This window comes from Callorhinchus milii, unplaced genomic scaffold, assembly GCF_018977255.1.
Source record: "Callorhinchus milii isolate IMCB2004 unplaced genomic scaffold, IMCB_Cmil_1.0 Scaffold21, whole genome shotgun sequence".
In the NCBI taxonomy this organism is placed as follows: domain Eukaryota; kingdom Metazoa; phylum Chordata; class Chondrichthyes; order Chimaeriformes; family Callorhinchidae; genus Callorhinchus; species Callorhinchus milii.
This window is the reverse complement of record NW_024704762.1, coordinates 5,960,022-6,032,110: the sequence shown is the minus strand read 5'-3', so window position 1 is coordinate 6,032,110 and position 72,089 is coordinate 5,960,022. Positions and strand designations below refer to the sequence as shown.

At 41.2% G+C, this 72,089-nt stretch overlaps 1 protein-coding gene and 1 non-coding gene across 2 annotated transcripts; both read right to left on the bottom strand.

Annotated features, from left to right (window-relative positions):
• Nucleotides 1-6,060: 6,060 nt before the first annotated feature.
• On the bottom strand, nt 6,061-6,132 carry trnaa-cgc. The gene has a single exon. It is a non-coding gene; the product is annotated as a tRNA-Ala (tRNA).
• An 8,921-nt stretch (nt 6,133-15,053) lies between these two features.
• On the bottom strand, nt 15,054-55,055 carry LOC103181907 (leucine-rich repeat and immunoglobulin-like domain-containing nogo receptor-interacting protein 2). The gene is given in 3 exon segments (XM_007898687.2): nt 15,054-16,654; nt 16,657-16,909; nt 54,684-55,055. Coding segments are annotated over 2 exon segments (1,842 nt in total). The 5' UTR covers nt 16,898-16,909; nt 54,684-55,055.
• Between the last annotated feature and the right edge of the window lie 17,034 nt (nt 55,056-72,089).

Here is a 72,089-nt window from a genome sequence, read left to right as displayed (position 1 = left end):
GGCAGGGTGGGTGTATCACTACACCATCGGGGTGCCCACTTTCTATCATTTTATTTAAAGCTTCTTTAGATCTAGCATTTCTTGTCAGATGTCCTGTTTTAGCATGTCTGGGGGGTTCATTTCTCAAGGATTCTTCACAGTCACCTTCAGAGATCAAGACTCCTTCCACGCCTGTAATTAACGCACACATTTCACTTACAAACCATGAGGCCTTCAATTTAATTCTATATTTACGCCTCCTTAGAGTACAGTGACGATTGTAATAACACCACTTTCTGATCCATAATGGGCTCCTTGGCCTCGAAATCTTCCATTTTTAAATGTCCTAATTTCCTTCCTCTAAAGATCTCTCCTTTTATCTGTTAATCTATTAATCTCTGAACCAATCTTGAATTGCAGCATTTCAGCTATCAGGATGTGCATTTGACTATTTCCTGGATACTTTAAGCCCATCGCTTTGAGAGCAGATGAAATTAACTCCTGGTGATTTAGGGATCTTAACTAAATGTTCTCTCTTCAAAAGTGTGGCAGTTTTTTGAGGCAGCACTTCAGCTTAATGTCTCGTCTGAAGGACGGCAACTCCAACAATGGACAGGATTGGAGTGTCACCTTAGTCTATGAGCTCAAAGTCCTGAAATGTGGCTTGATCCCACAAACTTCTAGCTCAGACGTGGGAGTGCAACCAACTGAGAGAGTTTCTCCCAAAGGGGTTCCTGGCCAACAATCCCCCAGATAAAACTGGCCATTCGCTTCATGACTATTTATGGGAAGAGAAGAGAACATCAACACAGACCCGATGGGGTGAATGGCCTGTAAAGTTCCATAAATCTATATTCTCCAACATTTGACAGTGACAGTCATGCAACTTTATCTAAGCTTGAGCTCGGCAAAGGCTTACTTTGGTATCAGTGCCGATCCCTTTAAAATAAATAAATAAATAAATAAATAAATGAATTAAAAAAAAACAGCATTTTTCTCTGACTTCCCTTGCCCGTACCCTACACTGTGCACAACTCCCCAGGCAGTTTCCCCTTCCCTATTCCCTCGAGAAGCAGAGTGGAAATGGCAGTTAACGCTGGGATTTGAACTTAAGTCTCCTTGTTTCGAACCCAGCTCTTTTGCAGTACAGCCCCAGGCTGGCCTAAAACTGCAGTTTGCACTAATGAACAACAGGCAGAAATACACACAGAGAAGAGTGTGGTATAAGTCGCATTTGTAAAAAAAAATGAATGGAAAGTATGAGTGCGATATGCGGAACAAATAACCAACGTTAGTTTCCTATCTGAAGGTGGTGGTTTATTCTTGTATAAATATATACGTTTAGTTCAGTTTGAGTCAGCTCAGAGTAAGAAATATAATAATCCTAATGAATAATAATCCTTGCCTTTGGTATAGCGCCTGCCTTTCACATCGGGAGGGCATCCCAAAGTGCTTTGCGGGATATACATTTGAAACTGTATGTTTTTGTGGGTGAAAGTAATTCACTATTATATCCGCAACTTACTGTGTCATTTTTCTAATATTGTTTTGTTGCTCTCAACAATAGCATACATTTTACAATTAATTTTCGCCCACAAAATACAGTCAATCCTCTTTACAATATCTTCTGTGAAGCGCTTTGAGACGCATCACTGTAGCTGATTTGTTTTAAGGTCATTTAAGTAATTTAAGGCATCTGTCCAGCTCCCTCTTGAAGGCCAATTTGGATTCTACCTCAACCACTGCTCCTGGCAAGGTGATTAAAACCTTACAGTCATGTTATATGAAGCATCAGGTTAGCTACATTCTAAAACCTCAACTCAAGGGTAACTTAAAGTCTTTGCAAAACACAGTAACTCTTGGCTCAATTAACAGTAAGACGATTGTATCAAAGGTGTGTTAAAAAGGCACCAAAATGCATCCTACTGCACAAGTATAGCTCTCGTTCACTATTGAGCTTGCCATGGTCATTATTTTCCCCTCCCTGCTTTAACTGATGACTTTGATTCCCAGGCAGGGCGAAACCTTAGGCAAGTTTCTGTACTCCGCACACCTCTGCTTACCTAGCAGTAAGTAGGAACCTGGTTGTCAGTCGATTGGCAGATCGCTTTCTTGGGGTAATAATCCATCCAAAAAAGATTATAATAGTTTGGCCACTCAATCCACGACTGGATGTAGGACTCTGCTGTGCGCAACTGACTGCCGCTTTTTGCCAACAAAATACACAATCAATTCACTTTAAAGTATATTCTGTGAAGCGCTTTGAGACATCTCGATAACATGATAAGGCTCTATATCAAATGCAAGTATAATATTATTATTATGTGCTCTAAAAATACAAGTTCTTTCATTCCTTGACTGTTTTAGAATGCAGTCCGAATCTCAAGGTAAGAAGACAGCCCAGTAATTGCTTGCAGGGACATTTTGTTTCTGACACACACTGTTTGAGCTTGACATGGGAATTTATTTTGCTTTGCGCTGACAGCTGCTGTTGGTGTGGATAGCTGCTGTCAGTGCAATCTGGGCAATTGATGGGTAGTGAGGGACATGTAGAGAGAAATGATTGCTGGGGGCGAATCATTGGCACAGATGTTAGCACAAACTATTTTGCTGTTATTTTGGGGGAACTGATGTCCAACATATAATATTCTATATATTGATGTACAGAATATTATGGCAATAAAACCCATTCTAATGTTTGCTCATAACTACAGCTGTGTTTCTACATGAACACCTTGTGAAACAGTTAGCCCGTTAAATATTGAACATCAATAACATCCGACATACTAGCAAATCACAGGGCAAGGGAAAGCTGTGGTCTCATGTGGGTCGTGTGATATCAACTGTACAATGTGGTGTTAGCAGCACTTAGCTCTCACCCCTCACGTTGCAGTACAGGCTGGGGGGGTGGAATGAATTGGCCTTTTCATTTTGGGGTTAGGTTCTGCAATATTTCTGCTGTATAATGTAACGAGTGCAAGAGAAGGGAGATCCTCCTGGCGTCCAGGCCTTCAACCCCCCCACCCCACCCATAAAATATTGGTCACTCACTTCAATCACTTCAATGTACGCAAATTGGCGGCAGCATTCGGCCACAGAATCACCCACACTTTACATGAAATCCTGTCAAACACTTTGAGATGTCTCGATGACATGATATAGCTCTATATCAAAGGCAATGATTATTACGTGCCCAATGCTTTTATGCACATTAAATGTGACAGAGAACAAGCACAGGCAGATGGATACACTTCTACACATTTCTGGAAGGTCAACTTGAACTTGAGTTCGGTCCAATTTTAATATCTTCCCTTGTGCCCTCGATTCCACCATCGGTGGCTGCGCTTTCAGCTACTACACTCCCAAACACTGAAACACTCTTCCTCTATCCTGCCACCTTGCCTCTTCCTTCCCCATCTTGAGATCACCTCCCTGCTACCCCTGGCATCATGCTCCACCACTGTCAAGTGCTCTGGGACTCTACCCAGTGTGAGGGCTATATAAATGCAAGTTGTTGTTGGTACCTTCTTTCCCAATATTAGCCAAGGATTGTTGGGGGGGGGGAGGGAGGAGAAGGAAGAGGAAGGGAGAGGGGAAGAAGATGAGAAAGATATGGGGAAGCAATCGAGTTATAATTTGGCAATGTCCTTACAAACCTTAAGCTTAATATCCAATCACATCGTAGTGCTGTGGTGTGATCTGACGCTCATAGTATTTTGATTTATTAATTTTATTAATTTTGTAATCTGTGGTTTCTGAAACGACCTTGGGGCTTCCTAGGTTAGCCGAGCTACAAGCCGCAATCTAGCTGAGCTGATTTAAAGCACCAGCAGATTTATGCATTAAAAGTAAACAGCAATTTTGCATTCAGATTGAGAACTAACACGAACACCATCAACAAAAATAATCCAATTTAAATTTTGCTAAACCGATTCCAAAACACTTGGCTCATTATTTTTGTAGTAAAATGCCCAAGTATAGAGCAGAGAGCTCAGTGCATTTTCAGGGTAAATTTGAGCCAACAGTCTTTAATAATGCAATTTTGACCCCATATGTCTTTGATTCTTCTTCTATGGCCCCTCTTCTGAATCCTAGTAATGAAGATCATCACTGAATGGTAGCCTGTTCTACTCCTGCTTCCTGAACATCTGAAATCAGTTAAAGACCCCATCGGCCTTAACAACAAGTGGTAAAACAAATAGGAAGCTGCTCAAACCATCTTCCTGGGACTCAGATTACTTGATGTTGCCTGTCAGTGTTACGTGGAAACGCTCAATGTATTTGGTCTGTGCAGTTGCCCAGTGAACAAGTGTCCTGCAAGATTGTTCTAATTACTAATTATCACATCGCTAAGAACTCGCGGACAATACTAGCGCTCAAAAAGCCCCTTGATTGCAGCCATGTGTTAATCACCACTGGTGTTAATTATCACCGCCCATGTCACATTTATCACCTTTTGCTTTCTTGTGATTGAATCAACGGTTGGAACAAATAAGGGACAGAGAGAACTCTTCAGGCCTGAGGACATGAATGCACGCACACAACAACAACAACAACATGTGCTCTGACAAGATGCAGTGGATCTGAAATAGGAGTCCAATTTATGGTGTTTCTCAGGGAAATGCTTGATACTCGCACACAAGTAGAAGGCATCGAAGCGGAATTCCTGTGGTGTAACCTATTAATAATAACAATAATCCTTGCATTTGATATAGTGCCTTACTTTACAGTATATCCTGTAAAGCACTTTGAGACGTCTCAGAGACATGATAAGGTGCTGCATTCAAGCGCAAGGATTATTATTATTGTAATATTATTATTTGCAGGCGATAGCTTTCAGTAGGTTGTTGGAACAATGGGAAACAATTGTTTTTAGGTGATGGAATACACAAAGCACCTGCCCATAGTTCTAACTGCCCAGCTTTACTGAGTCATGTAATGTTACTCTGCGACAGATTACAGCAAAGATTATATTTAACAGCTTAATTACAACGGATGTACTGTGGCAAATGATCTACCTGTCAATTTAAGGTCAGTTCAGGGTGTGCTAGGCATGGTTTTCTATTAAGAAAGGCTCAAGGGTTTTTCTGGGCAGGAAATATGACAGACCTTTGCGACCAAACAAATCTAAAGATCTGAGTACGATACCAGGAAATAATTTGGGACAATGGGAGAAGGAAATGAACAATAGAAATATTATGGGTAACGCAAACATGGAAAAGAAAATGACTTCTGTTGTGAGCTCTGCGTTAAGTGCTTTGTGATACTGGTTAAAATATTTCAATACAGATTCTTAAGGAACCACTGTATAACTCCACATGAACCTCAAGCAACTTTTAAAACACACAGAGTCTTAATTTGCTGTGTATCTTAATAATTAATCACATAATATTAAAATAGTAATCATTATATTTGATATAGCGTCTTAGCACGTCTTCGAGATGTCTCAAAGTGCTTCACAGGATACACTGTAAAGTGAAGTGACTTTTTTACACTTACAATTTAGAAGGTTCATTGTTTTTTTTGTTCTGACACATGCAGAAACCCATTACCCATTACCTTGCTTTAAGCTGTTTTTCAAATGAATCCCAGTCACTCTTCAAGACAACCTGTTCCAGTCGTTGATTGTCCACTGGTTAAAGAAATATTTCTTGGTGTCTGTCCTGAAATTGCCCATTAAAAACCTTGTTGTGCTGTTTTCGTGTATCCACTCTTTATAGCAGTGAATGTATTCTACAACAGCAATGTTTCTAAGTACAAGTGTAAGCCACATTATCTGATCAGTGGCAAATACAATAATAATAATCATTGCATTTGATATAGTGCCTTAACACGTCTTCAAGATGTCTCAAAGCATTTCACAGAATATACTGTAAAGTGGAATGACTGTGGGCGAAACGTGGCAGCCAATTGCGCACAACAGTGTCCCACAAACAGTCGTGGATCGGTTGACCAATTTATAATTTTTTTTTGAAGGATGTATTACCCCCAGAAAAGCGATTTGTCAATCGACTAACAACTGGGTTCGCTCTTACTGCTAGGAAAACAGAGGCGTGTGGAGTAAGGAAACTTGGCCATGTTTCGCCCTGCCGGGAATCGAACCCAGGTCTCTCGCTTGCGAGGCGAGTGCTCTAACCACTGAGCTACAGGACTCCACATGATTTATAGATTTATAGATGAATGTGGCAACTAATTTTGCACACAGTGATGTCCCACAACCAGCCCTGAAGTGAATGACTAATTTTATCTGGAGGCTTCTTGGCCAGGACAACCAGAGAATATCTGTTAACTGGGCTTGTAAAATGAGGATCAATAATCAACTGATCTCCTGCACAAGAAAACTTACAATTGGAGTAAAAAATCCATGAAGGAGGGACCTCTGCCCTGTAGTTTGAATGAACATATTGGAAGTCCAATTTGAGGTGTTTCTTAATAAGGTTTCCAAAAAGCCCAGATGATATTGGGCAGATTACTAGTGTTGTTTGTTTATATGCCAACTCATTACACATGAGGCTTGTGCACATGACAGGTACAATATCCAAAGCAATTGGTTTGTGTGAATACTGACACGTTTTGAGCCAGGCTCCAAACCAGCAATGAATCATCCTTACAGTTAATATAGCGCCTTATCACATTGTCAAAACATCTCTGAGAACTTCACTCTAAGGATTTGCTGGAACGTCTAGTGACTGTGGATTTATTGGTGAATGTGGCAACTACTTTTGCACACAATATTGTCCCACAACCAGCCCTGAAGTGAATGACTAATTTTATCTGGACGATTGTTGGCCAGGAACTCCCTTCTTTTTTCGAGTAGTGCCATGGGATCGTTAACATCCACCCGAACAGGCAAAGACGGAACCTCAGCTTGACGTCTCATTTGAAGGACGGCATCTCTAACAATGCAGTGCTCCCCCCTGAATTGCCCTGGAATGTTAGCCTAAGCTTTGGAGTCCTAACAATGTCCAGAGTCTTGACTTTGTACATTATATTCTGTGACTGATCGGCTCTCTGCTTGGTTCACCCCGCCATCACCCTCCATATTTAATTTTTGTTTTTACAAAACATTTAAGTTATAGTTACTGTGGTTTAAAGCAACATTCCCCCCCCCACCCCCACCAATGCTTTGTTTTTTCTGGTGTTTCCTTCTACAAAGAACCACTTGTCCAGACAGCAAGCAATATAGAGGTCATGCTCCGAAATAGGAACTAGTCTATTAGTGAAAAGGCAGAGAGATCAGGCACAGGTATCAAATAACCTCCGATTGAATAAGCAGTGTGTGGAACATATCATAAAGAACATTGCATTCCGAAGCACCCAATAGGGAGAAAGCATGTTAATATGAAGCTTTGTTTTAAAGGAGCCAATATTTGGTGAGAAACTGGGTCTAGATTCACTTCACTTTGTGTGGCATTTCACCCACAAAATATACAGTCAATCCTCTTTGCAATTTATTCTGTGAAGCGCCTTTTTAACAACGTGATAAGGCACTATATAAAATGCAAGGATTATTATTGCTATTATTATTATTATTTTAGTATGTACAAAATTTGACAAATCATGAAATGGTTTTGCAGACAATATTACGAGAGTTTCTTTTAAAAACTACAGAAGGTCTTCAAAGTTAGTCCTGAATTCAAACAATTTGCTTGATTCTGGGCACTCCAAAAGGCTAAGGAAAGAGAGTAAATCTCTATTTCACAGGTAGAAGTTCTCTCTTTATCCCTTTTTAGTGGGAAGAGAGTTTTGAAACATTCACATCATTTTATGCTGACAGAATGCAAAGACATTTATGAATGTAGGTGCCGGTGGCTGATTGAAATATGCAGTACTAGTAAAAAAAAGAATGAGTCCCAGAACGGGCACAGTGTTTAATTTAGTTGGGAATAAAATTCTGCTGGTAGCAAGCATAAATATACTTTGTGAACGAGCCTCTGTCTTCTTTTTGTCTCTTGTGATTTCCTCTACCTCACTCTCAGCCTCTGCCCCCACCTCTCTATCCCTAGAAGGACTTGTACGTTTGTTAATGAGATCCCAACAGATTACTTACTACCTCTAATTTGGCATGAATCTAACAATAGGATGAACATTGTGGACATGGAAAAAAAAATCACACTGGCACGGTAAGGAGTGCTGAGATGTAAAGTTATTTCAGGGTAAGGGGGCTGTCACAGTTATAAGTTTCCTGAAGTGCCCAAAATGGAAACGTATTCATTGAGGAAGGGTTTTTGAGACCAGGACACTGGACATGAAAGCCTTTCGACTTTCAAAGCTGAAATGTTATTTGAATACTCAGGGAAATAATTGTTTATTTGCAGCCTGAGTTTACTAACAGAAAATGTTTTTTTTGTGCTTGACATCAACTGAACACACGGGGGCAGTGGTGTCTTTCTGAAGGAATTTCAGGCTTCAAGGCCACATCTTCAGCCTTGATGTTGGTAGCAACATTTTTAGGTCCATTGTCAGCAAAGAAGGAACAATATTAATGGTCCCCACAACTCTGTGACTCGCTGCCATATTTTGCCCATAACATATACAGTCAATTCACTTTACAGTAAATTTGGGAAGCGCTTTGAGACGTCTCGAAGATGTGATAAGGCGCTATATCAAATGCAAAGATTATTATTATTATTAACACTTTCTGCCTACCAATTTTCCCCTTGCTTTATTTTAGGTGGGTGTTCTGAAAGGATGAGATCATATGGGCTGAAGGGCTTTCTTCATCCAAACCAATCTTGTGGTCCATTACTCTTTAGGATCTAGAATACTGTACTTCATTGAGACCACTTCTCACTTGTCACATCTAGTATAAACTGGCATCATTGTAAAGTATGGTGACTGTCTATTTTGTAGGCTAACGCAGCAGCTAATTTGCGCCCAGCAATACACACACAAACGCCATGAGCTGGATCATCAATCCATCCTGATCTTGATTGTCAGCTGATATCTGATTTAACCCCGTGAATTTGCCGATGCAATAATCTGTCTCGTCTGGCTCCCTCGTTAGTCCAATTCAGCATTCAGCAAGCTTCACGTAAAACAATTACATTTAAAACTGCCTGGTTTCCTTTCCTCTCCTTCTCTGAGCTTGAGTCAGTGCCTCATTGTTGCAAGGTTTATGGCTGTGTTGAACAATATTTAGATTTTGTTTATCTACCACGTAGTATCTTAATTTTCTAAATTTCTACTAATCTAGTTTATAGCTCACTTACTGCTCTGCCTCCAGCTAACATCTTTCCTTTCCATTGACCATCGCTTCTGGAGTCTGTCATCCCTTGATAGGAGAGCGTGCCTGCCATCTGTCCATGTTTACTGTCATGCTCCACATAAGAATTGGTTTGATGAGATGCTGCCGAGATTGTTGAAGAAAATATACAATCTAATCTGTCAATTTCCAGAAAGAACACCTCTTGAGATTGGGCAGGAATTAGCAGCAAACACCCCCTTCACGTATTCAATTTATATTGTAATTATTACGATAATAATAATAATCCTTACTTTTGATATAGCTTCTCAAGTCCGGATGATGGTAAAGGATTTACTGTAAAAGTGCATATTGTGTAATTTGTAGGCAGATATGGCAGCCAATTTCTGCACAGAAACATCCCACAAACAGCAATGAAGTAAATGACCATATTGATCTGGGGGAATGTTGGCCAGAACATAAAAATCGGAGGATAAAACACCAGAATAAAAATAATCCTTGCATTTGATACAGCGCCTTATCACGTCTTTGCGACGTCTCAAAGGGTTTCACAGAAATATACTGTAAAGCGGAATGACTGTATATTTTCTGGGCGAATTGTGTGGGTATACTGGGTTTATTTGGTGAAATGTGAGGTCCCTACAAATGTGGGAGCAGTGACAGGATGTTCCCTGTTTAAACACCGCAGCTATTGTCCTCATGTCTGACTCTCAAACCCTGGCTGCACTTGCCACTCTCAATTGGCCCACAAACCTACGTCACTTGTCCTGCTAACGTCTCTCAGGCTTCTGCGGCAATGCAACCAGTGTGATTGGTTAAGACAGTGAGATACAGAGGATAGTCTGTGAATAATGATTGTGACTTTGAGGGCTATCGCATGCCAATTGTTAAAGATAGTCATCGTTCCTCTGCTTATTTGTAATGGGAAATGGAGTTAAGTCTGGGACTGAACAATTTGCATTTATTATTGTGTCCTTCATTCTCAGGGCACTTTACAGAAACCGAGCCAGATATCAAGCAGGAGGGATGGGGAAAGGGGTGAGAGAGAAGGAAAGGTGACTGCAGGCATGGTTGAAAAGATAGATATTTAGGTGGCTTTTAAAGACTGATAGCAAGAACTATTTTGCAGATGAACGTTTACCTGCTTTACCCAATCATGGTGTATGAGTCCTCCTTCCTTTGATAATTTCCCCCTTAAATGCACTGCACAACCTCTGCCCTCCTTGACAATTGCTGTCCTTGAGACGTTCTTGCTCTAACTATCCCTGCATCCAACATTTTTGCCCATTATTGACCCCTCCCCAACTCACCGTCTTTTGCCAGATAATGGCTTGTTCCCAATACCCTGAACTTGAGGTCTATTCCATTCTCATAACCGGCTTCAGAGAGCACCCCCCCCCCCCCCCACTAGCACCAGCATCATCTATATCATTGCAAAATCAGTCAGGCATTCACCCTGCATGCTCTCCCATTAGCAACCTTCATTTAGTCCACTGTGGAGAAGCTTTAACATGGTCAATAACATTGATTTGGTGTTCTGCTCAAAGGCAGGTTAGGTCGCACGCAATACATCAAGGTCTGGAGTTTAATTCAATGTAAGCTGGGTATAAATTAGCCTCCCTTCCCCCCACACGTTCACATCCACCCCCACCTGTACTAATGGAAGCACGGTGGCTTTGGTCCAAGCAGTTTAAACATAGAGTTGCCTATAAATTCAAGCCAAAAGTTAGGCAGTGTAAAATCACCATATAAGAAGTTTGAGAACTTTAATCCATTAAAATCTTAACGATCTGAGCATCACAACAGTGACTTGCATTTGCTGAATGGTGGAATATGAAGTCTTGAACTCATTAAAATAACGAGACTCGGCAGGTCTGTCCTCTCTTAGCATAGAAAACACGGCCGAATATCAACATCTCTAATAAACATCCCTCGCACTGACCTGCCTAGGTCCCGAGTTCACTTAGTCACTCATGCTGGAACTGAATTAAATTAGAGCATTTTATTATATGGTTCATATTCAGAAAGATGACTGATGGATGTGCTGGACTAAGAATACTTAAAAGTGCTGGGTAATGCAAATAAGCAGTAAGTTTTGCTTAGGTTGGCATCCTCGGTGATTTGGAACAGACATTCTGTGAGACAGAGAGCAAGGATTGTGTACACTAGAATTCAATATTTAAATAAGGAATGTACTGGCTCTGCAACTGGCTGCATTTCAGTTGCTGAGAATATAAAGACCTTAATGTGCAAGTCTGTAAGTATATTGTAACTTGAATGGCATTGTGTAACTTCTTGACTCAAGAAAACATGTGAATTTTGTGTGGTTGTGTTTTATCGGTCGTATCATAGGAACCACAGAAATTGTTTTAATCAGAGAGTTGTTACGGTCTGGAATGCACTGCCTGAAAAGGTGGTGGAAGCAGATTCGATAATAGCTTTCAGGAGGGAATTGGACAGGTAATTGAAAAAGAAAAAAACGCAGGGCTATGGGGTAGGAGCAGGGGTGTGGGGCTGGTTGTCAGTTCTTTCAGAGAGCCGGCACAGGCATGATGGGCCAAATGGCCTCCTTCTGTGTTGTAAATAGAAGAATACCTACGTCTCACGACGTACCTCTTTGAACAGCTTTCGGTCATCTTTCCTCTTCCCCACTGCCTTTAGCTGCCATCCATGGCTCGGGGGCCCAGGCAAAGCTTTGAGACATCCTACAAACGCAATGGCGCTGTATAAATAAATGTAAATTGTATTGCATTGAACCTTTACGGTGGATCTATGGAGAGGACAAAGGGTTAATGAATTCCAAGTTGATTTTTCACAGTTTATTTTGCTGATAACCACACACGGAGTACAAACAAAACAAACTATACAGTGTTCAGACAATATCCTTCAGCTTATTTCAGTATTAATTATTCTGACGTTTGTTCGAAAGTTTCACCTTGAGATAAAGTTCACCTCCTGAAATATTAATGTAGTATTTTTGTGTGTCTAACCGGCGACTTGTACATTTCGCTTGAGAAAACCTAAGATGTGCAGTGTTTAAGCACATCCAATCTCATCAAAAACATGAATATCTTCTGTTTTATATGGTTCTCGATTTTTTAATTTTCCTTTTTTAAAAAAAAACCCAAACTCCAAACATTGCTAACACAGAAGCAAATGTCTGATATTTCTTCTTATTCCTAGTAAAATAAATAGCCATAATTTCAGACAGGAGTAGATTGTTGGCCCATTAGCCGACCTATATAAATCTCCACAGAATTCCTTCACTGTAATCTTTCCTTTTGATGTCACCCTATCCCTGCGGGGAGAAAAAAACGTTGATTTACTCAGCCTTCCAGATCATTCCTTGCAGTGCGAGGCACTCCGAGACGCTACCCTGCGCGAAGGTCGCTGCACAAATACAAGTTGTCGTCGTTGTTGCCCCAAATTTGGCACATTTCTTAAATGCAGTCTTAGTTTTGAATTTCTATAGGTTTACAGAAAACCCAGTTGCAAAGTTAAGACTGAATTCAACAATTTGGCAAATTATGGATGTTCTAAAATGTGAGATAAATAGACCAAGGTGAAATTCCTAGCACCAAGTTTCTTTTTGAAACTCTTATTCCACCTGTGTTGGTGTACTTCCTATTCTCTTTTCGCAATTTCTGATTATGTAATTATTTGGAGCAATTTCATATATGCCTGAGACACATCTGAATCCAAATTTTCCAAACCATTTCAGAACCTTAAACATCTTGATCAAAGTCTCTCTTTCAGCCTTCCACATTCGTATTGTGATCCTATTTCTTCAACAACATTAGCCTCGAGACTGAGTTTGCTTCCTGAAATATTATTGTCTGATTTTGTGCACTTAGTGGATGACTTGTATATTTTGCTTGAGAAATTAAGATATAAATGGAACATTCTACGCTACATCTTAATAGCTGACTGTAGTTTGCGTGGTGTAGTGAGCCAACAGAGTGTTAAGGATGAATGCACAAACTCCATTAAGTCCCAGTCATTCCAGGCTCATCACACGAACACATGAAATTGTACATTTGTATGTTCTGAGCTGTAGTATTTAAGAGACATGAGTTTCTTTTTATTTTCTTTGTATGAGATAGTCACAATAGCTTGGGAACAAAATAAGATGGTTGTTTTTTTCTTTAACTTTTTTTCTTACCTGCAGATCAGCTTACAGCATCCTAAGAGTCTAGAATTACCAAGAACACTACAGCACGGAAACAGTCCATTCGGCCCCACTAGTTCATGCTGGTATATATACTCCATAGGTATATATATACTCCATTTATATATATATATATATACTCCATAGGAGCCTTCATCCCTTCGAATCCCCTTAATTCCCTGCTCCCTCAAGTGTGCATTGAGATTCCACTTAAGTACGTTAATATACGTGACTTAATATAGTTAGTATTAAAAAGCTATGGGTGAAAAATGTTGACACAACTCCTTTAGTAACAAAGTTCCTTCAGTGAATTGTAAAACAGAAAACCTAGATCACAAGATTGTTTTGGATGAAAAAGGCCCTTTGGTCTGATCTCATCCTTGCAGAACACTCACCCTTAACCACCCTAGGATCAAGCTGCTTTTTTTAAAATGAGCCTAGTGCCCTGTCCTCTGTATGAATCTTACTTTAGAAAATCACAACACCCAACGAAACACAATCACAATGATCCTCATGAATGATTTCAGTTTTTTTCTTGAACAGAAATCAAACGTAGGAAGCAGGAGCAGAAACCCAAACCGCATGCTCTTCATATAGACGCACAGTTTTGATACATCGCAGTTTTAAATTAAAGTTACAAATGTGCTTAAAACAGAAAACAACACACTCCTGGCTCAGTACTGTGGGCAAACCTGAGCGAGTGAGCGTTTGTCCAAGAAAAGAGCAATAAATTCTATTTATTCAAAAGCTCAAGCAAATATTCAGACAGATAATTGATTGTGTGACATACCCAGACACCAGTACTGTATATTGGTCTATGTTAAGAAGTGTGGTCATTGAAATACTGATTTCCCCTCCCCACCTTTCCCCACAGTGATTAATTACGGGTTTTCACACTCAAATAATTATTAGTTGTGACTGTAGGACAAAGGCCAGATGGTTTTATTTTCGACACAAAGCTCTGCATTGGTAACGTGGTAAGCACTTCACATCTATGGAGTAAGAATAATCCTTGCAATTAATATTCTGCCTACAAAAAAATACAGTCACTATACTTTACGGTAAATGCTTTGAGACATCCTCCTGGTGTGAAAGGCACAATATCGATGCAAGGATTATTAGTATTATTATAATTTATTAGTCGTAGATATATATATTGCTCAGTTCTAAGAAGCCGAAGTTGTATCCAGACAAAATATGTAATAATGTCTGTAAGGTAATCTTACTGGGGCAAACTGATGGATATTAGTCATGTTCTGAATGCGTATGTTTCACCAAAAATAAATCGAATTTTCTAGTGAGTAATGAAGAGCTGGAATAGGAAGTACTGTATGGGGAATCTGTCAAAAAAACACATTTCATCAATCGAGGAATCCATCATGCATAGTGACTCCACAAAACCAGTGAGAGGACGAAAGGAGTATTTACAACATGCAGTATTGTTAATTCCCAGCTCTGCTTGCGGACACGCTCTGTGGAAAGAATATCAATGTTGGGTTTGTGACGATCGGCAAGTGCTGAGATCGACCCGATTATTTTATTACCAGTCAGTGGCCGAGTCGAAATATAGCATCTATTGCCCCTTTTGAGAGTCATCAGGATGTCCTCCTGACGCGAAAGGCGCTATACAAATGTAATTTGTCGTTGTTGTTTTTGTTTCCCACCCCCACACCACCACCCCCCCACCACCCCCACGTTGGCTCAAATCATTTTCATGTTGAACTTCCTTGACCCTCCTTGCCCGCCACTGACGGCTGCCCCATCGACCTTGCGGAAGGAGTATTCAATGGACAGGTTATTCTTGTGGTGTCCTCTGCCTCTGCTCCACACAAAGAGGAGCAGGAAACAAAAGAGGACCACACCCAGGAAGGTGATGCAACCCATCGCGGTGGACACCAGGATGGTTTTAAGGTCGAGTGTGAATTTCAGGAAGACCTGAGTGTCGTTGAAGGACGTCTCATTGAATTCCGCAAAGTACAAAGTTCTGTTGGTGTACAGGGCCCCATCTGCGGGGTAACTCTTCACAGTCAGGATGGCAAAATAGGTGTCGTTGCCTCCGGCATTGCTTGCAATGCAGATGTAGTTCCCGCTGTCTTGAATCTGCACGAAGCGGATCTCCAGGGTGCCCCCGTTAAGCACGGACATCCGACCGATGCTTTTGCTTGTGATCATCCTGCGCTGAGGAGAGATCCACATGACAACGGGAACCGGCACACCGTCAGCCGGGCAAACAAAATAGATGGTTTGTCCTTCGCTGGCCGTGATGTGCTGCAATTTCCTGTCCCTTATCTTGGGCTTTTGGCAGATGAAGTACTCGTGCAGGGCAGACTCAGCGAACGCTTTGAGCTCGGTGCCCTGAATGTCTGGCGGGGTGGCGCAGACCGGCTGCCGGCCGTCGAAGCTCAGCTCGTTCCTCCTCCGCAACAGCCAGAGCAGGCGGCAGTCGCAGGAGAGGGGGTTGTTGTCCAAGCGGAGCACCTCTAAGCTGCTCGCAAACTGGAAAGAGCCTTCCTCCAGGGTGACCAAGTAGTTGTTGGAAACGTTCAACACTTTCAGTTGCCTCAGTCCCAGAAAGGCTTGCGGTTCTATCGTGGCCAGCAGAGTGCTGACCATGTGTAACTCTTGGAGTCGGATTAAGTCACGGAACGAGCCAGTGTCAATTGACGTGATGGGGTTGTAGGACAAGTTAAGGAATCGGAGATAGACCATGTTCCTGAAGGCTCCAGCAGGTACCGAGGAAAGGTTGGTGCTGGTTATGGAAAGCAACGTGAGGTTTAGTCCGTACAGTGTCGTTGCGCTGATGGTCTCCAGTAGTGGCCAGTACGCAATCTCCAGTTCCTTCAGGTTGTACAGCTTGCGGAAGTTCTGCTCCTCCAGGAAGCTAATACTGAGATAGCGCAGCCTGAGGGTGACCAGATTTTGCAGGTAGGACAGGGCTTCTGCGGAAATGGACGTCAGGTTGCACTTCTCAATGGTGAGCCGTTCGAGACCCAGCAAGCCACTGAACGCCCGCTGTGAGATATAGACCAGGTCATTGTCGCCGACTTCCAGGTGCTTAAGATTCCTCAAATCCTGGAACATATAGTCCAACAGAATCACGATTTTGTTCTCACTCAGATCCAGGCGTGTTAAGTTGGTGAGCCTGGTGAACACGCCAGCCGGGATGAGTTTCAGCTGGTTGCTATGCAGCCGCAAGGAACGCAAGTTGAACAAATTGTTGAAAGCCCCCGGTTCGATGTTTGTGATCACGTTTTCGCTGAGATCAATCTCTTCCAAAAGGGGATAGGCTGCCAAATCCCGGCGCTAATGGATCGGAGTTTATTTTTGCTCAGGTCGAGGATCTTGGTTTCGGTGGGAATGCCTTCCGGGATTTCGGTCAGACGCTTTCTGTAGCAGACCACTGACTTGATCTGGGCGGCACACTCACATCGAGCTGGGCAACCCACGGTCGATCGCGTAATGAGAACCATCAAACTCAGACCCAGGAACTGTTGCCAGCACAGTGACATTGTGTAGAGCATGATGTGACTAATGCAGTCTATCATTCTCCCATGCACCTGCGTTACAAAAGATAAAACCCATTAGGAAAAGTAAACCAGTCATCAATAATAGGGGAAGCTGTCAAAATCCCACATCTGTAACTAAATGTCTACATAGCTGGACCCCCAAGCCTTGTTATGTGTTCCTGACACAAGTGGGGCCCATTATATACAATGCACACTACAGAATTACATATCTATAGCGCCTTTCATGTCAGAGGACATCCCAAGGCGTTGGACAATCGAGGATTTGGACATGAGCCGGGGGGAGGGAATCAGGGAGGGTGGAGGGTAGGAGGGTGTCCGAAGGCGCGGTCAAAGAGGAAGATCTTGAGACGTGCCTTGAAGGAGGAAAGGGAGGCAATTATATAACACGACTATGCTTATAACACCATCACACTGTGGAAAAGTGATTCCAACAACAAAAATGCAAGTAAGCCTGTAATAAATAAGGAATATGTTATACTGAGGTCCAATGGTAAGGATGGAGGGGGGGGTTTGTGATGTGATAATTATCATCAGAGTCCCTCTGCCTTGCCTACTCCCTCTGCGCCTTCAAAACCTGCCTTAAGACCTGGCTTTTGAGCTTGCATTTAACTGCGTTCATCAACCCCCCACGCCCACAGCTCCCGCCATCCAAGTTCAGGCTCCCAGTTTGCTGTGTGAAGCGCTTTGAGATGTCCATTCCCTTCTCCCCCACTACCCCAAACTCTCCACGTGAATGGCGAAAGGCACTGCATGCACGTTGCTGTTTTTAAGATTTAATTTAGAATTGCTTCATTCCAACTTAGTCTTTCCTGTTGAGCAATGAAATTAAGTTAACCCAACAACGACGACAACAACTCGCACTTATAAAGCGCCCTTCACGTGGGGTAGAGTCTCGGAGAGCTTAATTAGAAAATGGCAAACTGGAACACTGCAGACAATAAAGCAATGTCTCTGGCAAAAAAAAAATCGTTAAAACCAAAAGCTGTCATTATACAGGAGCCCTGGCACTCAATCTCATCACATTCCAGCAGATGCATCACTTCCTTGGGCTTTTGTCAGTCATCCTTTCTTTATGCTGAACAGCTCTGAAGCTGAAGCATGAAATACGAAGCAAAATGAGGCTCTTGTAGCAGATTTACGATGTTTCGGCTTTCATGAGACATGCCGGAGATATTTTTTTCAGTTAGTTTTTTTTCAAAACTTTATCTTACACAGATATTGCTTTTCCGGGGGTAATAACCCCTTCCGAAAAAAATGAATAATAATAATTTTGGTCACTGAATCCACGGCACTGCTGTGCGCAATTGGCTGCCGCGTTTCGCCCACAAGATATACAGTCAATTCACTTTACAGTATATTGTGTGAAGACCTTTGAGACGTCTCGAAGACGTGATAAGGTGCTATATCAAATGCAAGGATTATTATTAATTATAAAACAAACACAGCCTGTTTTTTGCTCGGCCGATGACTTCTTAAAGCCTCTAAAGATTGTCACAGGTTGAAAGATGTTCCATGCAAGGTTAGATATTTTACAAAGTGGATGACTGTGGAAACTGAGGATTGACTACAGACAGTCATTGTGCATCTTAGAGCGTCACCAAACTAGAGGGCATACATTTTATACTTTGTGCTGTCAGATGCAAGATCCTTTCCACGTCTGCAGTGGTAATGACACGCGATCAATTTATGCTCTACAATTGCGAGACGTCAGAACTAATGGTTTTAGGAGTGGACAAACACTGAGCTCAACAAAACGCAAGTGGATTCACTTGACAGAGTCAACAGCGAAATTGTGTTTTTTATAAAATTGTATTTAAAAATAGCGCAGGCCAATTCTGACCTACCTCAGCATCCAGTAGTTTTAAACTGATTCCTTTAGCAAAAGCTGCGCTCTCCCTCTCTCTCTCTCCCTCTGCTCGCACGATTTACAGGGGAAGAATTGTTGCGGAAGGAGAAGTGATGATAAACGTACTCAAACATCGTAGAAATGTTTTCCTTACCTATCTGGTGAATTTTCAAATAGTGAGAGTCATACAGAGGCAGGTCTGCAGAGACTGGCCTGTCGAGCCTCCAAAGCAGTCACAGCTACTCTGCAGATATAATGTGCAGAGCTTTGTCAGTGACTGCTCCTCATTGCTTTGGAATTCTGCCCAATCAAGCAGGTTCAATACTGCTTCGGACACAAGCCACAGTAGGCTGATGATCCTCCAGGGCAGTGCTGGGGGTTTGGGGGTTGGGGAGGAAATGTACGCTGCACTGGAGATGCTGACCTTTGGATGAGATGTTAAACCCAGGTCATGTTTGTGCCTGTTCAGGTGGACGTTAAAGATCCCGTGGCATTATTTGAAAAGGGAAGGGAGTTTCTCCCGACGTCCTGGCCAACAATCACCCGTATAAAATCAGTCATTCACTTAATGGCTGTTAATAGGATATTACTGTGCACAAATTGGTTGCCACGTTCTTCTACAAATGCTGCTGTTTTCATGCCAACATCTTATATCACTGATGGTTACCTCTTCTACGCCTTTCCCTTCTCCCTTGCTTGGGGCCCGATCCTGTTATTTTGAAGTGCTCTCAGACACTATCCTGCATGAAGGGCGCTATATAAATGCAAATCTTTGTGGTTGAGATAAGAACAACTCTGACAAAATCTCTCGGGTTTATCGCACAGTGATCAGCGCTGTATTTCAATTGATCCTCGGGCTATTATTTTGAATTCTTGTGGGCCTCCACTGGTTGGCTTGGATGCGACAGTGATCTCTTATCTCTATCACAGTTGACAGACTATTATTGAGCCAATCTCCCTGTATCCTCTCCATCGCCGTTACCATTACCTGTATCTCGCTGAGGCCTCTCACTGGGACAAATCACAAGCCTTCTGTTTGAGTAGCCCTGTGGAGGGTGCGTTAAACTTTTCACATGCGATACAAAGTTTTGCCTCCGGGCAAATTAGTGCTCGTTTAATTAAAGTTATTCTGCATTTTGCTGATTCACTCCGGGTTGCTACCCCACATGAAGGGCAGTACATAAATGCAAGTTGCAGTTGTTGACGCAAGATTTTTTGGGGGGTGGGAGGGGAGTGGGTCGGTAACAAGACTGCTTTTTGAGTTGGATGAAAAGTAAAGGAGAAGCTGAGGTAAAGTTCAGTCTGGCTCAGTGTGATGGAATCAGGCCCCACGTTTGACTTTGGGAGCAGTTATAGATTCAGCGATGGCTTTTATGGCGAGTGCACGATCAATATTCACGGCACAAATGACAACACTGCCACTGAGCCTTATTTTTGCAGCAATGCTCGACCTGTTTAACAGGGATAAGTGATGCTGGACTGCAAAGCAATGTGCCAGAGTAGTCTGCTTCCTTAACGACTTATGTTCCGTGTCATTATTATCTCCCACCACCATGTGATGTGAAAAACAAAACATTATACATTCACCACAGGTACACCGTCTTACATAAATTTAAATAGCGGTGCAGTAAAGTCGATTTCAATGCTTCACCTTTCCCTGCTCGTTTGCTGTCTCTTTGGACAGTTTGCCATTCCTCTTGAATCCTAACATATGTTGATTCTGTTTGGCTATGGGACAGTTGAATGCTCTTTCCCTGGAGGAGCTTTGTGAGACTGCATAAATGATGAAGCAAGAGCAATTTATTCTGAACATTAAGCGGTCGCAAGAAAAATGGATAAGCTATTTTTAGTCCAACAGCTGTCAGCACGATGTAAATTCGCTGCAGGGAATCACATTCAGGGAGGGCTGTGGGGGGCAAAACGAACTCGATGTTAATTTCTGCAGATCGGTATTAACTTTAAGTTAAGTCGCAGAACAGTGTGAAAATGTGGTTGGGCAGGATAAGCTGTGCGCTGAGCTCATTTGATCTCCACAAAGCAGGAGCGGAGGTGCAACACATGTATATGTTACTGAAATACAAGGGAGTGGGCGAGGAATGAATGCAGTATTGTAACAATGCTTAAGTTTGATAATTCCCCCATTCATGTCGGGAGGACGCCTCAAAGCCCCTCACAAGACTGACCGCAAAGTGCAGTGACTGTGCATTTTGTAGGCAAACGTGGCACCCCAGTTTGCGTCACTGCAGAGATTTATTTAACTTCCGAACAACATCCTGTTTGCTGTTTAAAAAACAAAATGTATGCAGCGTTATGCCCTTTTCCTGCTTCGTGCCCTTACTGGTCAGTCAACCTGAGGAAATGTTTTGTTGTTTGAATGCTACCTTCATTAATTTATTCTGGTTGTGGTTTCTCCTGGGATCTGTCCTTCGGCTAAGACGTTAAACCGAGGTCCTATCTGCCTGTTCAGGTGGATGTTAAAGATCCCATGGCTCTGTTCGAAACTAGAAAGGAGTTTCTCCTGGTGCCCTGGCCAACAATCTCCCAAATAAAAAGTTAGGTCATTCACTTCATAGGCTGTTTGTGGGAAATTCCTGTGCACAATTGTGTGGCCACATTTGCCTATAAACACAGTCCGTACAAATACAGTCACTGCATTTAACAGTAAATCCTGCAAAGAGCTTTGAGACGTCCTTCTGGCGTGATAAGGCGCTATACCAAATGCAAGGATAATGTCTGGAATGACAATGAGTGCATTCAGCAGATGACTCACTGATGATTCAGCATACTGTTAGGTCGCAAACACTCCGCACCATTATTCCCACAAAGAGAGCTTAATAAAACCGAATTCGTTTTCTTACTGTCACGCAGACAACTGACTGATGTAATTTTCAAGCAGAACTCTGTCGCTTTCTCCGTCATTTAGACACTTTCAATTTACTGCTGTCATCTATAGAAGGCAATGGCTGTCAAGCATTCAAATACGTGATCTGACTTTCTTTGGAAGAAAGTTAGAAACAAAGGATATTCAAGAAAGTTTACTTCGAAGGGCTGTAAAGACCAGAATCGAACAGTGGTGCAATTTTAAGTTGTTTGGCCACAAGCCACACTGGGGGTTCAAGCCCTGTGTCTGGACTTACTGAGTTCACGGTCCATATTGACACTAGTCATTCACTTCATGGGACGTTGCTTTACAGGAAATCTTGTGAAGCACTTTGAGATCTCTACCCGACATGAAAGGTGCTACATCAAATGCAAGGATTATTATTAATTTAGACAATGGGAGCTAAAATGCGACTTAATTAAAGGAAAGAATCTGAAAGACCTTAAAGGTATTAAAATGATTTCCAGAATGAAATTCCCGGGAGTCTGGTTATAGGCTACTGTTACAATTAGATTGGGATGGGGGATGCAGGAAAGAGTTAGGAAAGTTTGCTGAATTACTGGGCGGACCAGAGATAAGATTAGGGTGATCAACAATTGTTCAAGGTTATGCAAGTTAGCAAAGGATTCAGCATGAGTGATCGACTGCCAGAGAGCACAGAGCGGAAGAAACATTGAATGAGATTTAGTTTGACTGTAGGTTAAATCACTCAACGATAACTCTACAATTTATAATATATTATACATCGTATATATAAATACACTGTATAGTATATTCTATGAAGCGAATTGAGACGTCCCAATGACCTAATAAGGCTCTGTATTAAATGAAAGGATTATTATTATTACCATCACTTTTTATAAGATTCACATTTATAATATCAAGGGAAAAGGCAGACCACAAATATAATATATATATAAAACATATAATGATGACCGTTTCTATGGAATAAAAAGTTACTTAGGACGGGGAGTGAAAGAGGTAGCAGCAAAATTCAGTGAGGTGAGTGAGAGAGGTCTTTAGCTGGAAGAGATTGACTCCAGTTTGTGATTGATTCACACATCAACTGCTCACAGATGATGGAATAGAAAAGATGGACTGAGGAATAATTGGAACGCTTTGAAATCCGGAGTTCAGGAAGAAACAATAAATGAGGACAAAATATAATAGTGAATAATAACCATCCTTGCATTTGATGCAGTGAATTTCACGTTGGGAGGACGTCTCGAAGTGCTTCACAGGATTTTACTGTAAGGTGTAGTAACTGTGTATTTTTGGCAATCCAACAGCCAATTTGTTCACAAAGCAATGCCCCACAATCAGCCATGCAGTCGATGACCAATCGATCTTACCCAGCCAGGACAATAGAATAAACTCCCTTCTCTTTTTAAATATAACTATGGGATCTTTAATGTCCACTTGAATAGGCACAGATGGGACCTTGGTTTAATGGCTCATATGAAGATTGTTATCTCAAACTGCATGAGTTCAACACCCTGAGGTAGGGACTGAGATGGAAATGAATGGAATAATGAATGGAGAATATGTCACAAGTTTAGGACAAAGTAGGGAGGGGAATCAGTGAATAAAGTAGCTGTAATTTCAGGCTTCACAGAGGCAGGTGGGCAAATTGTTATGTCTTATTTTTATACAGCTGGAAACAGATTTATATCTCTCATTGCTACTCACTCATCCACAAATAAGAGTATGCGCAGACTTAGCTGAATGTATTACTGACTCCTCATGCTTTACTATTAATTATAGAAATCAACTGGTAATTCTGGATGTTTCATTACTGCGGAGAGAAAATTACTATAATAATCCTTGCATTTGATAGAACACTGTTCGTGTTGGGAGGATACCTCAGTGCTTCAAAAGATTTACTGTAAAATGGAGTGACTGTTTATTTTATGGGTGAACTCGGCAACCAATTTGCGCACAGCAGTATCCCACAAAAAAACCATGAAGCGGATAATCTATTTTATCTGGGGGAAATAGTACAAATACTAAATGAAAAACCATTCGAGTGATATTGACCCATGTGCATAATGGAATGTCCAGGAGCGCTTAAAATAATCATCCACTAAAGTTTTTGCCAGTGACAGATGGCAACACACAGGGTGTTACAGTCTAGCTGATCTAGAAACCCAAGTTAATAGCAGTTACTGTTGAACAGCGCTATATAATTAGAGCTCCTCTGAAATCTGAGTGTGAAATAACACTCTCATTAAGCCTAATTTTGCTCGTAAGTTAATAAAAGGTGTTCCATTTATTCCACCAGGAATGCAAATGAGCCAAGCAGAGTGTTTCCCTGATGATCTTTGAACCCGCAATTTTAATAATTCAAGAAACATGGCTTGACGTTGTTATATCTGTGCAGAATCTGATCTGAACAGATGCATTATGCATTTTGCTGTGGAAAGCAATGAATAGCCTCCAGCAGCTGAAGAGCAATAATTACAACTCAATTACTCTGCATGAAGTTCCACATGGAGGATCCTTTGAACCGAAGGGGGGTGTTTTGACAATGAATTATTCTTCCCAAAAGATTGGTGACGAACACGTCATTAACGATGTTTTTTTAAAAAAGGGAAAACCATTGCAAACCTTTTAAAAAGATCGATTTTGTGAATACATGCCTAGATCAAAACTTTAGGGTGAACTGAAACAGTAGAATGAGACATATATGTTTTACAATACAAAATTACTGTACAAAATTACATTTGTATAGCGCCTTTCACGTTGTGAGGACGTCCCAAGGCGCTGGACAGCTAGTGATTTGGAGATATTTAGAGTTGCAAAGGGCAATTTAAGGACATTAGAGTAAAATGTAAAAGATCTGTTCTAACATTCATCTGCAAAATACACAGCCACTACAATTTACAGTATATCCGGTGAAGTGCTTTGAGACGTCCTCCTGACGGGAAAGGAACTAGATCAAATGGAAGGATTACTATTATTATTGTAACGCAACAAAACACTGCACCGCTGGTTAGAATCACAGCAGCATAAAATGCAATGTGAACGTCAGTCTGCGTGTGTGTGTTAACCACAGGATCCGACACAATCCTATCTGTGTTGCCTTCAACGAGACCAGCCCTCGGTGGCAAACTAGTGGACTAGCAATCTGATGGTTCCAGTGTAACAAAAGCCCGCTGCCTTAGTCGATGCATTCAAGGAGCCGCAATTGAAATTCATGTCCTTGAATTCCATTTTGGGTGGTTTTCATGCAAACTGAAACTGATGTTAAATTACCTGCCATGTGCGAATAACACAAAGCATCATGCTGAAATTAAATAAGCAAGTGAACTTTGATTCAGCATTAGCTGCCCATAAGTGGCATTGCCTGTGTGAGCAGATTGAAAAGGGAGGACCTGCCAGTGCATCAAATTGTTCCTGGTTCCTATTTGTGGTTAGATGGCCGATAGGGTCGACCCAAAGGCATTCGAAATATAAAGCTACATGGAGTGGCAGGAATTAGCAGTCAATGCAAATCAAAATCTCCCGGTTTAAATGTCAGTCTCTTACAGATCACAATGCGCAGACGAGGATAGCAGTATTGGACCAAGGCAATTTAGTTCCTATTAAACGAATTGATTTCTATTCCGCGTTCAAATGGGTTTTGTGACTTGCCAGCTTTTTTTTGAGTAATGTGTACCATTACGTTTTGAGCTTTTGGGCAGCAAGGAAATTGAAAGGCGAGGAGAAAGGGGGAGGAGGGGTAAATATAGCCAAATCTCCGATCATGTGCTGTCAGTATTTGATGAATGGCCTTTATGACCAAGACAAATTACTACAATGAAATTGTCACCTGCATCGTATTTGTATTTGCACCTGTCTTTTTTTTAAAAAGAAAATCTGTTCCGCTCCATAGATTTATCATGAACCTATGAATTATTTCAGCGGCTGATCCTATATAATACTTTTTGGAAACCTCCCGCCCCCCACACCCCCAAAGCAGCTACTTTTCCAGGACAGAGTGTTTCTGTTAAACTAAAAGCAAAACGGCTTTACGTTATGTGTTGGCAAATATTTGGGGCAGGTGATTGTAAAATGGCTATCAATTTGTGCTGTCTGTGTGTATATATATATATACATAACCCAAATCAGAACGAAAAGGAAATATAAAATCATAACCACATTATTAGCTAAAGAAAAGTTCAGTCGCTGCATTTCTGTAAACTATAGTTTGAAACTATTAAGATACCCATTATTCAATGAGTAGATATACTCATATATTACTCTCCCCTCCCCCCCTCCCACTGCCAGTTCGTTTCCATTGCACTGTTCAGAAGGAATTGCAGTGTGTAATATCAACAGCGATAATATCATATCATATTGCCCTCCCCACCACCCACCTGTTTATTTTATTTCAAGGACTTGATGCTTCTAAAGATGCCTCAAGACTTCTAGATTGGTTTAGTAGTGGGTGGAATGAGAGACAGTTATTGAGCGTTCATTTAACTCTGGTTTTCTTTCACTTTATATTCATTAAATCAACGTGTTATCCTAATCTTCGACTGTTTATGAAGCTCATGTGGAATCCACAGATTGGAATTAATTTTCACATTTCAACACTTTGATTCAAAAGCCAGCTGGCCTGATTTGGTACAGCACATTTGTGATGCTTCTGCAGCCCTCTTTATCTACTTCATTTTAAGTCCTTCCATACTCCCATCTCACTAACTCCTGGAGGTAAATCTCTGACTTTCAATGCACTTGTTTTCTTCTAAAGAGTTTGCTTACAAAAGACACAGTTACTGCACTTTCCAGTAAAATCACATTGAGCACTTGGAGATGTCCTTCTAACTTGAAAGGCACTACGTCAAATGCAGTGCAAATATTTAGTGAGGCACTACAGGCTAGCATTCCTAATGACTCTGGAGAAATAGCACCGATAATTTTTAATAATTATAACGCATTTGATATAGCGCTTTATCATGTTGTCAAGTGCTACAGTGGATTTTACTGTCAAGTGTATAGACTGTGTATTTTTTCAAGGACACAGAACCAAATCTGCACACAACAGCATCCTACGTTAATAATCCTTGTATTTGATGTAGCGCCTTATAGTGTCTTTGAGACGTCTCAAAGCGTTCACAGAATGTACTGTAAAGTGAATTGACTGTATATTTTGTGGGTGAAACAGCCCATAGGAAGTAAATGAGGACATTTTTTTATTGGTGGGGGGGGATTTGTTGTTCAGGACACCAGGAGATACACCCTTCTCTTCCTTTCCCTTCCGAGAAAGGTCACACTGCAATTCAATCTAGCTTTCAATTTCGGGATAAGCTGTAGTCTTAAGAGAATCGTGGCTACCCTAACATATACTGAGGCAATTTAAAATCTATTTTTGATATGATCTTGGGAAGTGCCACCAGTTGCAAGATTCTTGTTCGCAAGAGAAAGCGTGCAGCAGAGAGTCAGAGCAAGAGCAGAACTCACCGTAGCAGTGTGGCAAACAGAGAGATGATTCTTTCCAGTGTATTAAACCAAGTGTTGTGAAATTACTGAAGCAGTAAACAAGCTGAAACACTATCGCCTGCGCTTTTCTTTTCTTCTCCATCTCCTGCTATAACATGCAGAACATTGCTTCCTATCAGCGGTGCACGCCGAGGGTGCAATGGTACCTTTGCAATTGTTCCCGGTGAAAAAGTAATAAAGCAATACAGCGGTAATAGAGTGGGACTTGCTCTCTACGTAATGGAAAGTTTGTTTCAATCTTCGCGAACATTTCAAAGGGAGTGAAGGAAAGTCATGGGGAAAAGAGGCGAAATGGAGACGCAGATGAGAAATCAGTGTTTGCCAATGATTATGCAGTGAATAATCTGTCAGTGTTACTTCTCCATGATTTGCCTGTCAGTTTCAGGTCAGCTTTCAATTCAAAGTCAGCCAAGCAAAGCTCATTGTGACTGCGCTAATTTACAAGCAGTGCTGTCGGGGAATACTGCAATAAATCTGCAAATATGGAGATTTTCACCTGACATGCAGACATTGAGTTAGAAGGCTGTGTGTTCGAGCCTCACGTTGGTAGTTTGAGCTCATATAGGCGGCAACTTCCAGTGCAGTGCTGGGGGGAAGCACTGTATTTTCACAGACATTAAACCGATGTCCTGTCTGTGTTTGTTCAAGTGGATCTTAAAGATCCCATTGCCCAACTCGGAAAGGGAAGGGAGAGGAGTTTCTCCCCACGTTTCGCCCACAAAATACACCGTCAATTCACTTTACAGTACATTCTGTGAAGCGCTTTGAGACATCTTGAAGACATGATAAGGCGCTATATCAAATGCAAGGATTATTATTCATAAAATTGTTCATTCACTTTGAAGCTATTTGGGAACCATTGCTGTGCAAATTGGCTCCTGCGTTTGTCTGCAAATACACAGTCACTACACTTTACAGTAAATCCTTTCAAACGGATTAAGATTTCCTCCTGACAGACATGAAAGGTACCTCAACACTATTACAACACGGAAACAAGCCAGTTGTTCCAAGAAGCCCATGCTTAATACTCTAAATTAGTATTAAGTGATTAGAGCACTCGCCTTGCAAATGAGACACCTGGGTTCAGTTCCCGGCCGGGTGAAACCTTGGGCCAATTTCCTTACTCCACACAGAGCCTAATAATAATCCCTCCAAAACAAAACAATAATAAATTGGTCATTTTCAATCCACGACTGTTTGTGGGACGCTGCTGTGCGCAATTGGCTGCTGCGTTTCGCCCATAAATATACAGTCAATTCACTTTACAGCATATTCTGTGAAGCTCTTTGACAGATCTAGAAGACGTGAAAAGCGCTATATCAAATGCAAGGATCATCATTATTATTATAAATTAGTCTCCACCTCTCCTGATATCCTCTCCCTTAACCCTCTATTTCCTTCTCAGTCCTTAATTCCTTCCAGTGACAATCTTATACTGCTGCTACCAATTCATCAACAGTTAAATTAAAATTCAGCATTAAAGCATTTCAGAAATACTCGGATGTGTTATATGCATCAATAAAAAGGTCAGACGAAATGCTACTATATCTTGATGTTTGATTGTTTCCATGAATTTGTTTCTAGAGAAATAAAGTTTGAAAAGAGCTATTGTTTACATTTGCATTTCTAATCAGAATCACTTAAGCTTTACGAGGTTCTAATTAATGTCTATGATGCTGGGGCTTTAAAAGCCGAATTCAATTTCCCATTCTGTAATAAAAGATCATTTCATTCACGGAGTATTGTGTGAATGTCTAATTCAATCGGGTTGTATTGTTATAGTGTGGATTTCAAGGTCATTTTGCATTTTCATTAAGCCATGAAACGCAACCGCTGTGCCAGTATCAAATGCTTGAAAAAAATGGAACAATACGTGACATATGTATGTTTTTATGGAAATCCACAAAAGATGCATTTTAATTATAAACATGATCCATAATACGTTACAAGGTTTTTCATCTTCATCGTGAATAATCTATTCAACCAGAAGCCAATAAATGCCAATGCAATAAAACATTACATTAATTTTGGGGGTTAGAATTGCTTATTAAGTTTAGTCATGCATATTTTACGAGGGACAAGGCAGTCACAGGGGGCTGGCGTAATGACACCATTGGGGTCTGATAATTTATTGCACTTTCAAACTACAGGAAAAAGAGCAGCGCTTTTAAAAATGCGACTTTGGATAAAATTGGTCATTCAAGTCATAGCTGTTTATGGGACATTGTTGTGCACAAATAGGCTGCAGATAAATAACACAAATAAATAGTCACATCTTATCATGCTAAAATCCTGTGACGCGCTCTGTGATGTCTTGATGTCGCTTCAACTCCAAATTTAAAAGAATAATCCTAGCATTTGATATAGTGCCTTTCATGTCACGGCTGCATAGGATTTTCCTGTAAAGTGCAGTGTGAACCAATTACATTTTTACCATTGTAACCTTTGTATTTTTACAACCAACTACTTTTTTGGCCTGCAAGTTCATTCAGCGAAACGATGCCAAATTCCGGGAAGTTTGGATCGACTAGAGTTGAATGCCCTCACTCTTGAATGTTGTTAAATTCAAATAAATATTCCAAGAATGAAAACAGAATTCCACGTACTCATTGACACAATTGATTTGATTCCAAATGAAGCTTGGATTCGCTCCAGAACAAATAGTGCAATGCAAAGCCTTGCCATTGGTATTTCAAAATGGGGTAATCATCCCATCTGTACTCTCATGTAGATTTTGATGATTGAGAGAATCCGCAGGTTAGTAATTGTATTGACCTTGGCCTCCCATATAAATTGACCAGAATAATGGCTGTTTCATGCCACTCCTGATAATCTACCTTCATAAAATAATTTTACTTACTGCTCAATCATCCTTTCTGAAATGTTTCTGTTCAAGATAAAGAGTCCCATCTTAGCTGGTCACTTCCCACAACTGATGTTTCTGAAACAGAACCAGTCTAATAATAATAATAATAATCCTTGCATTTGATATAGCTTTTCACGCCTTCTAGATGTCTCAGAGCGCATCACAGAAGACTGTAAAGTGAATTGACTGTATATTTGTGGGCGAAACGTGGCAGCCAATTGTGCACAGCAGTGTCCCACAAACAGTCGTGGATTGAAAATGACCAATTTATTATTGGTTTTGTTTTGGAGGGATTATTATTATTAGGCATGTGGAGTAAGGAAACTTGCCCAAGGTTTCGCCCTGCCTGGAATTGAACCCAGGTGTCTCACTTGCAAGGCGAGTGTTCCAACCACTGAGCAACAGGACTCCATTTGAACTACTCTACCCCCAGGGTATTACATTGACCATCCAATTAATTAATAATTAATAAGGCCATCCAATTTTAGAAGTCTACCATATTGACGACCAATCCAATATTCTGGTTAACTGAATATGTTTTGGATCCAACCCTAACTCTAATACTTCACCTAATCAACAATGAATATTGTGATTCACAATGAAACCAACCCACAGAGTAGAGAAATATAAGAACATAAGAATTTGCTAGACCAAGGTCTATCGAGTTTGCCTTCCACCATCCTTGCAGTCACTTGACATGTCGTGTCCCAAACTGTGTACTGTATCCTGAGATATTATTTTCTAAATATGTTTGTACTTATATTAATATCACTTCCTGAGGATGTTACCAAGGGGGAGCATGTCGATGATTAAGAGTTCAGGATAGAGCCATGAAGAACATTGCATGTGTCTGTATGGGGAAAGGAAGGGAAGCTGTTGGAGAAGTTGCAGGGACGATACTTGGGACAGGTACGAGTAAAAGCAGGAAACAACAACTAGCATTTATATAGCACCCTTATTCAGGGCAGTATCTGGAGTGCCAAAGGCAAATTAACAATCTACAGATTAGCAATCTTGAAATACTATTATGTTGACTGCTACCTTTCATCACTAATATGAACAAAAACCATCTCAGTACATTAGATTTAGTGTGTTTTCAAGTTTGGGCAAAACAAAGTGAAAGATTTACCTTTGAACTCCTGATTTAGATCTTTAACGCCAGTGCAATCATCTCTTCTTTGACTTACATATGACAGTCTGTCTGTTTACTGTCTACAAGTGCAATATATTTAATCTGTGGATTATTAAGATTCCTCAGAGTGAACAGCACGATGTTCATAAACACGCACTAAATCTATTCTAGAGCATCTATTTTTGTGGTTCAATTATATAGGGGCCATCACAGATTTTGCGACTTTTGTAACACTAACCTTTGTATCGCTCCTTACTTCCACTTAATCATTTGATTTAGACAGGTGTTAAATACAGGAGAATCTTATGCCTACCAAGGTAGATGCATTGAAACCATTTTGCAGTCTTTAGCTCATTGAAGGCTGTAGATGTGTCCTACTTTGTCCTTGCTAATACTCCCAGCCAGACTGTCTGTTTTGCTGCTGCAAACGTAATCCCCGGAATGAAAAAATATGAAGGATTATTCTTTGTCCTAAATATCAATATAAAGCAATTTCTAAGTACATGCATCTCTTCAGCTTAATGTTATCGCTGCAGCAAATACTGTATATAATATATATATAAATAAATGTTCCATGTGCTAATGTGCAGAGAAAGATAACATACAAGTGTTGCGTTGCATCAAAAAGAGTCTCAAATAATGGTTTATATGCCACTCTTTGTTTCTAATCGGCTAAAGAGATACTCGGATTTGGTGGTGTTGAAGAGCAAACTAACGTATATGATGCCAGGAATCTCTTACGTAGAGATTTGTCATGCAGTTCAACAATGGCTAACCTTGCCACTGGTGTTCGTTGAGTCATAGATCTGAAAAGCTTGGGGTGATTCACTTGCAGTAACCCATTCCAAGTTCACACAATGAAAGAGTTTGCGGTAATAAATGATGTTTCACGCTTTTAAACCGTCTTAGAAAAGGATGTAAAGAACCGCCAACGGGCTGCCGTTTGGTGGTATTGATATGCGGAACGAGTTACCCCCATTGGGGATAATCAGAGCAGAATCAATTTCAACACAGAAAAAAGAAATCAGAGAAAATACACGAAGATTACAGATATCAGCGAGGGCAAGGAAATGGGATTAGAGAGGATAGCTCAAGTCAGGAGCTGGAATGGCAAAAACACAGTGAGCTATTCGTCCCACCATGCTGACATTTCTGCTTCGAAGTAGAGCTGGGCAAGTTTTATTGTGGAAGTTTTTTTTTCCCCTAGGGGTGGGAAATAGATTTGTTTCTGTGGAGGAGAGTGGTCAATGTGTAGAAGCCTGGATTTGACTGAGCAAGTCTCCTCAGTGCTCAATATCAAGATCTAATTTCTGGTATTCCTTGACAAGAAATCAAGTCACCACAAATTTCAGTAACTGGAACTACATCATGCTAGCCCCCAAGAACTCCACTCTGGTCAAATTAAAGTTCAATACAGCAACGTACTGCACGTATGAAGCGCGTGCATTCCATGGAGGGGAATCAAAGGATTGTAACAGGTGACTAGGAGGTTGGTTAAGGCCAGGACACTGGAGTAGTTAAAAAAAGAACTTGATACTGTGATTAGGATGGTAGGTTGGGAATTCTGGAAGGATGAGATCAATGGGCTTCTTAAATCTGAATAATAATTAGCGCTACATTTTGTATAGCACCTTCCACATCAGGAGGACATCTCAAAGTGCTTCACAAGATTTACTGTAAAGTGCACTGACTACATACTTTGTAGGTGTATGCCCACGCAATTTATGCACAGCAATGTCTGCAAACGGCCATCAAGTAATTGACCAATTTTGTCTGTCTGATTGTTGGCTAGGACACTGGGAGAAACTCTTGCTTCTTTTCGAATAGCGCCAAGGGATCTTTAATACAAATTGAAAGTCCTGACATGCAGCTTGAACCCACAACCTTCTGACTTAAGAGGTGAGCCTTGTATCCAAATAAAAAACAGCTCTCAGCACATTACTCTCCTCCTGAAATGTATTTTAAGCATAAGATGGATTCCGATTTGGCACAGTACGCTTCCCGTAGAGACTGGCTTTTGAAGATGGCCAAAAGCTCTCTCAATTATCCGAAATGAACAACAACAGAAGCAACAACAACAGAAATTAACGCTAGCTGAAATGGGAAAACACAGTCTGACAGTCATACAGAGAAACAATTGGTTTTATTTTTAAACATTCTACTATTTTTAGACACGGGTTTGTCTTACCTACACTTATGAACTGCGTTGAGCACCTGAGTATTGTAGCGCATTAAAATAATATGAGCTACAAAAGAATAACAGAAATAAAAGACGCCACACATCTGCTTGACCTAGAAATGGCTTTCAACCTGCACAGCAGCATCATTTGGATGCAAAACATCTCTTAAATAAAAACAAGCAACAGATATGTGCGCGTGTTATTTGTCTACCTAAACTATATTTTACTTATTTATTCTGTTGTCAGCCTAGCTCACTCGATAGCATTCTCACCTCTGAGTCAGAAGGTTGTGGGTTCAAGTCCCAAATCGAACTCGCAGTCTAGGCTGACAATGATAATACAGTTGCTGCACCATGCAGTGGGAGCAGAATGGCTGAAAGCTTGTCCACTGATGGAGGTCTATCAGGTGGAGAGGAGGTGAAGCAGGTCAGTGTTTACTGAGCAGAGGGAAAGGCCAGGGCAGTAGGGTTGTAGGAGGTCGCAGAGGCAGTGTGGGGTGAGGCACGTCCGACAACACAGCACTCCTCCCAGCACTGTACTGGAGTGTCAGCCTAGACTGTGATCTCAACGACCAAAAGATATGCAGTTTCGTGCCAGTTGAGACTCAGTCAGGAATTACTTACACACAGCGTTAGGCTTGGCAGAAATTAAAAATATTAATAATAATTTTTGTGTACCGGCAGAATATAATAGTGGTGGTACACATAAAGCTTACATTAAACAAATCCAGTCTGCTCGTGCTATAAAACATAGAAACAAGTTTTAAGAGGGGAATTAATTCCCATCTTGTGCTGCTTTAACAAATGAACATGTGTTCCATTTGAATGAGATCCAAGGGTGGATTTACATATAGATTTCGGATCAATCAGACTTTTTTTTCATAGATTCAGAGAATGTTACGGCACAGAAGGAGGCCATTCGGCCCATCGAGTCTGTGCCGGCTCTTTGACAGAGAAAGTCACTTTCACTAACCCCAATCACCAGCTTTCTCCCCATAAGCCTGCAAACTCGTCTTCCCCAGATACCTATCCAGTTCCCTCTTAAAAGTTTTATCGAATCGGACCTCACTACCCTTTCAGGCAGATCATTCCAAATTCAAACTTATTTCCTACTCCCAATCCCCATGTCTCCCCCCTCTCCCCCCACCACCCAGTCCGTTCTCCCCAGTAAGTCTAGATCGTCAATACAGAGAGTTTGCATTTAGCCAACTCCTGAAAGTGAAATTGGAATTATTTTTGCCAGGAAATGGCCAATATGACAGCCGACCATATTGTATTTTTGAGAAGAATTAAACAATCATTTCAGTTTTCTTTTTCTTTTGGGGCAAGTTAATAACTTCCAAGTTGCAAAGCTTAACATATACATATATTTTTAAGCTATGAAGTTTGGTATGAATTGTCCCGATGACATCTCATCTGGGGCCAGTTAATTTCCTCATTGATTTCAGAGCTGCATCAATTTCCTGTTTTATAATTGGTAGATACTTCTAACTTCTCCTCTATCTACCCGTGTGCGAGAGAGAGAGAGGGAATCTCTTCACTGATTCAACTATGGAACACTCTGCCTCATTGTCTCCCCCTTGGTCCCCTCTTTGCCCATCTTTAGATCACACCTTCAAATCGAAGACCTTCGTCTTTGACTGTGCCTATGGTCACCTCCCATCTTTCCAGCCTGGGGTCAAGTTCTGCCACTCTTAGGTTCTCTGAGATGCTGCCCTGCCCTGTGTGAAGGGCATTATACAAATGCAAGTTGTTGTTGTTGTTGTTGATACAACTTTTCAACGTCATGGCTGTTTGTGGGACACTCATTACTGGGCGCAAATTGGCTGCAACATTTTGCCCACAAAATACACCGTCACTACATTTACAAGATATCCCGTGAAGTGCTTTGAGATGTCTCGACAATGTGATAAGGCGCTGTATCCAATGCAAGGATTATTATTATTATTACTTCAACAAAAAAAGTCTAACCTACGAACAACCCAATAGTTTTTAATATTAGAATAGTTATTACAGCTCCTACTGAGAGCTGGGACTGATATCTGGTGCGATGGGCACAATGGTCTTCTGTCGAGTAAAGCTACACTCAAATGGAATCTCTACCCCTTTTAATCTGGTTCCTGTTACGAGATTTCACAGGATTGATTCGGATCAAGAATAAACAGTCAACTCACTTTACAGCATATTCTGTGAAGCGCTTTGAGATGTCTCCTGATTGGCTCACGTCAGCGCCTTCGCACCTCAGGCGCTGACAGCATCAACATCCAAGGCTGCACTCTCAACCTCTTAAAGCCGGTCAGGAACCTCGGGGTTCTGTTCGACCCTGAGCTGTCCTTTCACCCTCATATCCGCACCACAACTGGCACCGCCTTCGATCACCTCCAGAATATCGCCAGACTATGGCACTACCTCACCCCTCACGCTGCTGAAACTCTGGTCCACGCCTTTATCACCTCAAGGCTGGACTATGGGAACTCTCTCCTCGCCGGCCTTCCTGGCACATCCCTCCACAAGCTGCAGGTCATTCAGAACTCTGCAGCTCGTGTACTGTCCCGCACCAGGCATCGGGACCACATCACTCCCACCCTCGCTCGCCTCCACTGGCTCCCCATCCCCCAGAGGATCGAATTCAAGATCCTCATCCTTACCTACAAGGCCATTCACGGCCTTGCTCCCTCCTACCTCTCTGACCTACTATCCCCCTACCTACCTGCCCGTACCCTCCGTTCCTCTGGCTCCGGACTGCTCCACATCCCCCGCCCCAACCGCCCTACCATCGCTGGCCGGGCCTTCAGCCTCTCAGCCCCCAGGCTCTGGAACTCTATCCCCAGTGCCTTCGCCACCTCCTCCCTTTCCTCCTTCAAGGCCGGTCTCAAGCCCTTTCTCTTTGACCGTGCCTTCAGCTCCCCTCTCGACTCTCTACCCCCTCCTCGCTCCCTCCCTTCGCTCCCCTCACCCTGACCATTTCCCCCCTGCTCGGGTCCTGACCCAACTGTAAGGTGCCTTGGGACGTCCTCCCGACATGAAAGGCGCTCTATAAATGGAATCTTGTTGTTGTCTCGAAGACGTGATAAGGCCCTATATCAAATGCAAGGATTATTATTAAGAAGGCCCTTCGGTCTATCTGATTTTAACCTTCAGAACACTCACCCTAACCTCGTGCCATCGCAGAATGAGTCCAGCTTTTCAAATGAGTCCAGAGTGTTTTGTCTCAACCACCGTTCCTGGCTACCTGTTCACTTGTTCCAGTTGTTAATTTCCTCATGGGGGTGGGGCGGGGAGAAAAACTTCCTGGGCTCTGTCCCACATTTGCCCTTTGCAACTCTAAACCTGTTTCCCGCTGTTCTATCTTGCAGCATTCTAAAATGTTGTTCTGGGTTGACTTTCTCAATCCCATTTAAAATGTTGTTCTGCACACCTCAATGAAGTCCTCTCCGAGTCATCTCCTCTGAAGACCGATGAGCCCCTGTGTTGTCTAATCATTGCTGAATTCACCAAAAGACCTTCTGGTCTCCTTGTGGTTAAAGAGATAAAAACTGTGCGCAGTGTTTGAGTGAGCGCTCAGGAGCTGCGTGCTCCTTTTCCGGATGAAAGCTCGTCCTCTGTGAATGTTTCAATTAGAAGATAATAAATGCTAAGTGGGAGGAGCGGGCCTGTGTTCAAAGTTGATTTCATCCGAGACAGCGACAAATTAGGTCACATCATTCCTACAGAAGCATTTTGGATACCTATTCTATTTCACTGCACTGCTCCTTTGCATATTGTAACAAAGCAACCATGGTACGTACGGTGACACTAAAACGATTACTCACTGAATGCCTTGTCATTTAAATAATTTTCTTCCAAAGTTCTCTTTATACATACATATGGCTAAGCAGTGAACAATACCAGAACACTCAACCTTTTCTCATTCCCCTCCCCCCCACCACCACATCCAGTTTAAGCCATGTAGTTGGATTGCAGTGATTTTTAAGGAATATTGGGATCTGGGTCTAAGATTTATCCTAATCATGTAACATTTCATAGAGTCTAGTATTTGGCAATTTCTTGGGTTGAGTCTGAACCTTGAAACTGTTTTTCTGCCAATATTTTAACATGGGAAACGGGGAGGGGGGGCGGGGGGGGGCGTGTGGTAAAGGCAAGCAAAAGAGGCTGAATGTATTGCCCTTTCAAAGAGTCAAGACAGGCACGGTGACCCAGGTGGCCTTTTTTGGTTACCAATTCTAGACGTCTCAAAACGCTTCACAGAATATACTGCAAAGCGAATTGATTGTATCTTTTGTGGGCAAAACGTGGCAGCCAATTGCGCACCGTCGTGGATTGAGTGACCAATTTATTATTTTTTTAATCTAAGAGAGCGCCAGAATAGAAACTCACATTGAAAAATATCCAGAAGATTGTCACTAATGGTGGTTGGAAGTGCACTTACTGAATGTTTCGATTAGATGGGTATTAAAGTGGCTCATATGACTGCTTACACGCCAAGTGAGTAAATAATGCATCCTCAGAGCAGAATGCAGGGTCTGATTAGCATCTGCTCAGTCAGGTTATATTAGATTCTAGTTTGTAATTTGCATATTGCAGGCAACAACAACAACTCGGATTTATATAGCGCCCTCCATGCCAGACGGAGTCTCACAGCGCTTTACAGTTTAGGATCCCGGGACCGAGCCAAGGGGGGGTGGGGAAGTGACCGAAGGCGCGGTCGAAAAGAAAAGAAAGGTCTTCAGCAGAGACCTGAAAATGGGAAGGGAGGGAGCGAGAGGAAGGGAGTGAGGAAGGCAGTTCCAGAGCCTCGGGGCATGGTGGCTGAAGGCAAGGCCACCGAGGGTGGAGTGGAAGACTCGAGAAACAAGGAGGAGGTCAGACCCGGAGGAACAAAGGCAATGGGTACTGTGCTGAGGAGAGAGGAGGTCAGAGAGGTCGGGGGGTGCAGAGGAGTGCAGGGACTTCAATACGAGGGTGAGGATCTTGAAATCGAGCTGACAAGACTCATGTGGAATGGTGCGTGTGCACCATTAATAATAATAATAATCCTTGCATTTGATATAGCGCTTTTCACGTCTTCTAGACGTTTCAAAGCTCTTCACAGAATAGACTGTAAAATTAATTGACTGTATATTTGTGGGCGAAACGCAACAGACAATTGCGTGTCCCACAAACAGTCGTAGATCGAAGTGACCAATTTATCATTGTTTTTTTTCTGAGGGATTATTATCAGGCTGGCTCTGAGCGAGAAGGTTGTGGGTTCAGGCCCCATGTTGGGACTTTGAGCTCACAGTCCAGGCTGACTTTCTAATGCAGTTCTTGTTGGAGGTACCCTTCTTTGGATGAAACATTAAACTGAGGTCCCGTCTGCCTTTTCATGTGTATGTTAAAGATCCATTGGCACTGTTGGAAAAGACAAGGGAGTTTCCCTCTAGTGTCCTGTCCAATAATCCTCCAGATAAAATTGATCATTTACTTCAAGGCTGTTTGTTGAACATTGCTGTGTGTAAATCACCTGTTGTGTTCCCCAGCATAATACAGTCATTATTCTTCGCAATAAAATGCTGTGAAGCACTTTGAGACATCTTCTTGACATGAAAGGTGCTACATTAAATGCAAAGATTATTATTATTGACTTTTTTTCCTTTCAATACCACCACGAACACAGTGGTTTTGATAGGTAATTTTTACGAGCTAAGACTATTGACTGCTTCTGCAGTTTGTGTGTCTGTTTCCAAATTGGAGCTCAATGTTTAAATTACAGCCTCAGTCTTTTTGCGACAGTCCTTAGAAATATCAAATTTTAATTCCAAGTCACCACTAAGAGAATACCATGTAATTTATCTGATGCGCTAACAGTCTGAGTAGCCAAGAAACCCTTCAGTTTTCAATGTACTTACTTGCATTTGTTATAACAATTGATCCCGGCTTGTGGAGCGTGCAATGCGGAACATATCACTATGCTTAAACGTATCCAAACTAGACTGAGAGCTCCACTATGTATGCCACCTACCCATAGAAATACCCACACATGGAATGGATGTGCACTCTCTCCCTGGAGAGATGCACAATGTTCACATGAATATGAAGAGTATTAGGTTCAGGTTATCGTTCCCCAAAGCTTGAGGACCCCAGAGTGTGCGCTGGGTACTATTGGAGATTATCCAGCAAAAAAAAAGAAACTGCTGAGCTAGCTAGCCATTGAGAGCATACTTCCCAATCCTTGTCCAGGGGCTCAGTCAAGGTGAACGACATCTGAAGCTCGCTTCTGACATCACCTCAGCTGAGCACTGTTTGCCCATAAAATACAGTCATTAGCTTCAATCCTGCAAAGTTACTTTGAGGACGTCCTCCCAATGCGAGAGGCGCTATATCAGATGTAAGGATTATTATTATTGTTCTCCTTTAAAAGAGGGACGGGCAAAGGATATCGTTCTCACTTAGCAGTTTGATGCAGTTATTTCATGGTTTGTGACTCATGAAAACTTCCAAAGACCTGAGTTCCCTTTACTTCTCCCTCCCACCTTCAATCTTTTTTGAAACCCTGTCTCATTAACTGCAACTTCAGCCATCTCTTCCCCCCATCCCCCGCTCCCCATCTCGCTCCTTACTCCTGTCTTTATGAAGCACTTTGGGACATTTTCCCTACTGGAAAAGTGCTTCATAAGTGCATTATAGCTTTGCCATTGGGATGGATTTCTGGAGAACAGGGACAGAACAGCCCACTGCTGGCTGGTCTGTCGAGTGTGGTGTGGTTTGGGTAAAAGGTCATTAAGTAAGTCTGTGTTTCCCTGTTTCTTCCCGTGACTGCAGTGAGGGGAAGGGATGAACTCAGCTAAACAAAGGCTAACAGTGATCAGTAGCTTAGTTACTGGCTGTGCTAATAAATGCTATGCTGCTATCAAATACTGATCAACCAACTGAATACAGTTCGCTGAATGCCCTCCGCACCATATTCGGTCCAGCAGACGCCAGGGAAACCATCTTTCTACTTAAAATTGAATGCAAACTGCACACAGGCTGACTGGCATTTTAAAACCCTGTCAGTTTAAGATGCATGATGGATGTAGTGTGATCACGAGCGCGGATCGGGGTTTGAAATTACATCCCGAGCACTCGGAAATATCACGCATTGTGCTCCTGCTATTTGTTCATGTCCTTTTATTTGACAGTGGGTTTGAGGAACGATGAACCCAAAGTCCACACAATAGAAAGATCGGAATTTGATACAAGGTAAGGTTTGAAAAGGCTACGCAGTGAGCAGATGGCATATGTACAGTGCTAGAATATCATTGTGGTATCATAGAATGTTTAACAGTATAGGACATTTGGCCCATCATCTTCCTTCTGGTGCCAGGTCCTCCACTGGACCTAAGTACCTACTCTTATCCCATTCTCCTGCCCTTTCCAGAAACTCTCATTTGTTTTTCATTAGGTACTTATCCTTTGTTTTTGGTCAGCCGGGTGTCTGACACACGCGGAAACCCATCGCCATGCTTAAGAGTATTAAAACCAAACTGCATCCCACCTACACGTGGAAATTCCAGATAGATTGTGGAATGGAATGTGCACTCACTCCCTAGAGAGCATCCTGCTTACCTAGTCCTAGAAATTATTAGGTGCTGGTTGGCAAGAACCAAGGCTTGGGGACCCCAGAGTGTGCATTGGTGGTAACTGGTGGAATCAAACCAGCGAATACCGCACTAGCTTGCCATTGATACCACTGCCTAGCCACCCTACCCGTTAGTGCTTTAGCTTGCAGGGTTAACGGGAACTGAGTGGGAGGATTCGCTGCTCCCCGTGACTGTTCTGGGGAAATGGATAAGGTTCTTATCCAATTCCCATAACTACTGCCATATACTTGTTTTGGGTGCTTGTTGTAATAAGGCATCCCATCCCCATTCCTTTCCCTGAAACCAAGCTCACAGCTCTGGGCGCTGATTCCTCCTCTTTCTGTCCTACTTTCTGTCCTCCTCCAGACCCCACGCCCCCAACCCCGCAACAACTTGTAGTTATATGGCGCCCTTCATATGGGGTTGCGTCTTGGGGCTCTGAACAATTGCACAGTTTGATGTCGAGCTGACGCCTAGAGGGAGGCGACCATAGGCACAGTCAAAGAGGAAAAACAACACAATACAAAATTATATTTGATTAGTGCCTTTCACGTCGGAGGACGTCCCAAGGCGCTGAAAAATCTTCAAGTTGGGAACAACTCACGGCAGTGCTCCCTTGCCAGGTCTGAACGTGCTTCCCTGCTCCTCATTTGGGTGCAGAATGGCAGCCGTAAGTGAAGCATTCACATTGTCTGCAGGTGAACCAACCCTTGAAGCTGAAAATCTTCACATCAATGATCTCTCGCTCCAACAGCCAAATTTCTTTCCTGCAGCCTAACTGTGCTTAAGAAATGAAAGCTTTCATTTCAATCTCGGTTATCTTAAATGTTCTTTTATGTTCTCAAATATATTGCGATTTGAAATGGATCTGACGCGGGGCTGATAGAATATCTAAAGCTTCATGTATCACAGACAGGGATAATTATTTGCTGACCTTATTTCGCCAGAGGCCTCTGTCACTTGCAGAGCATTCCACGAACAGTGATTGAGGGGGTGGTTGGGTGTTGTGTGCCTACAGGCTATCGGTAATTATAGTAAATGACTGCTTGCCACCAAATTAAAAACATTACAAATTAAAACCCTACAAAGTCCTCCGCTCGCAAAGCGTTTGAAATGCCAGTAGTTTGTTTGTCTAAAATGTGCAAAAGGTCCAAATTCGTGATTGTCCAGAGCCTTGGGACGTCCTCTCAATGTTTAAGGCTCTACACAAAATGCAACTTTGTACTGTATTGTCTACATGTATTTATATAACTGCATAAATGACAATCTATGCAGTTATGTAAATGCATATGCACATTACAGGATCTGGGGATTATTCCCTATTTCCTATTATTATAGTCCACAACCTAAAAGTTGATCCTTTTTTAAAAAAATCCTCAGTTCTGCCCTTCTGCTATCTGTTTGCTTTGCTCTTGATCATTCCCCATTTTATTCAATGCCTTTTATTTTGTTAGTTTTCTTTGTTTTTCTATTGCTTTCCAACCAAATTCCATCCTTGGATTATTCAAAGTTCCACTTCCCTCAGGTCCCTCCTTATCTTATTGTACCAGTTTCCATCTCATCTAGGCTCAATGATGTGCTAACACTTAATCAGTAATTTCCCCTCCCTCCTCGTCTACTGTCTTCCTTCTGTCAATGGGCTCAATGACCTTTTCCTCTTCCCATTTGCCTAATTTGTACTGTTCAATCTTTCTCTTAATACTTGCTCCCAATTATTGGGATCCAAAAATTCTGATAGCTGAACACTGAAAGATGTGTTACAGCTAAATTCTGTGCACAGTGTAAAATACAGAGTGCGGCAAATGTCAAGTGACCAGTGACGAAGCCGGCCAGAGTATTGGAAGCCAAACTCCCACCATCAGGGCATTTTGTCACCTCAACATGCCAATTAGGCACAGCAGTGACACAAGAGGGAGTAAACACAGGCAGGCTGGAACACCACATTGCTGAGCCCTGTGTCACAGGCCACTGACCTAGATGTGCAGAACCAACACAGCTCTCAGGAGTTCGGCTCCAAAAGGAGCTTTATTCACCTTTATTTTTAAAAAAAAAGAACTCAAAAACAGGCTGACTTTATCCCACCCCGACTGCAGGATGTCCTGCTTCCAACGCTTGCTCGTTCCTGGGTCTAAAGTTTTTCATAAGGCAGAGTTTGACTGTCTTATTATAACAATAATACTAACAATAATCCTTGCATTTGATATAGCGCCTTATCAAGTCGTCGAGACGTCAAAGGCGCTTCACAAAATATGCTGTAAAGTGTAGTGACTGTGCATTTTGTGGACGAAATGCACCAGCCAATTTTGGACAGCAGTATCCCACAAACAGTCATGGATTGAGTGCCAAAATTATTATTACTATGGCTATTATTGGCCCATTCTCCTCCATTCAGAGACTGCTCTTATTAACTTCCTAGCTTGTCTGCTCCTTAACCAAGTGACCTCTTAAATGGTGATATCATGATTTACTTCCACTGCTGTCGTGCTTTGCTGGCTCATTTGCCTACTTCCACTTTCATATTAATGCTTCTGCTGGTGACTTCCATCAAGAAATCTATTCCTCTGCTTGGATTTCTCTGGCTACAAATTGAGTCCAGTCAGTTGTTCTCCATTGAAGCCTACTCGAGCATTGGGGTCTATTCCATGAGACTTATAAATGGCAAATACTGCTACTAATAATCCTTGCATTTGATGTAGCGCCTCATCATGTCTTTGAGACGTCTCAAAGCGCTTCACAGAATATACTGTTAAGCAGATTGACTGTGTATTCTGTGACACTCTGGTAGAGGGATTGAAAAAACAGGGGGCTGAGGGTTGCAATTATATCCTGAAGCTAACTCTCACCTCAATCTGGTTAGAATTGAGATCAGAAGATAGTCTTTCACACAAAGGTTTGCGAGAAAGAGCATTGTCTGAGATGCTTAAAGTAGCAACAACTGGATACTTGAGGAGTAAGGATACTAACGGGATATGGCGAAACAGTGGGAAAACATGATTAAAAGATTTGCTGCAATCAAAGGAAATGGTAGAACAGGCTGGAATGGCTAAGTTTCTATATTATAATAATCCTTGCATTTGATATAGTGCCTTTTCCTGTCTTCTAGATGTCTCAAAGGACTTCACAGAATATACTGTAAAGTGAAATGACTGTATGTTTTGTCGGTGAAATGTGGCAGCCGATTGCACACAGCAGTGTCCCACGTCCAGTCATGGATTAAGTGACCAATTATTTTTTTTAACACATAAACCTCTTGGATACCTTCACAGAAACTAAATTTAAGATCTGCATCTGAGCAGCGTACCAGGGGGTTGGTAATGGTGTATCGAGGACTTACTGTTAGCAAATTATTTTGGAAAGATTGCCAATTGGACCCCCATTGCACTTGATATTGAATGCAATGTTGCAGAACCATGCTCTATATCCCATCAAGCCCTATATTAACTCATTATTAACCTCTGCCTGACACAGTCTAAGAACTCTGCTATGAATTACAATAAAATATTTTTTCTTTTAAATTTTATCCAGAAAATCACACAGCATGCTAGAAATTAATCAGAAGGACTGCCGTGTCACACCGATTCTCAAAGAAATGGTGGAAAATGGTTTGGAAATTCTCTAGGAATTCACATGTGATATATTAATAGAGTGTAACTGGAAGGAAATAACGTTTGATTTAAATCCGGAAGAGGAGATTTAATACAAAAGTTTTAACTGCCAATTTTATACCGAAGAAAGAGGGAGAGAGCTAATGCTTGCCAAGGTGGCAAAGCGGCAGCACAGATTGCGTTCCACCGTGAATGTGGACTGTGCAAACTCTTTGTTCCCCACTTGCATGAGTTCGGTGGTGACCCAAGTACTGTAACTTTAGAGTGAATTCCCAAATCCATATTCAAATGAATATAAATAACAATAATAATCCCTGCATTTGACACAGCGCCTTGTCACATCTTAAAGACGCCCTCAAAGCGCTTCACAGAATATAGTGCAAAGTGAATTGATTGTATACTTTGTGGGCGAACATGATATAAAGTGAGGAATAAAAATCATTGAAGCTGTAAATAAGGTGGCAACTCTAACTGCTGCTTTTCCCAATAAAGAACTGGAAGGTGTAGAAATGTGTCCAATTTGTCACGGCTGTGGATTTTGCATCTATTCAAATGCAAGGATTATTATTATTTTATTATTTATTCTGTGTTTTCCATGACTTTTTGTTGGTTAGCCATGTGCCTGACACATGAGCAAAGCCGTCACCATGTTGAAAGGTATTCAAACCAGCCTGATGTTCCACATACGTATGCCACCTACACCTACCTATAAATTTCCCTGTGTCTGCGCCACCCTTCCTTGGTCGGACGTACAGTAGTTAAGTGCTCTGAAACGCTACCCTGCGTGGAGGGCGCTATATAAGTGCAAGCTGTTGCTTTTGGTGTTTACCTAATTCCATGGAGCATTAGGGCCAGATTGATAAAGCCATGGTTTGGGGCACCTCAGGGTATGTGTTAATGCAACTAGTTGGAGTTTATGCTTGATCTTTCACCAAGGTCTATTTGGGGTACTTCATGAATGATCATCAAGGAACATAAATCCAGTGTAAGGATTAAAGGGCTGATTTGTTACAAAGAGGTCATAATGAAAGTGTTGGTGCAAGAGGAATATATAACATAATCCTAATTTTTATTTTGGTGATATGTTTGACAAATTTGTTCTCTATTTGTTGATATAGTTACACTGCGATTGATGGCTTTCTGACCCTAGCTACCTTCACAATCACAGGAATTACAGTATTGTGTGGCCTTTTGGCTCATTGACCCTAAACTTTTCGCCCACTGAGCTCACTGCTCGACTGCTTGTAATTTTCTATTTCAGGCTAAACCAAAAAGGCATGCTGGCATATTAATAAAACACTCTAGCTGTCCTACCTGCCACAGTCATTCCAATCTGAAAATGCAGTCACACCCCTGCTATTTCTACTGCTGTTGCTGCTACATTTCTAAAGGCTACTCATTCAAACAGTTTATAATCTACTTCTGCTGCCGCTCTTGAGGTTGCTCTTCATGCTACTTTAACAGGGTCTATTTCTGTTGTCTGTGTCGAGGTTATGTCCTGCATATCTAGAAGCTACACGTGATACAGAATGGTCTCTGTGTGCTTTATCCAGACGTTTGTGATAATATGCAGTCAAAAATATGATAACAAATGCAGTATTCCTAAATTAATTTCTTTCTTTAAGAAACATAATTAAAATGTTAAAATGTTAATGTTAAAATAAATAAATAAAATTTTAAAATGTTAAAATGCGCCCCAATAATACTTAAAACCCCACCTGCCCCATAAAAGTACAGCAGTGTTTGATGACTGATTATTCTTGTTCTACCAGAAATAGCTAGAAATAGCTTCTGCACTAACATGTGTTAGTGGTACCCCAAATTCTTGTGGGGTGATGGAATATCCTATTTTTTTTTGTGTGACCCGCTCCTTGGGTCAAATCCTTCATTAGAAGCTGCCTGTGGGATACAAACAGGGTCACATATAATATATAATAATCCTTGTATTTGATGTAGCGCCTTATCATGTTTTTGAGACATCTCAAAGCACTTCAGGGAATATACTGTAAAGTAAATTGAGTGCATATTTTATGGGCGAAATCTTTCAAAGAGCAACCGGATGTGAGGTTAAAACTGAGGACATTATGCAACAAATGCCCAATATTGCCAAATCAGCTTCGATGGACCGTTACTGCAAGCGTTCAGGGATGGTTTTGAAATGTAATTGCCCGATGTCAGAACACCTGGACTAAGGAGATGCACTTACATTTCAATAAGCTTGTGCGATTGACAGCTCAGATGTTGTAAGGGAGACAATGGGGTAACAAGAGCATCTGGTTATGTTGCTCACATTATTTGTGCGTCTTGGCATTTTAAAGACTGAGATAACTTCTCCTCTCAATCTTCCCTTCTTCTGGGAAATCTTTCAGTCAAGATTTCTTCTATAAACTCTTACTAATGCATCAATATCCTTTGAAGATAGGATACCCAAAAGCCACACATAATATTCCCAACCATGGCCTCAGTGGTGATCTATATAAGGCTACAAAAATCTATATTGTTTTGACTTGTGGTCGATTGCCCTTGAGCAATAGCTTAGTATTTTGATTCATTTTGTTGATAACAGCTTCACACTGTCTGCAAATTCAGTGCATGATCAATAATCACGCCTAAATCCGTTCTCTTATCCCCTGCTGTAGCTCCACACATACTATTCACTGTAAACACACTTTACTTTTCCCTTCTCTACTTTGGATTGGCTTGCATTTAAATGTATTAAAATGTATTAAGATCGAAACACTGGTGCCTACTGGCATCAGGAATGTAATAATCCTTGCATTTGATATAGAGCCTTATCACGTCTTTGTGACGTCTCAAAACGCTTCACAGAATATACCGTGAAGTGAATTTGTGAGCAAAATATACAGAATATGGCCAAGCTTAAATATAGATGCAGCCAGCAGAGAGTTAAATTGGATCTAGATTTGCCAAAGTAAAGTGTTTTTTGTTTGATCTTAACCTGCACAGTATTTTCTAAAAAAAACCCGATGCTGTCATTTTTTTTGACAGGCTTTTATTCCGATCAAATTTCAAATCTGCAGCACCAAATAATTTAACAGACAATAAAACGCATTAGAAAGTCATTCAGCGACTGCATTAGAATTTCTCAGGGTTTTGCTGGTCAGGTTTCTGCAACACGAGTGATGGTCTGTCTGTACTTAGGTTCCACAATAATCAGGTCAGGCATGAGTTCTTCAATTACTGTGAAGCCAGAACCTTTTAATCAAGGAATGGAACAAGTGCAGAGGAAAGCAATTAACCGGTAGAAGGTAAAAGTTGGAAGGTAGCAATTTGCCTAAAAGGCAGCATGTGTATGTCCACCTGGATTAGTTGGTAGTGCTCTCGCCTCCGAGTCAGAAGCTTGTGGTTTCAAGCCCTCATGATGAGACAAATTCTTGGCTGACACTTCAATACAAAGGGTGGGCGAGCACTGCATTGTCAAAGGCGCCCGGCCTTTGGATGAAGCTTTAAACCAAGGTCCCGTCTGCCTGTTCACGTGGATGTTGAAGATCCCAAGGCACTTTTTGACAAAGAGTTTCTCTGGGAGTTTCTTCCGATGTCCTGGCCAACAATCCCCCAGACAACATTGGTCACTCATTTCATGGTTATTCACTTAACCTCAAACTGCTTCAGATAAGTACTTTAAATACTGTGTGTTTAAAGATAAACGTGACATCTAATTTTACACATAGCAGTGCCCCCAAAACAGCCATGAGGTAATTGCCTTTTGTTATTTGGGGGATTGTTGGCTAGGACACCAGGAGAAACTCTCTTCTCTTTCCGTTAGTGCCATGGGATCTTTAACATGCATCTGCACAGGCAGACAGGACCTCAGTTCAATGTCTCACCTGAAGTTCGCTCACCTGAAGTTCGCACCCCTGACAATGCAGCACTCTTGCAGAACTGCTTTAGAGGGTCAGCCGAGACTATGAGCTTAGAGTTTTGATGTGGAGCTTGACCCTACAGCCTTTTTAGTAAGAGTGAGAATGTTATCAACTGAACCTGGCTTCCACCTAAATATATCAGCGAATGGTTCACACCAAGAAACTAGGCTTGTATTCTGTCAGAGAGTGCGTACGACAGATCATTGACTAATTTATGTGATAAATGATGAGCTCCGTCAGTTCTTAATAGAGGGATACTTTGGTTTCTGTCTATATCATCTTGATCCCTATGTTCCTCTCAAAATCCAGCAGCTTACAGAGAAACGTGTATACAATTGAAAGAGCCTAGACTGTATTAACTAGCTCTTCCAAGGAGAGATTTTCCATCAGTTGCGAAGTGTTTTGTGGATAGGTAATAAAACAGAAAGAAAAATAGTGGGTGGTGAAAATCTTCTCTTCCCTTCTCTTTTCTTGACAGATAATACACGGGGCAAAGAAACAGGATGTAAAAGCTCACCCCCCGCCCCCCCCATCTCCACTTAAAGAGGCCTACATTTAGTTGAAAGGCTAAAAACGATAGTTAGAATAAAGTTGTACAAAGACTGTAACAGGAGTCTTGTACATTTTCGCGTATGTCAGATTGCAGACTGGCAAGATGACAAGTTCTGATTTTTTTTTACCAGAAGTCACACTTTGGCTAAATGTACACCTTTATGACTAAATCTTTGGCTGTGTCTATGAAGGGGAAATGCATGTCTCATGAGTGTCTAAATGTAGATTAATTTAAACCTGGATTTGAGGTAGTGCTGAGAATGGGAGTATCCGCTAATACAAAATTGTATTGTATTTGTAGTCCACTACAGATTTTAGTCTTTGTAATAATAATAATCCTTGCATTTGATATAACACTTTAATCATATTGATCAAATGTCTCAAATCACTTCACAGGATTTAAGGTAATATATGTTTCTGGTATACTGTACTTTAAAACTGCAAATTTCAAAGCATCATTTCAATGCTTGAAAGCTTAACTTATGAGTATCAGTGTGAACATATACAGAGGGAGGAATTCTGTGCGGATTCCTTCTAATTTCTTAGCATTTCAGAGAATCCAGAATTAAGCAAATTCTTAAATACGGTGTTAACTGTTTGATGTTGCATTTTTTAATTTGATATTTAAGGATTTTCTTTTAGAAGTTAGAAGCCTGATCCCCATCAGTATTTTTTTTAAAAAGATGCAGCAACACAGCTTCAAACGTGCTTCAAAAACTGATTTCAACAATTTGTCAAATTGCGCATGCTGTCAAATGCTGAGGTGATTCTGCACCCAGACAACAGTTTTCCCATATAAAGGCATTTTAGTTCACAAAATAAAATTCTAAACAGAATCTGAAATGCTGTACTCTGTCCAGTGCCTTGGGACATCCTCCGACGTGAAAGGCGCTATACAAATGTAATCTTGTTGTTGCTGCTTGCGACAGTCTTTTAAACAAATTCAATTTCTTGCAACTGGCTGATTCATGCTAATTACATGCAATGAATGCTTATGATGACAAACTATAAATCACTGTTGAAATGTACATCAAATGCAAGCGTTGTGTGTTGAAGAAATACCAAGCTCTGATAACTCTTGGATAATGTGAATAATTTACTTCATTACTACTCTGACATGTTGACAAAAAGAAGCCCCCTGCAGTCACCTGACTTTTAGTGATCCTCGGATTTGCGCTTTTCATATCAGAAGGACATTTCGCAGGATTTACTGTAAAGTGTAGTGACTGTGTGCTTTGCAGGCGAGTGAGACAGTCAGTTTTGTACACAGTCCTGTCCCACAAACAAACAGCCAAGAAGTGAATAACCAATTTTATCGGAGGGATTGTTAGCCAGGACACCAGGATAAACTCCCTTCTCTTGTCGAACAGTGTCATGGGATCTTTAACATCCACCTGAATAGGCAGACAGGATCTCATCTGAAGGACGGCACCTCCAACCAGGCAGTGCTCCCTCCAGCACTGCACTGGAATGTCTGTCTAGACTGTGAGCTCAAAGTCCCGACACGTGGCATTAACTCACAACCTTCTGACTCAGAAGCGATTGGGCCAAACGGACACTTAAATATATGACATGAAAATACATTAAAGGGGATGTTACTTCAGTCAGCAGAGAGGGTGAGACATTCAATATATTCTTCAAGCAAATTCTCCATATTTGCTGCTCTCACACTTTTATAAAAGTAAGTAAAGTGGAAAAGGAACCGCAGCTAAACCAGCAGTGACAGAAGTGAGGAGATCAATACCTAAAGGAATTGCCTGGAACCGTGTAAAATGCCATATTTAGCCTATGCTCATTAGAGGATGCTGCAGATTCAATCAGCTTCCCACTGCAGTTCATAGGAACATAGGAATTATGGGCAGGAGTAGGCCATTCGTCCCCTCGAGCCTGCCCCGCCATTCAATAAGATCATGGCAGATCTTCTAACCTAACTCCATCTGCCGCCTTATCCCCATATCCCTTTATCTCTCTATCCTTTAGAAATCTATCAATCTCAGACTTGAATATGTTCAAGGACTGAACATCTACAGCCGTCTGGGGTAGAGAACTCCATAAATCCATTGCCCTCTGAGTGAAGAAATGTTTCCTCAACTCTGTTCTAAAGGGCTGTCCCTTAATTTTAAGACTGTAACCCCTAGTTCTAGATTCTCCTACCAGGGGAAACAATCCCACACTGTCTGCTCTTCAAGCCCCATAAGAATCTTATATGTTTTTATAAGATCACCCCTAATTCTTCTATATTCTAGAGAATATAGGCCTAGTTTACTCAACTTATCCTCATAGATCAACCCCTTCATCCCAGGAACTAACCTCGTGAATCTATGCTGCACCCCCTCTAAGGCGAGTATGTCCTTTCTTAAATAAGATCAAAACTGCACCCAATATCCTAGGTATAGTCTCACCATGGTCCTAAACGGTTGCAGCAAGACTTCCCTACTCTTGCATTCTAACCCTTTTGCAATAAACGCCAACATGCCATTAGCCTTCCTAGTTAGTTATGGGATCTTTAACGTTCAGTGCCCCTCACACAGGACAATGCTCTGGGACACTACCCTGCGTGAGGTAAGGGGGTGGGGGTGGCACTATATAAATGCAAATTGTTGTTGTTGAGTTTGCTTTGTAAATACCATGCTTCACCTCATGTTTGTTATATCACATTGAATGGCTGGAATGGCCAACAATTCAAATCAATTAACTCTTAAGACAAAGGTCATTGGTGTCACAAGAAGCAGAATCTTAATACGTGTTATAAGCTGTTTGATAGTGTCGCGCTACACATGTAGGTCATTCAACAACATTTACGCAGTGCCCTTCATGCTGGATGGCATCTCGGAGCGCTTAGTCTGTTGTATTTTCTTCCCATGGGCACTGGGAGAAGGTACTCTCCCCGCTTGGATACCATTAACCCTGCAAGCCAAAACTATAGCTGGGTAGGGTGGTCCCATCTGAACAAGGAGTGGGAAGCTTGCCAGGCAATGCTTTCAATGGCAATCTATGCAATTCTACGCCAGCAATTACTCCAACGCACATTCTGGGGTCCCCAACCCTTGGTCTCGTGATAACCTGCACCTAATACTCTCTGACATTAGGTAAGTATTGTGCGTCCTTCCAGGGAGAGAGTGCGCAATCCACTCCAGACACAGGGAAATTTCCATGTGTAAGTGATGTACATATGTGGAACGCTCAGTCTGTTTGAAGAATGGTGATGGGTTTCTGTATGTGCCAAACACCTGGCTGACCAAATAAAACCACCTAATCTAATCGCAACCTCCTGCATGCTCTCCAAACTGTAGACATTCCTATTTGAAGGATTATTATCATACTATTGACCTTTGGTATTGTTGTAAATAAAACCTGTCTTAATTTAATGTACAATCTGCTGCTTTGTTCATATATGTCCCTTTATGAGAGACTCTCCCAATTACTCCCACTGATAACAGAAGGGTTTATTGTTTGCTGAAGGGGAGGGGGAGGTGGTGGGGGGGAGGAGGGGTCATGAGCCATCTGTCAGTTCAGTGGAACAGACACACAAATAGTGCCCCAGATTGTAGGGGATGGGAAAGTCTACTTAAGGATCAGCTGGGAAGCAATTGTAGGAAAAACAAAAATAAACCGACTGTCCTTTACCTAAACATGTTAATGGTTGGAGAATGTATGGGGAACATGTAAAACTGGAGCTATTTTGAAGGGAGAAAATCATGACGCATCCAATTTTCATGTCCGTTAATTTTTATTTGATGTCGGTGTTATCAGACTGGCTCAGTTCGTTGCACTTTCACCTCTGAGTCAGTAGGTTGTGGGTTCAAGCCCCACCATGGAATGCTGAACTTACAATCTTGCTTGACATTGAACCACGCAGTGGTGGGAGACTGCTGTATTGTCAGAGGTGCAGTCCTTTGGATGAAATGTTAACTGAGATCCTGTCTGCCTGCTTAGATAGATGTCAAAAAGAGAAGGGATTTTCTACTAATGTCCTGGCCAACAATCCCCCAGATAAAATTGGTCATTCCTTTCATGGCCGTAGTATGATAATAATCAACATCTATAACTTACACAAGCAAATCGATTTTAATACATTTCTTCTCATATACTACAATGCACATCTTAGTGTTTAACTCCTTCAATTCAAGATCACTTAGTTTTCCCTCAGTTAGCTAGCGACAACTACATGTGTGAGGTGAGCAATCTAAGGCAACCATCAAATAATAACAATAATATCAGAAGATGCGGTCAACACCTAAATCAAAAATTGCGCATAAAAGCCATATCAATCACAATCATTGATCTTGAATGTATCACTTTTCTTTTTGGTCAGCTGGATATCTGACTCACGCAGAAACACACCACCATGCTTGAGTCATGAAACAAACGACTGAAAGTTCTGTGTACTATTTATGTGGTAAAGGAGTGAGCACTCTCTATCCAGAGGAATGCACCCTGCTAACCTAATCTGCGAGAACCTAGGTGCAGGTTGATAAGAGCCAAGGCTCAGGGACTGGATTACTGCTAGAGTTTAACCAGCTAAAATTCTGCAGCTTACAATTGCAAACTTTCAGTTGCTTGTGCAACTAGGACCTCTCAGTTTATGGCTTAGACTTACAAGGTTATCAGGAGCCAAGTGGGAAGCATTGCCTAGTAGCCGGTCTGCTCGTCCAAATCCTGCCAATGAGCCAGGCTGGCCATTTCCATTTTCAACAATGCTCTGGAGAACTATGGACACACCTTGCTCAGGTATCAGACTACCAACACTGACACAGAGGATCCACTTGATTCTGATGTTCCATTTCCAGGTGTCCCACCTTACAGTCAGCCTCAAACACGCAAGTCACTAGAATGCATCACTTAAAATCACTGGTACAAAATGATTTGGATTCATTGGAGTCTTACTTAAGTTTGAAGACATTCTTTTAAAGGGATAATATATTCAGCTCATAATACAAACCAAAATGAAAGGTTTTTACTATTTAGAGCAGAACTTGAAGTATAAATTGGATTATCTATTCACTGTGAATACAAAGATGTAAAATATCACTATACTGGAATAGAAGAAAAGCATTAACTGAGAGATTTCATGTGGAACATTAGTTACGATGCATAATCTTGATTAATAAATACTGCATTATGGTTTCATAGGCAATTGATATGAAAATGGATGTGTCACAAAACCAAACTGAAAGTGTTGCCAATAGTCTGAGGGTTATTTGGATTCATCAAAAGATTGAAAGATAGCAATTGAGCGAAATATTGAATTGGGAAAAAAAGCGTACATTGGCTAGAAGTTTTGTTAATCTTCTGCGGGACTGGAGTATGAATTCAAATTAAGAGCCAAAAATTGGAAATAGGTTTGTCTTCCTATTCACAAATAATTGACGACGCACATTTAACACTACGACCTACAATTCAAAAGAATTTTACACAACCGCACCACAAACTGATTAGCTGCGTTTTTAGTTAATAATAATAGTTAATGACGAGTAGTGATAATAATGGACAAGTACAACTAGTGAAAGGCTATAAAATTCCTCTGTGAATGATGCAATTCTGCATCTGTAGAAACAATGTCCAAATTTCCTCCATTTCTGTTTTGCACTTAACTCACTTGTGTCACTACCGCTGCCGTATGCTATCAGGTAGCATTGAGAAAACAGAACTGAAAGACATGTCTATTTATCCAAGGTATAGTGAGCAATAGAGGCAGGTCAAATACTCGACCTACTAGTGGCGAATAAAAGATGCTGCTATATATTGTTGCTTAAAATACAATTGCTACTTACCAGGGGTTTGTATTTACTTCCACATTCCACAGCATGATCAGCGAGTCGTGCTTGCTGCTTCGGACTAAGCTGTTGACGAGAAGCTCGGGTCGTTGTAAGAGACTTGTGGCAAAACAGTGAATAAAACGAAATCTGAAAGGAGAACTGCCAGGACACTTCTCATGCTTATCTGCAGGCCAGACAGCTTGTGCTATATTAGGAATGCAAAATATCTCTCTCTCGTTCCTCTCTCCTTTGGGGACAGCTTAGAGAAGAGCCTGGGTCCCACAATCAACCTTCATTTCATCTGTTCTTGGTGATCTGCTTCCATTCAGAACTTCAAGGTAAAATGCTTTGTGGCATAGCTGGGTCCATAGAAAACTATGTGTCACTCAAATCAGGCAAGTGCTACTGCCCTTGCAATTAATGGTAAAGTACAGAGAGTCATTCTGTATATTAAGATCCACAAGCCCTTAGGGGTTTGGTTTAATGATCTGCTGTTATAATTTGCCGGAGGTCTTTTCAGACAGTACCAGCGAATGACAAAGAAAAGCTCCAGTTTCCTCTGTATCACATACACTGCGTGAGCAGCTCCGATCAGTATCCTTTCCCTGCTTTAAAAATTCCTGGTTCTCTGCCAAAGTTATTTCACGAGCAACGAATGAGCAGTGAGCATAACAGCCCGAGACATAGCTGCTGGCGAATTAAACAAAAGACCTTGCATTTTCCAGAAAATATTAATTTTCTTTTTCAATTTTTTTTCCCTTGTAGAACTAATGTTATTGTGGTTTAATTGATTGTCAGATGTAAGAATAGGAAGGAGTGCGCTTTTATCACTGAATGCGGTTCGTGTTCTTTCCTTATGGAACAAAATATTTTTATGAACGATATTATGACGGCAATAATTGTTGATGAATAACCAAAGGAAATGATTTACATGTCAATTCTTTGCATTTTAGGTAATATTAATAAAGCAGTGAAAACATTTTATCATATCCAAATACGTAACTTGAATTCATATCTCTACTCCTTTCCCCATACTACTTGTGAAATGTACGAAGAGTTTTTTGTATAAAATGTGTACAATAAATCAATCACTTGCATAGTAATTATTACCGTTGATATCAAAGATTATCATTTGTATTTTTTCTGTCAGTAAATTTTTGGCTTTGTTAAATGTAATTTAATTATCCATTGTTCCCACCTTATACAATCACAGCTTTTGTGTAGTATGTAGAGTTGCATGCCGATCGATCTTTCACTGAGGGCTTAACCTTAGCTTGTCAGATACCTAATGACCACTTAATGACTTTTCTCTGTGGCGGAGGTAAGTGGACTCTCTTTGGGGTTGAGTCCCAAGTATGTTAAAGATCCCATCGCACTAATCGAAAAAAAGGGAGTTTCTCCCAAGAACGCAGCCAACAATTCCCCAGATAAAATAAAATGGTCATTCACTTAAGGGCTATCCTGTTTTCGCAATATTGCTGTGTGCAAATGTGTGAAGTCATGTTCACTCAGCAGCTGATTCACCAACACACAGTTTCTAGACTTTACAGAAAAACTGTGTGATGTGCTGATACATGACAAGGTGACAAGGTGATATATTAAATGTAAAGGTTATTGTTATTATTATTACAGTGCAGTAGTAGCCGAGTGCTCCATTTTTCGATGAGATGTTAAACGTGGCTCCCTTCTGCCTGTTGAGTTACACTTTAAAAGACTCTGAGGCACTATTTGAAAAGGGACATAGCTGTGCGCAAATTGGCTGTTACGTTTGCCTATAGATACAAAGTCACTACACTTATCAGTGATTACTGTGAAGCTCTTTGAGGCATTTCAACATGATAAAGTGCTATCTCACATGCAAGGATTATCATATTATTAAAGCAACGAACGTCATGAATCCTAACGATTTCACCGGTTCCACTGAAGGGGTTACCCTCGGAATGTGAACCTCTCATCCTTTTTCAGATCCTGGCTGGCCTGCCTCCTGTGCATTTCCAGTGTTTATTTTTCATTGCAAACATCTCTTCCATTTTGCTAATTGAGCGGCTGACTGGGCAGAAAAATGACCCCTTCACATCTCGGCTGGGTGCTTGCCTGGTCCAGCTGGCTATGGGCTGAAATGTGCTGGAAACGATTCACACATCACGTACAGCAGAACATACTTGCCTTTGCACTGCGATATAGCAGCTCATTATCATTCTCAGCACAAAGCTCTCGAAAGCTATGGTTACACTACATCGACCAAAGCCACTGTCTTACCACTCATGGTTATTGAAGCTGAGTCTATAACATTCGTTCAAAGATTTGCCTACCACCACACTTGACATCAATCACTGCACTTGACAGCAATTTCCTGTGAAGTACTTGAGACGTTTCAATGTTGACGTGTCAAATGCAAGGATTATTATTTAAAATATTTGAGGAGACATCCTATTCATTTAAGGGGACAGGTAACAAACAAGAAATTAGGGTAGATCCCTCCAGTGGAAATGTTTCTATAGAGCTTTGCATTTAACCTGGGATACAGTATCTCATGATCCAGTGTATAGTTTGGGACACGACGTGTCAAGCAACTGCCAGGATGGTGGAGTCCTATAGCTCAGTGGTTAGAGCACTCGCTTTGCAAGCGAGAGACCTGAGTTCAATTCCAGGCAGAGGGCGAAACCTTGGGCAAGTTTCCTTAATCCACACACCTAATAATAATCCCTCCAAAACCAAAAACAATAATAAATTGGACATTTTCAATCTACGACTGTTTGTGGGACATTGTTGTGCGCAATTGGCTGCCGCATTCGCCCACAAATATACAGTCAATTTACTTTACACTGTGTTCTGTGAAACGCTTTGGGACGTCCTCCTGACGTGAAAAGCGCTATATCAAATGCAACGATTATTATTATTATTATTAAGGTGAAGTCGATGGACCTTGGGGTTCTTTCGCCTGGCAAATTCTTGTGTTCTTATGCAACCCAATGATCACCCTCTCCCCCCTCTCTCCCCACAAGCTTTGCAATTCTTTCTCTTCTCTTCCTATTTACGCGTGTGTCCCTACATAATGTTTTGCAGAATGCCCATTTATAACCTTGAATCATTTATCTTTCTTCAATGTGTCTAGGTGTTTCCCAAGTCAGATTGAATGTTACTGTGCCTTGGCGTTTCAACTATTTCTACTCCCTAAAACACTGCCTGGGTCACTGGCAGGAGCTCAGCCAAGGAAGAAACTGCCTCTTGTGGGACCCTCATTGAGTCAGGAAGCTGTCATGGGTTGATTACTCAAAGTTCTGTCGACTTGGGCTTCCGTGAACATACACTGGATATTTAATAATGAATGTTCCGTATGACTAGGCATCAAATAATGTCATGCCCTCTCTTCTACATTTGTGCAGATTTACCAACATGGACTCTGAATATTGACTGGTTAATTCAAGCTCAAATTAGTTTCAATCCGTGGCATCAAAATTGTTAAAACGTGGTATGCCCTGATCCAGACCGAATCGATATTGTCTTTTAAGAGGGAAAGAGACAGGCGTTTAAAATGGAGTCATTTGCAGAGCTATGTGGAAAAAGCAGATAAATGGGATTGAATGGATTGCAAAGAGGCAGAACAGATAATGGGGCTGAAATGCCTTCTTCTGTGTTGTAAATTTCTATGGTTCTAAATTGTCATAAGCCATAAAATTATTGCCTTAAATTTAAAGTGATGTTCATAAAATTTACAGTCAGTTCACGTTACAGTGTATGCTGTGATGCATCACATCTCAATGACGTGTCAAGGAGCTATTACAAATACAAGGATTATTATTATTATTTTGAAAATTTCTTCGAGACTCTGACTTAATTTTTAGCAGCTGATTTTCTGCTGCTCTTAAAATGTGGACAGTCGAATTAAGACCGGATTTAAAATGTTTTGTGCCTCAAAACTGAAGATGTTGAGCAATAAAATTGTGTCCAGAACTGTGAGACACGGTTGGAACATAACGATTTCCTGGGCAGAGTTTAATAACCTGCAATTGGTCCTGATGAATAATGGTTGTTTGCGGTACATTAGCTTTGTGAACAAATTGGCTGTGACTCAGAGGCAAACAGGGCCTCAGCTTAACATCTCATCCGAAGGATTGCAACACTGACAATGCCACGCTCCACTTCAGCGCTGTATCAGAGTGTCAGCCTAGACTATAGGCTCAGAGTTCTGACGTGGAATTTGAACCCACAACCTTCTGACTCAGAGGCGAGAGCGCTGGAAGGCTGAGCCAGGCTGACATGCTGGTATTTCTTAGAATGTTACTTTAGCTCAGAGAGGAGACATTCACGGTCGCCAATAAGCAGAGACTCCAACCAGTAAGCACAGCCCAGTGGACATTAGGTTTTGCAACGTCTCTGGGGGGAGGGGGGAAGGATCTGTAGGATCTGTTCGGGAATATTAATTAGTTGCCTATGGAATGACACGAGTAAAGTACATCGGTCAGGATTATAAAGACAGAAGATTATAACAGATCAACATCTCAACATCAAATCACACATTTGTAAAGTTTTCATGGGATTAAAAAAAAGCACTTTAACTAATTCCAAAAGTGGAAGAGGGGGCGGTAGGATTATTAGTTGAAACGCTTCTTTTTTAACTACAAAAAATGAGGCTTTCAGGCAAATCACACTTTTAGATGCTCGCCAGGAAAATGTGTTGTCTTAAAAGGCGTCAATATATCTACACAGTGTGTGTCCTTGCCACGAACAAGATATAATACTGTATTTAGCATTCAGATTCTCTGCGGTTCTTGTGTTGTTAGAATTTACCTGGAGTGGCGAAATATCTTCTATACAAAGCCACATTTCAATGCCAATTACATTCTAAACCAATCCCTTTGATGTCACAGGAAGCAGAGAATTCCAAAGACTGATCATAAATTGAGGATTTATTTGAAACTATAATGTGCTGGCTAATGTTGTACTGTAATACGTGTCTCACGAATGATGTGTGTGTATGAATGTCTGTAGTTCTACGGCTATTGTGCACACATTGAATTGGGAAACGTGCAGTGCAGAGTATGTAGATTATCCATTGGATTATGCACTCAAAATTACCCAACCACCTGAGTCAGATTGATGCCAGTATCAAAAGGTATAAATAATATTATATAATCTTTGCATTTGGTATAGCACCTTATCATGTCTGTGAGACGTCGCAAAGTGCTTCACAGAATATACTGTAAAGTGAATTGGAATTGACTGTGTCATTTGTGGCAGCCGATTGCGCATAGCAGAGTCCCACAAACAGTAATGGATTGAGCGACCAAATTATTATTATTATGTTTTGAAGGGATTATCTACTCGTGTGGAGATAAACACTATTGTAAACTCGATGAATCGAACAGCCCATTTCTGTGCTGTAACAACAACAACAACAAGATTCCATTTATTGAGCGCCTTTCACGTCGGGAGGACGTCCCAACACTTTATGATCTATAACTAATATGTGTTTATTACTTTAAAAAGCCCGAAAAGTGTCTTGTGTCAGTACAAGAAAACTGGGGTATTTCAAAATCCACCGAGTGGCAAATACGTCAAGACAGTTAGTTAAGCAATGTTATGAAGGTCTGTCAAGCTTCCTGACAAAACTTCACTGATCTTCCTCAGCCTCAGGGTGCTGGTCACTGACTTCATTCACCCTGTGCAACTCATGACTATTTTGCTGTTCAATGGCCCCATTGATGGCTTTACCTTTGGCTGTGCTGTGATGTTGTGCAGCATATGATGATGAATTTACTGACCTTTTATAGGGATGCACTATGGGATACCCCCAGAGTTGAACCCGGGGAACAGGATCTTTGCTTTTTTGGGGGGTCAGCCGGCTGTCTGACACATACTTAATGCGTATCCAAACCAAACTGACTGTTCCATGTAACTCGACTCCACACAGAAATGAAAGACACAATACAGCAGACGCTGGAAATTTGAAATAAAAACGAAGTTGCTGGGAATACTCAGGAGGTCAGACAGCATCTATGGAGAGAAGAAAGTGATGTGATGATGAGAAAGGTCATCAACCTGAAACGTTAACTCACTTTCCTCTCTCCATAGATGCTGCCTGACTTGCTGAGTGTTCTCAGCTACTTCTGTTTTTATTCCACACAGAGATTCCCATTTATCGGAATGGAATGTGCACTCTTTCCCTGGAGTGAAAGAGGGATGCATTCTGCTTAGCTAATTCCAGAGAGTACGAGATGTAACCTGGCAAGAGCCAAGGCTTGGGGACCCCAGAATGTGAATTAGGATGCTGCTAAAACCACATCGCTTGCCCTTTGAAAGCAGTGTCTGAATAAGTAGGGTTTATGAGGGAACGACAGCAGTGGGGGTAAAATAAAGAAAACAAATAAATACATGAGTTTGAATCAAACACATTCAGAATAACATTAAGACCACTGGATACCACTTGATGTGCTGTGTAGGAAAAGATGTTCTATTGTGAACATACAACTCTCAGCTAATGTTTTGCCTCTCAATGACATGATTCAGGCCAGTGCTTGAAACTAGAAAGGCGAGATGAGCAGCACATTCGTTTTATAAGGTCAGACCAAATTTTCTTATATTCGTACTGTTCGTAGAAAAGCCTAAAATGACTTGATTTATGTAAGGTCCAGGTGGGATCATTGCTTGTGTTATTAGAAAATGAAATCTGAGACATGTTTGAAATCTAAATTGATTTGACTCAGAAATAGGCAGCTCAAATTGGGTCATATTTGCATATCACTTAAACAGAGGCTTTGCACGGTTCCCTTGGGCCTGGTAATTTGGATAATCACCTAGAGAATGCCCAGTCACTACAATTTACCATAAATTCCTGTGAAGTACTTTGAGATGACCTCCTGACATGTAAAAGGCGCTCTATCAATACAAGGATTATTACTATTTTATAAAACAAACTCTCGCTCATCTTTCTTGGCAGAGTGATAGAGTGATCTATTACAAATGTGTGGCGGTTGTTGGGGGGGGGTGAAATAGATTTAAAATTAGAGCTGCAGCAATTAGCACTGAGGTCGGCAAGCATTTCTTCCCACAGAGGGCTGTAAAGACGTAGAACACTGTGCCCTAGATAGCAGTAGAGTTGAAATCAAAGGAATGTTTAAAAGAGAGACAGAGAGGGACTTGGGTATTTGAACTATGAAAAGGACATGGAGAGAAGGCATTGGGATTAAAATATCTTACAAGATCTAATAAACTAGTAGAAAACTTGATGGGCTGAATGGCATCCTTCTGCCCCTGTTTTCTATGTTCCTAATGTCAGCCGTGAAAATACAGTGAAGTCGGATTCCTCTGAAACTGATTTTCTTTGTTTTCTGTTGTGTAAGTGTTAAATCTGCAATTGCTGGAAGGGTCTGGTCACTAATCCAAGGCAATGCATGGGTTTTCCTCTGTCACGCACAGTCTGTGAGGCATCATTCACTCCAGAAGCTTTATGGGAGAAGCAAGAGGCTGTTAATCAAAGCCATGTATTTGCCCTCAGGAACTCATAGGTCCTGTGCGAATGATATTGCATTTGCTATTAGAACATTGGATTGAGGTCAATTTTTTTGTGTGGGTGTGTGTGGGGGGATGCAGGAGAGAGATCTTAATATAATTCCAGTCAAACAGTCAAGCTTTCCTTCAGACACCCTTGAAAGAAGACCTGTACAAACAGGAAGAATTTACGGGGAGAATTTCCATCTGGGTCTAGATTTACTCAGAATGTGCAGAGTTTGGCTCCTTAAAGAACTCATAGAAAATGCAGATTGAGGTTAAGAATTGCCAAATTCCAGATGCAATTCTATGGAGCCACAATAACAATTTTACACTTATACAGAGCTTTCATGTCAAGAGAGCGACTCAAAGTGCTTTGGGAGTCTGAGCTGGGGATGGAGGGGAGATTGAGGCGGGTGGGCAGCGAATGTACCTGAAAACGCAGAAAAGTCCTTAAGATGGACTTTAATGTTGGAGAGAGAGGGGGTGAGGTGGAGGGACTCTGGGATGGAGTTCCAGAGAGCCTGTTCCAGAAACTCTAAGAGAATAGAGTCAAGTGGGAAACCAGGAGAATTTCCATCTCTACGTGTGGAATAAACCTGATTTCAAATTGAAAAGCCCCACAAGCAAGACCACAGGGGATTCACAAAACATGAAATGAATCAGAACTAAATGATTGTTTGACCTCACTCATAGGTGAGCGGCTTACATCAGTCAATTCATTCCGTGAAAAATCCCCCCTCCTCTATCTACCCTTGCTTCGAAACTCCAATCACGGGGACTTTAATCCAACAGATGGAGACTGCTGCATATTGCATAACTGCACATTGTATAAGTTCGGGTCCAATCAGAAATCATATTGGAGGAGTAGGCGGGATAGCGGGCTTGTTGAAATGCTGAAAGAATAGAGTTAAACCTAGATCCCCTCCCTCCACCAAATGTAATGTCATCTACGTGTAGAATGAATCTGATTTCAAGACTTTACCAGCAACCAAGTTCACAGGATCACTGCAAAGATATCTGAGACGTTGCCCTATGTGTTTTTTTAAAAATTGATCAATATCCATGCAGTCCATCAATGAGACAAACACACAACTCATTTCCTGATCTTAATGGGGACAGTGTAAAACAACAAGTGTGTGTCCATAATATGTAGATAGTTTGATGGGATGAATCCCATCAAAGTATTTCATTAGGTAGGAGCTGAGAACGTATAGTGGTGACAATCCTCGTGTTTGATACAGCGCATTAAAACGTCACTGAAACATCTCAAAGTGCTTCGTGGAGTTTCAACAATAATAATCCTTGCAATCGATGTAGCGCCTTATCATGTCTTTGAGACGTCTCAAAGAGCGTCGCAGAATATACTGCAAAGTGAATTGACCGTATATTTTGTGGGCGAAACTGTGCCTACGGAGTGGTGACTGAATTTTTTAGATGGACGCAGCAGCCTGTTAGCACACAGCAACGTCTCACTAACAGCTATGAAGTGAATACTTGCTTGAGGCAAGGTGGTTACATTTCGCTAAAAATAGAACAATTTCCACAGTGGACGCAGACAGCTTATAAAAATTATATCCTTTTACAATAAATACTCTTATCTCATCTGATTTATTAAAGTATGTGTAGATTTGCAATCAAGTACTAAGGGATACATTTACTAAGATTAGTTATACAGGTTGAGATGGGGGCTTGGTGACCCGTGGGTCTACGTCAGCAATTAGTTTTAATTCCTTATGTTGTTCTTAGGTTTCTGTCTCCCTTTAAAGCTGCTCTATTACTATTCATTCATTTAATGCTGCACTCCTAAATGTACTTCAATGTGTTGCCTGCGTCATTTTTAAAAGGTCGCCGTGTTATTGAACGCTGTGCATCCACCCTTTGATTGTAATTAATCTTTCCAGTCAGCAAATAAGAAAAACCTAAAAGTGAACTATCTAAACTCTCAGCCTAAACTTAAAAACAACAGAGTGGCCCTCTGGCAGTGTAGCCCTTTAAAGTCTGGTTTAATTAATAGATGGAGATTATTACACTTTGAAAGTTTCTTCAGAGCTTTTCCTCGTATTAAGCCATCTCCTATGATCTAGAAATGCTCCTTTATAGCACTCGCACTTGCCCTTTTAGTCATAAGGCTTTCCAGGACTTAGCTGCTAATTCCTTATATTAAATAGCTTCTTAGTCTCCTGCTATGATTTTCATCTCTTTCAGAAATTGCAAGCATTGGGAGCTTTTGCTAGATTTTTGTTAATCACACCACAGTTATTATTCCCCCCCTCCACTGAATTACAGTTTCAAACTTGCTCCTCACGATCGGTCACTTCAATCCACGACTGTTTGTGGGACGCTGCTGTGCGCAATTGGCTGCCGCGTTTCGCCCACAGAATATACAGTCGATTCACTTGACAGTATATTCTGTGAAGCGCTTTGAGACGTCTAGAAGACGTGATAAGGCGCTACATCGAATGCAAGGATTATTATTATGTTTGCTTTCAAGAACAACTAGAAAAGAAATCGAAAAAGGGAGCAATTTGCCAGGGAAAGGAGGTAAATGGGACAGAATGGGCTGCGTTTCCAAAGAGCCGGCAGAGCCAAGATGGGCCGAATGCTTCATCCAATGGATGGCACCTCCGACAATGCAGCACAGACTATATTTGTAGGTTAACTGACTGAGAGCGAGATACTGTTCTGGGCAAAGGACATAACTTTGACAAAGAAGTTCAGACTTTTTGTTAAATCTGTGGTGAATACATAGATATATAGGACAGCTATTTTTACAAAGGAGGCCATCGAATTTAATTGAGAACAGAATCAATTTTTCACTCTCTGGAAAGTTTGAGTGTTTTATATTACAGTTTTATACAATTTGTCGTCCTTTCTTAAACTTGCCTTCCTTTTATTCCCCCCGCCTTTCATTCCCTTCTTTGCTTTGCTTCCCTGATATTAAATGAGAATGGGGATCTCAACAGATTGATAGACATTTGGCCACTGCTGAGCATTCTGCATTCCAGGCACATTTTTATAAGCTTATTTTCTGATACAATCAGCAAGTTGAGCTAAAATGAGATAAACACAGCTTTCCTCAAACAGATAAATCAATCTCATAACCTTTCGTCAACCCTGATGTGTTAGGATTGCTGCGTAACTGGGTACTTACATTGTTGCATACAATCTTGAGCAAAGGATTTGAGGTCGTCAAACAAATTAAATTAAGACTCATTTGCATGGCACACAGAGATGATGACAAAATATCACTGGTCATATTAACCATAGAGTTAACGTATCATTTTTCGACTGGTTCTTGAATACTTTGTAGTAGCCAAAGAATGCCCCAAATTATCTGTACACACACACAGACACAAATGTATACACATTTACAATAGTAATCCTTGCATTTGGTACAGTGCCTTTCGTGTTGGGATGACATCTCAAAGCGCTTCACAGGATTTTATTGTAAAGTGTAGTGACTGTATTTTTGGTGAGCGATTAACTAGCACTTCCTCCTTATTAAGTGCCTTGCTGGAGAATGGGTCTCCTCAGTCCCATTCACCTGCCTTTTCTTTGTGCTTTTGCAATCTACGTAACAGTGGGTTTTGTGCTGTGCTTATTGTAAATGTAATCATTCATGATTCCCTAAAGCACCACCTCTGGCAAACCAATTTACTACATCAACAATAAAGCAGTTAGGTATTGATAGCACCAACAGAGCAATGCTCGAAGAAACAATGTGTAGGAAGCCAAAGCTTACCTGTTAAGGGGTAGCTATACTTCAGTTTATTATTGGGCCCTGAATTGTTTTGCCTTTCAGTTTCTCCCAGTGACCTGACCAACAATTCCCCAGTTAAAAACGATTATTCACGTCATGGCTGTTTGTGGGACACTGCTATTGCTTTCACCTACAAAATACACAGTCATAAATGTTAACAATATATCCTGTGAAGCTCTTTGAGATGTCCTCCCGACATGAAAGGACCTATATTAAATGTAAAGATGTTTTATTGTTGCTTCATTGTTCTTTAATATTCCCCTCCAGTAAGTAAAATTCGTCAAACATCTTGAGCATGAAATTGAAATAGTAAACACTATTCCTTGTAAAGAAACAAACAAGTCCACTCAATCTGATAATCACATTAAGCATTGTGCAATTGGAGGTTAAAAGGGAAAAATCATGTAGAAAATAACAGTTAAGGATCAGAACTGTGTTGCTTTCGTTTCAACTTGTAATGCATTCTAAATTGCTGAACCACAATAATATAAACTGTGATTTGTGGACATTAGGATGTCATCTTTGTAAATAAAGTGTGAACTCATATTGGTTAGGTTGGCAATGCAGTGGTGTGGGAACAATCCATTGTTGAAGATGCTGTCCTTCAGATGAGATATTAAACGGAGTCAAACCTGTCTGCACAGGTGGCATTAAAGATCCCAATCCAATATTCGAAAAGAGAAAGGAGTTTCTCTCCAGTATTCCACTGTTAGTTCCACTGTACTAAATTGGTTACTCACTGTATAGGTGTTTGTGAGACACTGCTGTGTGCAAATTGCGCTCACCCACAAAAATCCTGTGAAGTGCTTTGAGATGTCTCGGCAAGAATGCAAGGATTACTATTTATCATTATTAGATTTAGGCAATTAACATGAAAAATCAAAAAAAATCATTAAAATCGTGAATGGCCACTCGAGGCACAGTTGAAGGCAGGTAGAATCAGCACACTTGCCGAAGCATAGCATAGAAATTAATGTAATGCAGTGTATCCTCTCCAAGGCAATGCTTTTTATGAATGCCCTAGTAAAGAAGTTGCTTCTGTATTCCAATGACTATATGTGGGTCAATAAAATATTAAAAAATACAATGGAAGTCATTGGGTGATTTCCCTACGGGAACCTTGCAAGTAGCTCCGTTTCACCACCTGCTCATAGCAAGGAACAATAGGACATCCTCACGCCACATTGCTATAAATGGAAGTAACTCCCACATTGTTTTTCTGAAAAATGTCCTTCAAAATATTCCCTACAATTTGAACTAAATTCTGATCTTTACCTACAAAATACACAGTCACTACACTTCCATGTAAAATCCTGAAAATTTCAGTGCAATGTCGGTGCAAATGCAACAAGCATGGAGTAAAGCCCTGAATCTCGAATTTTGGATTTTGTGGGATAGGCAAATTATAATAATCCTTGCAATTATTGCAATCTCAGCCCCCAGGCTCTGGAACTCTATCCCCCAGTGCCTTCGCCGCTTCCTCCCTTTCCTCCTTCAAGGCCGGTCTCAAAACCTTTCTCTTTGACCGTGCCTTCAGCTCCCCTCTCGACTCTCTTCCCCCTCCTCGCTCCCTCCCTTCCCTCCCCTCACCCTGACCATTTCCCCCCAATGCTCGGGTCATGACCCAACTGTGCAGCGCCTTGGGACGTCCTCCTGACGTGAAAGGCGCTTTATAAATGGAATCTTGTTGTTGTTGTTGTTGCAATTGATACAGCGCCTTATCACGTCTTCGAGATGTCTCAAAGTGCTTTCAGGATACACTGTAAAGTAAATTGACTGCATATTTTGTGGGCGAAAATAATACTAACTATAGTTATGAATAACAATCCCTACATTTGATTTAGTGCCTTTTCACATTGGGAAGACCTCTCAAAGTACCCATTTTATAATAAAGTGCTTTACAGTAATCCTTGCATTTAATATAGCACCTTATCACATCTTTGAGATGCCTTAAAGCGCTTCACAGAATATACTGTATGTTTTGTGGGGGAAACGTGGCAACCAATTGTGCACAGTAGTGTCCCACAAACAGTTGTGGATTGAAGTGACCAATTTATTATTATTTTGTGAAGGAATTATTATCCCTAGAAAAGCAATCTACTTTATAATGGGGTTCTACTGTATGTGCAGTAGCACATATTTCCTATTGCTTGCTCGGAAGGTCCTGACATATGCTAAGCGGATGTATTTTTACATAGCGCAGGATATTAATCTAACAGAAACTGATTTAGAGTTTCTAAAGAGGCAATCACCATATGAAGAACTTCAAAGAAGAATTTCTAATGCCAAACACTCTCCGGAAGAGGTTACCTACCTGACTTGTCAACTGAGATAGGGACTATAATTTATATAGAAACGTAAATTGTGCCAGTTTGTAACAGATAAAACCTACTGAGAGCTCTTGTTCCAGGCAGATGTTTATTTGTGGCTCTAATTCATTTACTTGAAGCAGATTTTGCCAAAGGAATCCTCCCTGTGGGCGAGCATAATTTGTGTTGACGTGTTTTAGAGCAAATCAGTGAAAGTATCTTATGTTTATTGTACGAGTCAAATAAGTTTAATAGAAAAGGGACTCAGGTTGTTTTATGGCTTGAAGATGTAGCTTTTAAATGCATCCAACATCTAGTATTAGCTCAATTGACAAAGGGCCATCCTTGTCTGGGGTAGTAAAACTAGAAAAATCCCATACAGTCACTCCACTTTACAGTGAGATGTCCTCCACGTTCCAGCCCCTTAATAAAAGCCCTACAAATGTACTTCACGTGTGTGAAACACGCATTTATTTAAGCAGGTACTGGTTCACATACGATGCCTCCGTCAGCCTTCACATTTAACTGCCGAACTTGATAAAGTATCCAACACATTGCAGAAAATGAGGTTAAGCATAAATTACACCATTACTGACTTTTATAAGCAATTGGTTTGTAAATGTGTAATCAATTGAAGTCATTGTTCTACAATTAAGCACAGATTTCTGGCCAATTCTCTCAACAATCAAAGTAGCAGCCTGCGGGCTGATCACATCAACAAAACGCACAGATAGTTGAGCGACTTCCAATAGAAATCAACTCAAGCTCAGCGTTGAGTATCATTTCCAGCGATGTTTTTCCTATGAACAATTCGCACCAGGGAGCACATAAGCTGCAGATAGCAGGATATGGTCCACAAAAACAATGGATTTGTAATTGAATAGAATGAAGAGTTGTTCAACTAACAGACAACTCAACGTACTTCATTCACTGTGTTTTAGGTGTCATTGCTGTTTGGTGGGCAAACAAGACTCACAATTTTTCACCCAGCAAACAATTAATCTAGAGGATTCTTGGTCAGATTCCAGGTAACACCTTACAGCGCCTGTCGTCCCAAGCTTCAGAGTTTCCTCATCAGCTATCTGATGCACATCAGCTTTCAGCATGGTGAGAGGACCTTTATAGGATAGCTTACGACTTGTCAGCCACCTTGCTGTTCTGCAGGTCTATGTCCAAAGCGGCATACCAGGCTTAATCAGCACCAGCTGCTTAATCGAGGTCTTCGTGCAAACAGATCCGTCCGCTACGAAGCCAATTCCATATTTAGGGTGCTCAGCAAAAGGTTAGTGTAGGCCAGAGCCCTGCCTCATTCCCTTCCTGCAGCTGCTTGTCAGGTTTGCCACAAATTCACCTCACTGCTTGACCCTGGACTTCGCAAATGGGACCTCTGCTGCATCCCCAGGAGCCCAGCTCCATAAAGGAGAATGCAAGGATTATTATTATAATATTACATGATTAGCATCTACCGAAGCTTCCAGCAGCAAGTTCCACATTCCCACTACCCTCTGCGTGAAGGTGTACCTCCTAAACTCCCCCGTTAAGATCCACGGCTGGGTAATCTCATGTTTATGGCCTCTGGTTTTGGACACATCACCAACTGGGCTGTGATCTACCGCGGTTTGATTCTGTGTCTGCTTTCAATCAAACAAAAAAGGAATTTCGAAGCCAGCTCATTTTTTAAACCCTTTTTTGCTTTTTCCGGTTGTGCCTCGAGTAGGCTTACATAGCGTTCAGCTTGAGTGACTTCTCCCGCACTGCGGGAGGGATAATCTCTTTCCAATTACTGAAATTAAATTCACGTCACACAGCCCTTTGTTGTATCACTCTGGCCAGTATGAGTGAAGGCTATTAAAGTAATAATACAATGGAGCCCTGTTATACAGTCAATTCACCTTAGTTTATTCCGTGAAGCGCTTTGAGACGTCTCGAAAATGTGATGAGGCGCTGTATCGAATGCAATGATTATTATTGTAATGCACTACTTGAGGTCCATAAAATCCCATCCAATGCAACAGTGGAGGTGCGATCGCCAGTCACTGTTCCCCATTCACCACCTATGCCCACATTTGATATATTGTCTGATCACGTAGTCAAGACTCTCAAAGCGCTTCATAGGATCTACTGTGAAGCGTAGTGACTATGTATTAGTAGACTAACACAGCAGTAAATAGGCTGGTGCACAGCATGGTCTGCAAACAATCATTTCATCTGTAAATCATTACATCCTCAATGAATAATAATCCTTGCATTTGATATAGCGCTTTTCACATCTTCTAGATGTCTCAAAGGGCTTCACAGAATATACTGTAAAGTGAATTGACTGTATATTTGTGGGCAAAATGTGGCAGCCAATTGCACACAGCAGCATCCCACAAACAGTGGGGAATTGAAATGACTAATTTATTATTTTTTGAGAGAGATTATCATCACGCGCATGGAGTAAGGAAACTTGCCCAAGATTTCACCCTGCCAGGAATTGAACCAGGTCAATACACACACACCCAGCCTTTTTTATTAATTTTAATCTACATCCTTGCAGGTGTTACGTAAGAGCATGGGAAATAAGGAATGAAGCCTGAACCAATCTTATCTGTCTCTTTGATTTTCCTCTCTCAGATGCTGCCCAAACAGAGTGTCTGGATCATTTCATTTTAAAATAGTGTTGCAATTTGATTATTTTGTTAAGGAACTCGGATGAGACAGTGGCCACTGTGTGACTCGAAAATGACACACCAACTGCAGTGGATGACAGACAGCAGAGCACACAGCCTCCTAGGCCTGAGATTTTGACCCCTGGAGAAGTACTTTGGCTGACTGACTCACTGAAAGTTCAAGTGTTCCCTACCTGCAAGCACAGGACTATTTGCCAAGGGTGGGACTGTGCTTTCATCAATGGATTAAGATGTCAGATTTCCCTAGATTTGTTTTTGCACAAGCGAGGATAGTCAGAAACATGTCTCCTATTAGACAAGAGCAGGGCAGTGATGTGAGGCATAATCCCTCTGGTACACAACTTGTCTTAGCTACCTCCTGATCAGAAATGCACAGTATGCACAGCTTCAATCTGTTAACTGCCCTCAGGCAAATGCCTCTTTGCAAGAAAGATTTTTGAATGCTTCCCAGGCAGATGACTTGGGGGGAAAAAAATTTAGGTAAGTATTTTGAAAATTATTTAGCCTACATTTTGCTTTACCCTTTATCAATATAAACCCAGATGCAGAAACATTGCTGTGTTTCAACAGTAGTTTTGCATGGACAGGTGTCAACCTGACTGAGTTGGCAGAAATCTCTTCTCCCAGTCTGAAGGTTGTGTGTGTTCATAGCCCTACTTTATGACTTTGACCTTATAACCTAGGTTGTCAATCCAATGCAGAGCTGTGGAAAGTGCTTCAGCGTTGGATGAGACATCAAACTGAAGAGTATTTGTCAGTTGAGGTAGATGCTAAAAGTTGAAGTAGCACCATTTCAAAAGCTTAGTGTTCTGGCCAACAGTTCTTCAGATAATATCTCCCCAAAATACTATTTAATTCATATTGTATTCTGAGAAGCACTTTGAGAACTCTCAAAAACAAAAGTCACTATATCAAACACAATTGTTACAATAAAACAGGTTAATTACTTTGATGTTATTGTGTGCAAATTGTGTGGCACATTTTCCTATAAATATACTTACTGTATTTTACAATAAAACCCTTTAAAGCATTTTGAGCAGTTTTGACCCCGAAAATGAGGTGCTTTGATCAAATGCAAGGATTTATAACAGTTCCATGTGCACTGGCACTTTATCATTAGCCAAAGGGAAAATACAAACACCCCCTCAGTTTATGGTTTCTTTCTGCCCCCTGGTGTCAGGAAATA